We start from the raw sequence: 62,599 nt of genomic DNA, 5'->3' as shown, positions 1-62,599 counted from the left end.
TAAGGGAAGAAACTGAAGGAGTGTAGTGGTGAGGAGGACTGGAAACGGTGCGCGGAGTCACGATACAACTTGTGTTTCATTGCATGGTTCGGCCGGTTAGGACTTTGGTTCGGACATGAGCATCATGAGGATATAAAAATGGCCATGATCTGAAGTGAAGAAATTAAAAATTTTCAACTGGCGTTTCTTTCATTCAAAATTGCGTCTAGATGTGCCCATTGGTGATTCTACTATGAAACCCTCCCATTTTTCTTGCCCATTTTTCTTCCTCTTAAATATGAAGACGGGTTTCGTCTTCTTTTGAGCTACAACGATTATATATATTAACAAACTAATGATAGGAGTTAGCTAATCAGGCAGAATCCCCCTTTCCACACCATGCATATCCAATAACGAACTTGTCCAAGCAAAATCAAATTCCAGCCATATATATTCAACTATTCTTAACGCCCAGCCTCCTAGCTATTTCTTTATCGGCAATCCAAGTTCAATCTTAGGCTCATCAACCTCCATAGCATCTCCTTGGACCTTCCCATCAGGGATATAATACGTCACCTCACCCATCTCCAAAGGCATGCTCCGAGCATAAATAGGGATCGTGTTGGACGTTTCTCGAATACCTTTTTCGCCTCTGGCTATCGCGAACAAGTCCCGTTCTTCGTGCTCTCCCATCTTCCGTACCGAAGTCTGCGTACCACGACGTCGTCTCTTGGCTGGTCGACTCTGCGGTATCTGATTCGCAAGTAGAGATGGTAAGTCATCAGAGATAACCTCGGATTTCCTCTTTGGGGGTGGACCAAACACGGCTGTTTTGAGGGCGTCTCCCCAGATGTATTTCTTCGATCCCGGTGGCGCAAGCTCTATGGATTTTGGAGATGGTCAGTTTAACCCGGCTCTTAACACAAATTTAGCAACTCGTTTCACATCCAATTTTAGACTTATTCATCTTCATTCTATTCTCAAATTCCTTTTTTTGCAGTGGTGTGTCCCCCATCCAGAATTCATCTCTGCCAGGGACAAACTTTCGCCGCTGCTCTGCCTTCTTCCAATATGGCATTTCATCTTCGTCAATCTCCATTTTCTCAGCAAAGGTAGAGATGGCTTCATCATTCACAGCATCATCACTATGTTTCTGCCTCTTGGGACCTCTAGAGGCAATGATCTGCCTTTTGCTCTCCGACTGAAGATGTACCGGCCAGTTATTAATGTCCCAGAACAAGTGAACCGCCTTCTTTCTTGACGGATGTCCAAATGTCCAGACTGGCTCGCGACGTGTTGGCTTCAGATTTTGTTCCTGAATTGCCGTAATGTCTCGTTTCTTCTCAGAGATTTCCATTTCCTTCTGGATATGAGCGTCAAGGGCATCGACTCGAGCTTTATGAGTCGCCGTAGACTCTTCGCCCTTCCAGTACTTCGAGAGCCGCTCTCGCCAAGTTGTTGGGTCTGCAACTTGATAGTTCGTAGTGTAGCTATTGTACGGCAGAGGAAGCGGCCACAACATCGTCTTGTTCTCATATACCTCACGTATAAGATTCTTGCGTACAATCTCAGAGGCCTCTTTCCACGCGAGACAACCATCTTGGTATTTTTCATAGGTCTCTAGATCTGCAGTTTTGATCACGTCGTCATATGTCATGGTCATACGCCAGGAGCTGCTTTCGTTCGCTGGGCAGTTTAATGGGTCGTTGGGAAGCCTCTCGGCATCGTCCTCCCAGCGTGAGATTGCGGCGTGGAGAATAGAGTCGCTATCCTCCTGCGCATCAAGGTCACTGGTTTTCTCTTGATTCTCTTCATGCTGTCTCTGAAGCGCCTTGAGCGACTTGCCTAGGCGGTAGCCCAAGCAGTGGAAGAAATTCGCAGTTCGCCTACGCCACTCGGGGCTCCTTACTGGATCCTTGATGAAGTCTCGAAGAGAGATGACGTCTTCTTTTTTAGGTATGCCCTTTGGATACTCGTAGAAATCCTCAGAGGATGCGGGAATGACGGAGACTTGCGCGGGAAAATCATCGTCCGAAGACTGGGTTTGCTGTTCTTGAGGCTCATAATTAGGCCAGTTGACCAAATCTTCAGGATGAAACTCTGTCTCTGGCCGCCCAAACATCCATTCTCCATTCAATAGGTTCGTGTAAAGTCTGCTCATTATTAGCCATTTAATTCAACATTCCAAGAGGATAGGGGAAAGGGGAAAGGGGAAAGAAAATCTTACCTCAGGATCTTCAAATCGTGCAGCTTTGGCGCCAGCAGCTTAACATCTTTCTCAGTGAATTTATACCTCTTTACCGGCCCACGACATCCCACATTCAGCTCTTTAAGAAAATATTTCATTGTTCTCGGTTTTGTATCTCTGAATAGCGATATAGGGCTGATATCATTCATCATGCACGCTACTCTGGACAGCATGAGATCTCCTCGCTTACCAAGAGATTCTTCTAGCATGTATGGACGATTCCGCGACGGCTGGCAAATATACTCTAGCCATGCCGCTTCTGTAGGACGAATGTTGGCAAAACTATGTCTATCGGTCGATTCGTACTCGTGCTCGCCGAACCTCAGATTCATATCCTTTGTTGCAGATTCTTGCCCATCCAGACCAATCTCCACGGCTTCCAAAAGTCTGATAATGAAATCTCGAGGTGCTCTTTTTGCAGCTCGCTTCAAACCTTGGTGGATCTTTTGACAGCGTCGCAAATGTTCATACGTTTTTCTCATGCTGAGATTCATCGAATCAGACAACACAGGGCCTTTCCAGTTCTTAGGGAGCTCTATACCTAATTCATTGTCTTCAGAAAATAACAAGGCAGATGACTTCTCCATAGAATGGCCCTTCGCCCATTGAGCCCAATGTAATTCCTCTTTCTTGAGCTGTTGATAGGATCTTGTATAAGCCCAAGGATCCCTCGATTCTTTCTCGGGCGGGTTCGCCAGCTTCTTTGTAGTGAAGACAATTCCGGCATCAGGCTTCTTGTCCTTTTTCTCCTCAACAGGCTCAGGAAGAGCGAGAACGCGCAAAATGCTACACATTTTCCGATTCTCGTCATGGTTGAAGATGCCAAGGCACTGCTGAAGAGCCGCACGCCTGCCGCCGCGAAATCTAGCAAAAGCTTCCAGAGTCTCTCTTTTGACTTTCAAGGCACTATCGTGGCTGCCGTTGCTTCTTTGCGGAGGACGAAAGCTACCTTTGCCCTCAAGGAACTTTACTGTCTGTGCCATACTGCCATCCATACATTCTTCGTAAGCTTCATTCTCCCACGCCGCAAGATTTACCGGCTCTGTCGCATCCGCAAACGGGCCAGCCGCCCAAAACTTCTCATTATCCTTCCAGTAGAGCTCCAAGTAATCTCTTCTCAGGACTTCGGCCGGCAGTTCGTACTGCTGGTCGTGAGCACTCGCCACATCCACATGAAGAAGGCATCTAGGGCCCGCCAAATCACGCCGCTGAGGACGAAGGGTGATCTCAGGGCCTGGAAGCGGAGGTAGCCTCTTGCTTTGAGTCAGCCAGATATCTTTTGGAAAGTCGACTATGAGTTGTGGATTTCCGTAGTGGTAGTTCTCAAAGATCCAATGTGCTCGCAGCATGTCGAGAGCGTCTTTGAGATCGTGAATCCAATCTTCTCCTTGGAATCTAGACTGAAGATATGCAAAATACTCGGTCAGCTCTGCCAACTTGCGCTCCCAGTCTACTGTTCGATCGACGTCGCAGTCGGCAAGGAAATTCTTGGCCCTGGCTAGCTGGATTCTTGGTCCCTCTATATGCCATCCTTTATATGGCTGCAGCTGGAAATCAGCTGGAGTGATGGAAGTTCCAGGCCGTCGACTTAAGTTCTGCGAGAGCTCAGATTCAAAATCCATGCTCTCGTCTCCGGCTTCATCTCCATCTGTACTCTCTCCTGGATCGTGTCTTTCGATGGTCATTTCCAATTCGATTCCAGATTTTGTCGGTAGCTGGGAGAATATCTTCTTCTGAAACTCTTTTTGAAACTTTTGTGAAAGATCTGAGAATTTAGAAAATCTCTCAAGGAATGCTTTCTTGAGCTGGGGCGCCATATGTAGCACGCCTTGGACGACTTCGTCTACTGACTCCTTGCTTAATAGCGTGTCTATATGGGAATACATCTTCTCCACTAGCTCAAGCTCATGGAGAGAGATTGGATCTATGATCGAGAACATCCCTAATGAATCGCTGTAAATGGGGTCGAAGCCGTCGTATGCGTCTATGCACTCGAATAGCGCATCCTTGGAAGTTAAGTTTGTTGTAAGAGGTCGCAAACGTGACCCTTTCTTCAGAGTTACTGTACTCTCGATATCTCCATTCTCTTTGTGCAATGTCAGTAAATTACGCATTTATAAGGGCGTGAGTTGTAGAGATGTATGTGATTCACTATACCTTTGGCGACAGGTAGCCAGCCTAGACTGTCCACCTTTGCTGAGTTTCTGGATTTGAATGCATCGTTGAATAATCCGGCAAGCGATATTTTCTGGTCTTCATCGCCACTGGTATTTTCAGTGCTCTCTTTTTCCTTCAAATATGAGTAGCGGCAGCAAAACAGCTCTGAGAATAGTCGGCGGCAGGGGGCATTCTCCTGTAAAAAGTCGTCCAAAACGCGATCACTCGCGAGAAGATTTAAACGCTGCAAGAGATCTCCATGTCCTGTCGAAGAACCCAAATCCTGTACTTTCATTGGTAGCTTGTGGAAATTCCGAGAGAGAATCTTCCCTATCTTCTCTGTGTAGCGGAAAAAAAAGATAGTCAGATTCGATATTGCTTTTCAATCTCGTAATCGCTCAGGTTGATCGGTAAACCGGTACAACTTACCAAGGATATCCTCAACCCTCTCCAACAGCTCGAGCTGCAACTTCCCAGCCGCTTCATCTTCAGCGACTTTACGTCCTCGGGGGCGAAGTTTCGCATTCGACGGAGCAAGCTCAACCTCTTCCACCTCTGTGGCCGGTGAGCAGACGGTGACTGACATGGCACGATACCACAAATCGTAGGTCTCTTCAAAAGATCAAATAAATGCTGTGTTTGAATCAATTCTATTCATTTGCTAAACAATTGTGGAGGATCTTCTCAAGCAACCGTAAGAGGAAAGGTCCTCAAGATAAAACGGGGAGAAGAATATGTCAACCTCCTTTGGGTTCATTAATGGCAGCAGCTTTGGCCACACATTGCAATTTCAGTCTCCATTGTTTGCAATATATTGACTGTGAATAAGATATATTTTAAGCATTCGGCAGTTCTTTGAGTCTCTATTCCGGAAATCATGAGACTCCAAAGCCGTTTTGGGCAGCCTCAGGTCGGCGATACTAGACGTCACAAAGGCTCTTTGTTGAGGGCCACCGATGCATCAGATAAGGCGTAATAGCATCTATTCGTATTCTATTCTAATTTTGCTAGCGAAAACTCATAAAGTCTTTATTTTTCTCTTTTAGCCACGCTTATATCGGCTAACTCTGTAACATTCAGGTTACATGAGGGCATTGGCCTTTATTCGAAGGCACAGCTAAGAGAACAAAGAGCAATATCTTGACAAAGAAAAGTCTCCAATGAATTCAATTAGCCAATAATTTCTCATATGGAAATTACATTAAGCATTGCCACTAAGGTAGATGCTGTTCACTATTGGTGGATATTGATGGTATCAATTGATAGGTGAAAATTTAGCCCCTGTCTCACGACTCCAGGGTAGCTTTGCCTATAACTAACAGTCACCACAAGCAATTGATATCATCGCGAAAAAGGACGCCGGCTGGCAAATTCGAACTATAACATATTAATTATTTCAATGTATGGGTTATTGAAATAAAGTTGTCCATGAAACAGGCCAGTCAGAGCATGTTGCCATGTGCCGATATACAAAGACACAATAAACCCCCTTGCCACTAACTACAGATCAATAACCTCAACACAAAGAAAATGCTCTCTTCAAGGCATCTCCGAATTCGGCCACAAGGGGAAAACCCTAATGCCAAACGAAAATTCCTTTCCATATCCCTACATTTCCCCTTTACACTAAAGCCACCGGCCACCAAACGTACACAAAGAAGTGTCCTTCGAAGGAGCATCACCAACCCTCTTAATGCTATAACCAACCTCTCATCGTTTCATTCATCCAAACCTCATAGCCCAAAGGGAAAATAAAAAATACCCTATAGTCTTCTTTTTTTGTCTTCATAAATCTCCTTAATTACTCCACTTCAACCACCTATATTCACAATTCTCTTTGTCCTTTTGTTCACCAACCAACCTCTCAAGCCACACATCCATCCCTTCTCCCTTCCCCTTTTACAGCACACATACCAGCCTTCAGTCTAACCAACGGCGGTATTTCTCTTCCAACCATCAAATAATCATGCCAAACGGATGGGATTCAATCTCACCCAATCTTCCACTCAGCCCCCGTGTTTCGTAGTATGGAGCCCATCCAGCTGTTTAATTCTCACACGACAGCTGGGGGAAAAGCCTCTTCCGCTTACAGTGTCGCTTAGTCATCTCGTGATACATCCCATGCACCCTCATCAAACTATTGATATCCGCTCATCTTGGCGCATACCAAGCTCTACTGTAGAATGTACTAAGATTAAATCCGCTCTCTGATAAGCCAGGAAGAATGATGCAGGAGGATATGCTCCGTAGATACGAACAAAAGGAACATCGTCACCCCTGAATATCAAAGCACAGTTCAAGCCACATTGATCTGCATGCTTCACAAACATCACCATATTATTACAGAGTAGGAACATGGAATCAGGAGTCTCGTCGTCACTCGCCAGTGTAGGCGTGGAAGAATTAAAACCATACTACTAGCTGCACCACGTTACATACAAGACAGACAAAAACAGGCGAGTAGAAACCACTTTTTTCTCATCTTTGGTTCCGCTAGAAAGCACACGCACTGCTGCAAAAAAAGAACCTTTACTTCTTTTTTTTTGTGTGCCTGTCCACACTACCTTATATGTACAAGCTGAGGGGGTAAATTTTGTGAGAGGCCATATCTGGGCAGCCCACGCATCTATCCCACCTTCGATCGGCCAAATGGACGGATAAAGCTCATTTGTTCCAATCCCTTGGAGAGCGATGGGTATCAATCCGTCCGCCATTTGCCCATCTGCTTTTCGAAAGAATTATACACCAATTGCCTTGTATTGCAACAAGGCTCATGTTCCTCCCATATGCCAAGTAGAGATTAGATCCGAAAGCAGGAAAAAAAAGAAAAACGCAACTTCCGCTGCTTCTCGCACCGATAATCCTTTAAAGCCTCTTCCCTCTCCGCTCCGTGGTATCCGTGACTGTTTTTTTCTCGGCCACATTGCATTCTTATTGTTCCTTTTTACCCTCAATCTGAAGGCTGGCCAAATTCCCCCTTCAACTCCTCTATCCCCTCAAATACTAAATCCACCACAAGACAAAACCCCCTTTTTCTATCGGGAGTATGCGCAACTCCTGGATATGCGTGCTCCATACCCGTGGAAACCACGCACATTGCCCCAGAAGCGCAAAAAACCGAAAATAAAAATAAAAAACGATTCGAGGAAAATTGGGTATGATCCGCGTTCCATTTTTTTTGGTGCCATGAAGACTTGCTGAGAAATTTGATTTGCGAAAATAGATAACAAAATAAAGAAAAAAATACGAAAAGAAAAATGAATTAAAATCAATCGCTAAATGCCATGACGTAGATATGAGACAGATCATTCTGAGAGTGACTATCAAGGTTGAATGTTATTGCTTGGAAAAAGTCGAGCCCATCGCCATGACCTCGAAATTGAAACATGAACATCCTCCGCCACCCATAAGCTAATATGGATGAAGGTGGGAGAAGAAGCGTGTACTGTATTAATCGATCGACTATGCCAAACGTATGCGCCACCAAAGCTTCTAGTGCTGGTGGATTCCGTGTTGGTTCACGAAAGCAGCGTATTGTTGTACATGTTGGGAGTATGCAGAGGGATGGCTCTGAGGAGGAGTTGGCGTGACGGGGCACCGAGGAGGTAACTGGTGGTAAGTCTCCTTGGCCGCATTTCCATAAGCATTGTCGGGAGTAATGGGAGGCGTGAGGTAACCGTCGAAGCCAGCGGCAGCGCCATGGCCCTTCTGAGGGGTGCTGTAGATGTCGGCGGCATGTCTTGAAGGAGTCTCGGCAGCTGGTGACGGGGGGTTGGCTTGGCGTCTGGCCATGGCGGCCTGCTCGGCCATGAAGTCTGCCAGTTTCTGAGATGCCTTGGACAGGGATGATGAAGAGTACTTGCGAGCAAGGGTTGGCGAAGGCTGGTTGAGGTGCTGAGAGAGAGTCAACAGGGTCAGGTTCTCGGTGTGATCCCAGTCGCCGTCGTTGACCTCGGGTCGGCCCAGGATGGCTCTCGCCAAAGCCAGTGAGGAGCGTGCCATCATCGAAGGCTTGGTCGAAACAAAGTCACGATGATACAGGGCAATCTCGCACAGGTAAGCGGCCATGTGCTCCACCTCCTTGTCGTCCTGCTCTTCAGCAACCATGAGCTGGGTAAAGAAGTCGACAGTGGGGTGGCCAATGGTCCACTCGAGAGTGTTCAAGACGTGCATCTCCATTTGCGTAAACATGCCGGCATCGTACAGGCCGCAGCACATGTTGTTGAGTTCATGAATCTGAGGTACCCGGTCCTTCTTGTCGCCATACTTGGCTGCGATGAGGAGAGCGGCGCAGCCAACGAGCTGGTAGTGCTGCTTATACACCACTCGTCGTGAGCAGTATCGATCCAGTAAGTTGACGGTGAGGAACAGAGTCTCAGGCAGTAAGGCGAAAGCGGCATGGGCCTCGATGAGGAAGTCGATGAGGTACGGTCGCATAAACCATTGGATCTCACGTTGCATGTCAATGAGGTTAGCATCGGGAAGGGTCTCCTCCTGTAGATGATTGTTAGCGCGAGATTGCCAAATAGCCCAAACTGAATAACATGCCTCCATGTGTCGCATATGCGTCATGATGTCCCCCAGGTACTCCTCGCCGGCAAGACGAGAGAGCTCGCAAGCAATCGTCTCTTGCCGACTGCGCGCAAGCATCTTTGCGGTGTCTCGGAAGCTGCGAGTACTGGACTGGGGTTCATCGCTCTCGATGAAGAAGTGTTCGTCGGGGTGAGCGTAGGCCATGGTGGATGAGGATTTGCTGTAAAATTAGATGGGTCGGTGTTGATTATATGTCTAAAAGAGTGTCGGGAAAGTTCTCCAGGAATCTTTGAGTGGGAGAGACTATTGAGTAAAGAGCGAGCCTTGGGTGCTATCAAGGAGTGAATGCAGCCCTAGGAATTAAGATATTAAGATATTAAGGAGCGTGGTGAAGAAACTAATGGAAAAGAGTGACTGTGGCTGGGAACAAAGCCGGGATCATGTAGGCTGGAAATTCGATCGAAAAATGCAAAAGGGACCGGGGAAAGGGGCGCCGTTTAAGGACAACGAAGGGACCGACTGGACAGCTCTAAATGGAAATCAATGGCGTTAGTCTTAATAATCAAAGCCCGATAGAGAAGTAGAAAAATGCGATTTGGTAGAGCCAAGACATGCAGCACGAGAAGCCTCCCCTGAGGCTGGAGCAGGCCACTCCCTTTTACTAAACGGGGGGTTGGCTGGCATGGAAGCGCAAGCTGGATTGGCACGAGGGTGCGATGGACCGAAGCAGGGGATGGTCTCTTACCGCCACGCACAGGGGAAAAAAGGAAAAGTGAAAAAGGGACAGGCAACGAGAGACAAGGCGGGCAATTGGTGGGATTAACGAGCAAACGTCTCCCGCAAAGCAAATGCGCCGAATGATAGCTCGAGTGCAGCTGTGGAGAAAAGGCTGAGAATGCGGAGAGCGGGCTCGGGTATGCAGCTGTTGAAGGGAGCGTACATCCAGAGATTAGAGATTATGCTGCGGATACTGGCGATTCTCTCTCGGCGGCTGAAGGATGAAGAAGAATGAATAGAAGAAAAAAAGTTGGTCTTACCTATTGTCACACTGGAACACCTTGAACTGGATTGGCACCGAAAGGCGGTGGGCAAAAGGATTAAATCATACGAGGTGGTGAGCGCAAATAGTCAAGAAGCTGACCCTTTAAAGCGGAAGCTGGCTAGACGAGGTGACGGGGAACTGAGCGAGCAGATCCACCAGAGCAACCAAATCTTGCAGATTTTCCAAGCCGGGACTGGAAACGCCTGTAATTGGGCGAAATTTGGGATCGAGACAAAAGGCAAAATTGTCTACGATTGCAGTCTCGGGAAGATCTTTATTCTTTCTCGAAAATCGTCTCGTCGAGTGTGAACCGGGAGAACGAAAAGGGCGAGAAAAAAAAAAAAACGGTTGGCGAGCCAGGCGTTGATGGTAAAATTCCTTGTCGCTAAAGGTAAGGAATTCAGACCAAAAAGGAGAAGCAGGCAAAGAAAGAAGAACAGAATACCAGTGAATATAAAACAGAAAAAAATACCAGTCCTTGATTCACTTTTATTCCTCTTCTCTCTCTTCCGTCTCGTCCTGGATGCTCTATAAGAGGGCCGCGGGCGAAGGGGGGGATCGTCTTCAAAGCGGTGGCCGGTCGGGATTCGATTCTCCTCAGTCCAAGGCCAAACTCCTATTTCGACCTGCTGGTGGTCGACAGAGGAAGCGGTTGAATGGATGAGGGAATGAGTGGATAGGAAGAGAGAGAGAGAGAGAGGAAAGGAAGAGGTCGAAGAGGAAGAGGTGGGATAAGAGTAGAAGGATGGAAGAAATGAGAGAGGACTGGAGAAGAGGTAGTTTTAACTGGACAGGCAGTGCTCTCATGCTAATGCTAGGGACGCTCCGTACAGGTACTGCAGTGCGAGCGGAGTGAGGTGTACGAGCTGAGTTTAGGTACATGGAGCTCTTTTGGCGCGGTACATGCTCCGTGCTACAGGTACCGCATCAGTGTAGTGTGTCTCTTTAGTACCGCCCCTGCTTGGGGGTGCACTTTAGTCCCCAAGTAGCTCGCAGCATGGAGCCAGGGCATGGGTGAGGAGCCTTAGCAGACATGGATGGCCGTGGTACTTGGCACTACAAGCACCGCTAGTTGGAGCATGGAACATGGAACAAGGAGCCCTGCCTGGCTCTGCGCTCAGGCTCTGGCGCTGGCCCTTGCTGGAGGGGGGCCTCCTCAGTGGTTCAGCCGAGTTTGCTCCAAGGCACTAATCTAGCAGGCAGAGCACACTTATGCTGCTGCACTCGCACTCGCACCCGCGTCCTGAGGAGAAGAGTGTGTGGGCTGCGCGGCGACAGGTACGGAGCACTCGTACACGCAGCGAACCAGCGCACTTTCAGAGGGGGTGCGGCCTGGCGGAAGAGGCAGCGCCCCGTGCATATTGGGGGTGAGGGCAGGAAAAGGGACAAATTGTTTACATAACACCGGATGCGCTGCGATGTGATGCGATGCGATGCGCTGCGCTGCGCCGTGGGAGCGTGTTGTATATCCTCTTTACGTGTGGGCGTTCGTGTGTCCCAATGTCGTGTTTGCCGGCGATCGATGGCACTGCGAGGACCTGCTAACGTGCAGCAGACGCGCACAGGGACCAGACAACAGGACAGCCCGAATCCGCCGCACAAAATAGGGGCCGCCGCCTTGTGTAGCTGCTTGTGCACGCTTTCACACGCAACCCAAGTTTTATACAGCCTTGAGCGTCAAAAGCAAGGCGGTTTAGGAACAACACAATGTCAAACGAGACAAAATAGGTCTCCCGATGCCATTCATTCGCAGTGATTTTAATTAGCCGTGGTGCGAGCACTCACACATTCCCGCCGCAAGTGCATACATATTCACTCCCTACCTATCTTAAAGGCCCCCGACCCCATCTCCCAACTTTCTGCTGAGCTGCCTCTTCAGTGGCTTGATTTTGATTGCTCCCTCGGGCGTTGCGTGCTTCTGCGTGCTTCCTTCACATAAAGGCGGTGTCGCTGCTGACGAGGGCTGTGGTACGAGACTGCAGTCCAAGTACATTTCGTTTTTGGCGCCCGGCAGAGAAGCCCCTTTTCCCCCACCTTATTTGCTCCCTCTTTCGCTCAGTTCCACGCAGGCAGGGATGCGGCTTGCATTCGGTGATGGAGCGGTTTGACGTTGGTGATGAGCAAGACTGGTAATTAATAGCGGTAGCATTTCTGTTGGTACTGCACTCATCTCGTACCGTACCTGGCGTGCTCCGCCAACAGATGAGAGATGAGAACCTTGAAATAGTAGCACCGCAAACACACCACCACCACCACCACCACCACCATCACCACCGCCAGAGCACGGCTGCTAATGCGTTGGTAGCCTTAATGTTAAATCGAAATGTGAGCGATTCTGCTCCGTACACTTGCTCGGATAAGCATCCCCCCTTGTCTCTTCTAATGCGGAGGAGTGGTGGTAGTGCCTCATGCATGTGCATGACTAGACTTGGACATATCCAGCCCGCCAAGACCGGGTATTTCGTGCAAGTGTGGCTTGTGCACCGCCCAAAGCAGACACAATCGGCATCGACGCCAATGTACAATATCGTCATGACTTTTTTTTCACTCTTTTATTGTGCTGAGACGGTGAGTGGCCCAGCAAATCGGCCGCTGGAGATTGATTCCTGTTTGGTTCTTCAGCCGTAGCCGTGGCCGTGGCCGTGGCGCGCAGCCTGTCCTACCCATTCGCTCGTTATATGCGGTCTTGTTGATGGTGACATGTAATATTTGCAGTATTTGTATTTACATCTTCATGTTTTATGTTGCTGCCGCTCTACTATTGTTTGTTTGTTTGTTGTTTTGGGCCTCATTAACAGGCCTCTGCTTGGCCCCCCTGGCCCTTGACCCCATTTTCAATGCGTGTGTGTGGCGAGGGGCGATGGGACAGAGAAGCTTGTGCCAGCCGCTGCTCCATCCTCGATGTGCTACAAGCGGTAATTTCCAGGCACTCCGACACCTACCTAATACATAATACGGGAAACTTTAATAGTGGCCTATTTCGAATCGATCTTTTAGCTCTCGCTTTTCTCACTTTTGCTAGGTGAATTGCCAGGCTGCATATCGCCCGCAGAAGCAGCGGGTGATAGTGCAATCTAGGCGCATGAAGCAGCACACCTCTCTGGAGTTAAGCTTTGTCAATCTGCAATTACAAATAGCGTATATAAGGCGACTATAAAATCAATACCACCTGTGTAATCTAAGCCGGAGTGCTCCGTGCAACCAAGCATGTGCGTACAAATACTATGAGTTGTCCAAACCTCTCGCACACCGATCAACCGTGGCCAGGATCCTCAGTGGGCGCTCTGGGCCTCGCTTACTATGGAATGTCGAATGGAAGGTGTCTGGGCCTTCCAAAAACTGACCCCGTGATGCTCGCTATTGACAAGGACTGGGGGGCCCAACGCATATAACCCATGCCCGTCTAATTTTGGAGCATCCAACTTCCGAGACAACGACGGCTATCAATGACAGACATCCGCACTTCCCAGTAGTGCTACCTACATGCAAGAAGACGGCTGTGCCTAAACTTGTGCAGCTGAAGAGCGTTTTCGATATCAAAATTGCTGCTAATCAGAAAGGCAATGCACCTGAGCCGCATGATAGCTGCAGTCGGCGGATGCCATTTTCAGAATGCGGAGATGCTGCCTAGTGCGGCCCCTGCGCTATTGGCCACTGACGCTTATAGTTGCCAGCAAAGCTTCCTTGGGCGTGCATCGCGAGCCTTGAATGATATTACCTAGCAATATTACCTATTAGTGCTCCTCCATTCTGCAGATCGGAGAGGGATGGGAATCTGCATATTTAGTCTGTATGAGGTTCAAAGTTGCTGCGAATAGTGTTGCCATTCAACCTAGTAGCCAGGCATCCATTGTCTGAGCCAATACACTGAGCACTGCTGCCAGCCAGTCGTCCGAGAGCTCTCGAAACAACCTCCTCTGCGTAGCCGTCATGTCATGCTGCTACTTACCAACAACGAAGCATTGGCACCCCGTTTTCGCATCTCAACGTTTCAACTTGCTAGGACTACTTACTACTAGTATCATATAGTAGCAGCAGTAGTATAATATTGATACCCCGTATTCCACTCGATAGCGTGTCGGCCAGGCCTGGCCTCTCGGCATCCCCTGCCTGTCATGAAGCCCAGCTAATCAAATGCTAATTCGACACAAGTACAAGTGCTACTTCTCCTGGCAAAGTCGCCGTGGCCGTGGCCGCTGCGGCTTCGCGCTCCAGCGGGATGATTAGCGGTTGCAGGGCGCTGCGACGAACGCCTGAACGGGGCCGCCACCTCCCATCGTGTCCAGCCAATCAGTCGGTCCAGACGCGCTTCTGCACGAATGTCGGAATCCATTAATTATGCATGTCATGATGAGCCTTCACGCCAATCAGTCGGGCTTGGGAGGCGGCCTCTTTGGGGGCCGCGTCGCACCAAATCGTCACCAGAATTCCACGGTTGTGGTAAGCCATGTAAGTCATGTCGAATGGCAGCACGTTGATGGACGAGGTTGAGATTGAGCAGCGCACCACAGTCAGCCTGTAAGGAACGAAGTATACCAGTACTCCACTCTTGGGAGTAGCATTATTGACCCCCTACATATATATTACCTAAAGTACTTGCCTATTTCTGGACAATCGTTATTGGAGATGGTACGGAGTATAATAAAGAGATCAATCGGCATAAGAGTTTACCACAAATAGAGGCAACGCGTGGTGGAACGCTGTCAGGGAAATCTGCCTTGGGTAAATTGGTGCCAGGATAGACAGCCAATAAGAGAGCCTTGCCCGGGATGCCACGAGTTACATCATAGCCGAGCATGTGCGAAGTACTACTCCGTACAATTAGCAATAGCTGCATTGTCCCGAGATAGCAAAGGGCTACAGCCCGAACAAGTTATCTCTCGGATTACTCAAATCCATTAGTCCCATGGCCTTTTGAGGTTCAGCCGGCAATTTCCAGCTGTGCTGAGACCCGTTATCGTGCCCAATGACAAAGCACTTCGTGCTCTCGCCTTCCCGCTAGCCAGGCACGCGCTACACACACAATCCATCCCACAGAGTAACAAAGTTAAGGCGATCGATTTTTTTCAAGGTACCATCAGCATTTATACTTTGTTAGATACAGCAGATAGCACATCGGCCTGAAGCCATTGCCCACCCTCATCGTGAAAAAGCACTGGCACCAGTAAGCTAAGATGGTACCTACAGCAAGATTTTAGTAATCCGGATCCAACGCCCGCTGCCCATGAATAAAATCACTCCATAGTGGCCAAGCTCGGCACAGCAAAGTTTACCTACCTTGTTGCGCTCAAAGTGGCTCATACAGTTGCTGTTCTGTATCCCGAAGGAGTCCGTCAATTAGTGCTGGGCGCCAAGCTGCGTGATAGAGCTGGACCAGACACCTTGGGTTACGTACTAGTATCAGTCCTTCGTAAGCAGTTGGCAGTTTGTCCCGCTGCAAGGAGCCACCTGTTGCAGACGCCTCTCCTTGCGGCTTCTCTCCCCGGTAAAAACCTGTTTCTAAATGTAGATTTTCTTTTTTTATAAGGGCCAGTCTGCCGGGAATCCCCAGCTATGGTCAGCAGGGAATGGGCGAAGGGAGCGAGCTCGGCATCTCTGAAACTGCTCCCGTACAGACAGATGAGTCCCGGGTTTGCCCTCGCGAAACAACAAAACCGTCCGATCTTGGACCTGTTCGCCTCCTAGCAGGATGGACCTCGTGCTACTAAGTCAGTGAGGGCGATGCGGAGATGCTCTTAGCTCTTAGTCCAGCCAAGTACAAGTAACCGTGGAAGGCTAAGCCTAGAGGTCCGAGCTGGTTTGATCGCTGTTGGATCACTTTGACCCCACACACAGACCAGCAGGAGCCTGCTAGAGGCCCGAGAACAAAGTGAAGCGAACATGTTGAATCGTTGGACAAACCTCCCCGCGGAAGCTATCATACAAGTAGATGACTGCAATACCTATGAGTACCTGATTGTATATAGCATTGATACTGCATGTGCTTTATTTCACTTAGCAGCAGTACTAGCGCCTCTCCATGCATACGGAAAGAAAGCCACACTGCTGCTGCTATACTCTATTAGCAGGCACATGCTATGGGACAGGGCGCCTCGTCTGAGCGCCCAAACTCTACTTCACCAAAACTCAGGATACCCATGCTTTGGTCCCTTGATCCTGGCCTGAAATTTTCTGACGAAGCTTCAATGGTCTGAGACTTGGCACAAAATGGCAAATATCCTACACAGATGACCCCTCGATCAAAGCTTGATTCAGCACGGGGTGCATTTCAGACTTTAGACTACTCGTGCTATCATTCCAGTGCTAATACCCCGGAGGCTTTTTCTTAGTCATTCATTCACTGCCCTACAGAAATCGATACCCTTGCAGCTTCAACGCCGAGGGGAATATCGATGCAATGAAATCGCGAACTTTTTTTTCACGAATTCCCAAGAGGGAGGTGATCAAGCAAGATGACGATATGCATTCGTCAAGATTATCTGCATTGAACCTGCTTGGGATAGCATCCTCCTCCGAGCCTGCATATGCATGCTGGGCGCATTGCGTGCCGCGCATCTTGGACGCCCGTATTTAGAACACTGCCGTCGCTGTATTAAACATGCCTGGCCATTTAGCTCTCGAGAGCATGACATTCTACTACAGATTCGCTTACCTCCGCAAGTGAGACGACCTATCTAATTTTTTTTCTCCCCGGAGCACGACATGTTTCCAGGAGGGGAAACACGACCGGCACCATGCCCCAAAGATCGACCGCCCTCGCTGGGATATGGCAAGTTAGCTTTGGCGCCATCCAAAAGGCAAACGCGAAATGGATTTCTGGCCTTGGCCGTTCTTGGTATTTAAAGTCGAGCGCGCGTTGGTGGTTAATTTTTTATGGGGAGGCTTTTGTCTGTGTGTGAGATTTAATCAATGCTCAACGCGCCGCCCATCTCCGGAGCGCCCAATTAAACGCGACAACGCGGTTTCTCTGCTGCTGAAACCCCCAAATACAACCCACCAACGCATCAGCACTATACTACAACAACCCTACTTTCCCATCCATTATCACTAAAGCAGAGAGGAAAGGCTGAGTGGAGATGCGCAGGCCGAAAGCTGTACGTCAAATTTTTGGAGGCTCAAAACGAACCAGTCATCGTCGTCTTCATTCACTTTCAGGCTGAGTCTTGTACAGCCGTCAAATGCCCTCTTTCATCTTACCCCTCATCAGTGGACCTCAGGAACGCAGTGAACCAACGCGAACGAGACGCCATGTCAATCTGACGTTATAGATGATACCATTCTGGAAATGCTGCCTACCTAGTGTCGTGATAATCCCAATCTCCCGGCTACTTTGGCTTGGCAGATGCCGAGACGTCTCCAATCACGGGTTTCCAAGCAGCGCTGGCTTGCATACGCATACCTAAATTGTACATACATGCTCACGCAGCGCACAGTTGACGCGCAGGAAGATCTTGCCACTCTAAAAAAGAACGTCCCTTTCGTGCAGACGGATCTCACTCAGCAGCGGGTTGACGCACGATAATCGATACTGGAAAGGGACGCTAAATGTTCTTCTTGATACCAGAGGCCGTCGCTATGCTTGCATCTACGTGTACTTCTAAGCTCCCCGCCGGCAAGTCTTAGCTCCGAAATTTACCAGCGACGATCAGTATATCCGCATGAGGTAATCGCCCTCGCGAGAAAGGCAGCTGATCCTGTGGCTGCAGTCATAGGCCGATCCTCCTTTTTGAACCACAAAGAAGATCCAGGCGGAGAAAGCCACTTTCGATAACATCAGCAATGGCTTGGTTGTCGATCTGCCATTGGGCATTCGATCAAGCCCGCTATATTAAAACATGCCGCGCTGCCCCCCGCGCTCGTGGCTGATCACGAAGGAGTACATAGGAGACTCTCGCGTCGGAGCTTTGTCAAGGCAAAGCAGATTAAGTAGATCCCTCTTGGTTTCATGTACATCTTCTCCTATTCGCTGAGATCTTCAGGATTCAAGCTAGCCTCAGTGGCGCACTCGATTGGCCAAGAGTGGCGGCCGCCTGCATGTGCTCGTAAATTGCGACTGTCCAATATCGCCTAAATGGCCGTCGTGCGACTCGACGTAGGGAGACGACCGCCCCTTTGCTCATACGGAGCAGTGCCTGCCCAAAGGCAAATGAAGTCTCAACAATGCGATATGAAGGCTATCCATTTTTTATGAGTAATTGATCGATCCTTTCCAACTAAAACGTCTGAGAGGGCCATTTTGTTAGGCAAACACCCTGCCATGATACCGATACTTTGGAGTGGGGACATTCATCTGATGCTTTAGCTACTCCGTAGAAGTGGTACCACTATTAGTAGATGCCGGTACTATTGGACCACAGAAGCCTCGCGGCTCCAATGAGGAGGATGGGAACAGAAACTCATTGCTGGTCAATGGATTCTGAGATCCTCCGTTGTTACTATAGGTAGAAAAAGTCACCAAGAGCCCGGTTTTCTGTACCGACGGGATGGCTCCACCCTTTGGATGAGCTGCTTCTTGATGTGTACATACAGAGTACACGCCTCGCCTTTGACATGCCGCTGGGCGGAACCGCAGGAGAGCAAACGCCGTGCTTTGCATTTGATCGGCTGTAGCCGTATCCCTGGACTCGGGTTCTGAGATTGAGCGTGAAAATGTCTTCGTAGCGAACCAGCAATTAGAGAACGAGGCTGTGCTGAGGTCTTTAAAGGGATGGACGGGCCTCAGGTTCCGCGAGACCATGTACGTTTCAAAGGAAATCATCGCTAATATCAGATGTCCCTGTATATCAAACACTTCACGCACAAAAAGAGTGATTGATGTTCATTTTCTTTCCTTCCTAATATTCTTTTAACTGTCTCGGCCGCTAGCTTCGGTTATCTTTTCGCCCTCTGGCGTACTAATTTGCTAGAGGCATTGTACAACACGCCGGATGCTACAGGCACTGAGCTACCTGTAATTAACTTCTACTAGTATGGTTAGAGTGTCTTGGCTGAATAAAGCTGCTGGCGACTTTATAAAACCTCACCTAATTGTATATGACAGAAATTACTGCTATTATTATGTAGTAGAGATGCTCTTTGTCTTTGCAAAAAGAGATAATAGAAGTAATACATCATGTATGCACTCTACGTTGGTAGAAAGGGAGCTTTGTGAATGCAAGCACTTTACACAATTGTTACACATGCATATGCACTCAGCCTCCTGCAGGTGGTGTAAGTAGGGAGGCCAACTACCGTTACAAAGTGGAATGATATAAAGTGAGGGGGAAAAGTTTTTCTTTCCTCCTCTTTTCATGATAGAGACCCTTGCGGTGATGCTTCTGGTATAGAAAATGGTGGATGATTTTGCTCTAGGCCCTCACTGCCGGTAGTTTTGGCTTGGGGGCGTGAAGTGCCCCAGCGGCGCTGGGCCTGTGGGTCGTCCCATCGCAGGGAACTAGCAGTAGTGGCTCCGTATTGTGTCCAACGACAAGAGGGAACCACTGGGCCGCGCTAACATCTCTGCAGCGGAATCGTAAAAACTGCAAAAACTGAGAGGCAGTGGATATTGCGGCTCGTTGTCCGGAGAATGAAAATTTGTTTGAAAATTTTCTCTCTTTAGCTGAACGTTGGGTGACGGGTTGGCGGAGAGATACCGAGCATTTAATACGGGACTGCATATGCATGCATCAATCTTGCTTTTTCTCTTGAACGCGCTTTTGTGACGGGCGTACAGACATTACATGATGCATGCATGTGCACAAACTGCTGCCTGTGCAGAAAAAAAAGCTACTTTGCATGTACACCACGCATTAAAACTTATAATGCCCAGCACTAAATGCTTAAATGGGTACTATTCATAGCACAAAGGCGTGCACTAAAATTTTGCATGTTGTACTAATACGGCAGTGCAAGAGAATATTAGTGGGGAAGCGCCATTCTCATGTTCTAGAAGCTTTCCGTGTGTGGAAAGGTCAGACGAAAACGAGGCTGAAGAGCTCTCCCAAAGAGGCAACAAGGCAATTGAACCCTTGCTCCGTTTTTTTTGTGGCGTTTGCTTAAAGGCGGTGGGGAAGCTTTGCTCTACAATCCGCCGTTTTTTTTCCTCTTACGTAGTGAAGTTGTTCTTTTTGTGAGATGTAGTTTGGATGGAGCTTTGATGGAGCATGGAGTGTGATGGAATATTTGAATTGATGTATTTCAGGTCACTCTTATATGGCATTCACGCCCATCTACCTGTATGATTAAGGGCACGCAAAACTCTCTGAAGCACCGAGCAAACGACTGGGTGTGTCAGGGCGACTAGTCTCATGGGGGCCTTTTATCCGCCCCATCGGGTCTAAGACTTTGTATCAACTACGTAGAGCTTCCCGTACGCCGGAGCTTCAAGCGCCTTTGCCGGGTCATTCATTATATGGAACCTGTTCATCCCACTCCATATACGCAAAGTATTCCGCGGAAGGGAACAAGAGGCGTCAGACATTTGTCCTTGCATTACTAAGAGGCCCTACCTTGAACCCCCAAGCTAACATCACAGATTGTATGTAGATACCTCTAGCCAAGGTAGTTTGTTCGGGCACGATGTATCTACTCCGCACTTGGTGCCGACCCAAGTTCCCCTTAGATCGGACCCCAAAAGATGAGCCACAAAGGAAGGGTAGGAATGATGAGAAAAAAGGGCAATTCGTCACATACGCGCCTCCATCTCGGCGCCGCTGGAGCAATCTCGTACAATCTGAATTGCGCTGATGCAGCAGACTACAAGCACCTATTCTTTGAATTAGGCAGAAACGTTTCACTGCCTTTGGGAAATGTGCCAAAAATGCTCAATTGCGAATCTCCATAAGCCTATCAGGCAGTATTGCGGATACATGCAGAGCATTTTTGCGCCGTTCGCTTCTTCGTCACACATGCAGATAAGGAAAGTGGAAAAATGGCATACCGAATGGCTTGCTACGTGGGGAGCTGGTGTGTAAAAAAAAAAAAAAAAAAAAAAAGCGGTCTTCCCGAAGCATCCATATTGACCCGTAAGCTTGTGGAGGACAGAAGAAAAAAAAAACTTCTTTTGCCGATTGGTAGGCAAAAATTCCACTATTCAAAAAAAGCTGCGGTTTCCGCGGTGAAAAAGGCAATATAAATTTTTTTCTCTTTGTGGTGCCACGAAATGCCAGTGCGTCGTGACAGCTTTTACCCTGTCGTGCTTGTCATCTACTACCCCCATGCCACTAATAGTATAGCAATATGCAGCGTTCACCGCTGTTGAAGATTAGGAATAATAGCGTCGTACATGTATGCATGCTTGATGTAGCCTCGGCCGGCGCCCAAAGTAGAAATGCCCATTGATGAGTCTCTTTTTCGGCTACAGACTTTTGACGAGGCTTTGGTGTATCTGCACTATGGTTGATAAGGCAAAGTGCTGGGCTGCTGCCTAGCATAATGGCTGTGAGACGGTCTCATGTTATATTAGCAGTACTAGGTAGCCAACTCAATGGTCGACGGTAAAGTTTACGGGAATCAGAGGTACGAAGACTTGCAGGTATGCGCGCATATACTACTCCATAATACAACTAGCAAGGGCGTTAGCAGCGAGCGAACATGCCTGGGTAGGTGACGATGCGTAGCAAGGGTGTCGCTTGCAGGACCCGGCAGATATGTTAGGCTGCACAGGCATTCTCCATGCTCAAAGACAATAGCCGCCGCCACGACACGCTCTGATAATGGCTAGCAACGCGATGAGGCAAACGCCAGCCAGACTCGTCACCCCCAGCCGCGAGGCAAAAAGACGCCTCCGGTCTCCGGGGTTGTCGCGCGCGTGCGACCCCGAGAGAATAGCCGGAGCGCCGGGTCACCGTCAGCCACGCGCCAAAAGCCCGGCGGTGGCCGGCACTCCGTCGGCCGTGAGCCATCAGCCATCAGCGCCGTATTACCAGCGTGTGCGTGCGTGCGTGCGTGCGTGCGTGCGTGTGCAGTTGCGGTTGAGGCAGTAAGATTTCTGCTACTGATAGCTAATTCACTTCGACTCATCCTGAATGCCCTCTCTCGGGAAGAGAGCACGTGTAAGTATGCCAATGTACTCCGTGCATAGCCAAAAAGCCACTGCACAACGTTATTGCCTCCCCTCATTTATCAAAAAATTTCTTTCTCTCCCAATCGCGGAGATTCTACCACTAACCCTACTACTGTGTGGTTCGCAGCAAACGCCCCTCTAATAAATGTATGTGCATACATACGTTCGGGTCCGGCTTGTTGCGGGTGCCTCGCTGACGCACACACGTACATAATAGGCAGACTGACATGTCCATCTGCCAATTACATTAGCTGGTCGCCGATTCGAGGCGCGACCATGTGCTACTGCGTCGCGTTGGCCCCTCTACGGAGCAGCCTCTGGCTAGGACATGTACAATATGTATGCAAGAGCGCGATACGCCAGGGGCCCCATTGGACTGGAATCTCGGATCACGTCCCCAGGTGCGTGGGGCTAAGCGTCGGCCTTGCATCGGAAAGGCAAGTTGAGCATGCTGCATTGATTACTGGTGCTGCTATTTTATAAGCTCGGCGTACTCCTGCAGCATAGGACAAGTGTCAAGATCAGCGTGAAAAATGCTACGAGATTTAGGCCATGCAGTGAACGTTGCTATATATGATGGTCACACTGTCTTTACAGCGATGATATATGAATAGAGGCAGCTTCGGTGACTTCCTAACTTGACGCAAAAAAATGGCTTTTTTCTTTTTGACAGCCCCACCTTTGGGTGATTGGGTGAGATTCTATAATCTAGCATAAGTTTAGATACTGTATGTATTGATATACGTACTAGTATTGTAATACACAAGTCAGATTGTTCAAGATACTGCTGCTGGGTACTTGTAGTAGCTATGCTAACCTCTTTATGGGAATGCCGGGGGAAAGGAGGATGCACTACTCATAATTCGTAGGCAGTTCCTTAGCAACATCAAAGATTTGCAAGTGCTACATAGTCTTGCGCCAACTGCAACACGCAAGGATCAAGCCCCCATCAGATACAAAGATGAACATGAACGCGAAAAGGTCACGGTATAAGCGGCAGCTATTGGATACTAACGCCATTCCGATTTCGTAGCCACATATACTGTAGCGTAAAAAAATGCGTGGGGCTTCGGGAAGAGCAAATCCTGGTTAAGTCGAGTCTAAAGATGCTGAAGCCTGTTCCTTGTCATGTCAAGCCAGGCGTGGGCGTTGTGCTCAACTTTAGACAAGTAAGCCTCCAACTGCTGCGGAGAGTCTAATGTGTAACTACAGAGTATTCTCGGGCTTCGGCGATGTCGCCTTTGCCTCTAATTGAGCGCCAGGATGCAGCTAAGCGACAGGCGCGAGGCGTGGCTGTTGGAAGAAAAAAGGCCTCTTTGTTGGACGCCATTAGAGGGGCGAGATTGACTGTGGAAGCTGAGCTAGTTACTAGATGACGTCTAGATTTTAGGAAGCGACAGGACGCCAATGGAGCATCTGAATCCACTGGCTCTTTAGTCCAGACTGCGGTTACAAAGTACTGCCTAGTACGTCCCCTAATCATACAGCTTGGGCTATGTTGCTAGGAGTTTAGAATGGAGGAATTAGAGACCGAGGCCCTGGTGCCTTTACGCAACATCAACGAAGCTAAAGGCCTACTTGGAAATATCTCGCATGGAAGAATCCTTCCACCCAATTGTGCAAGATTAGCTACAAGGACTTTTGCAGCCCATTGGCCTATTCTAAACTCCGTCTAGCTCCGCCAATTGGCAAATCGTGGCCCGAGTCCCGGTCCAGACGTGCTGAATGGAGCAAAGGAGGAGCCGAGAAAAAAAAATTGTTGATGCATGTGAGGGAGCAGATTCGAGCACGGGTTGCGAGCACGAGTAGCGGTACAAGCAGTAGTAGCAATACGTACGAAGTACATGTGCCGTCCGCACTTGCACTCTTTACGGAGCCAAGAGTGGTGCTCCGTACCTGCCGTATGTATGGACTATTACGAGAAGGTGGCCAACCAAGGCAGGCGGTACCCGCAGCTTGCCGAGTCCAGGCACGCCGATGCGGAAAAAATGAGAGTTACGGTGAAAACTCGAGGGCTCGCAAAACTTCAACCTTACAAACACCGACGATTGAAGCGACAATGCACCTCGAGTGCCTCTGATCGTGCCATTCGCATCGATTTGCTTTGTCGAGAGACGCTTCCAGGCCCTGCACGACGCCGGCGTCTCAGATATGGTTGCATAGACGGCTTCCTTGGGCCCTGTTGGCCCTAGGGAAGCTGTTTTTGGTGATTTGGCGATGGAATACCACCCCTCGAGCTGCGAGCTTGCCTATGCATTGTTCAGCTGCTACCGATCGCCAATACTCCTTCCGATGCTCTGCATGATGGCATAAAAATATGGTTGCAATGCCCAGCAGCCGTATCGCTGTTTGGTGGTGCGCCAATCGCTCTTCCCGGTCTCGCTGAAGCCAATATATCCCTTGGAATGCCATCTCCCTGAAGCAATGCCAAATTGTGCCAGTGATAGGAAAGGCTCGGCGTCAGCTGTGGTTGTGTGCCAGCCTATGAGAGCTCTTATCGGTGATGAAAGGCAGGACATGGAGAAACGTACTGGTACATTTTGCCCTATCACGGCTTGGCTGACAATGCAGCATAAATTAGCCACGACGCCACCAGTCAGATAAGGCTAGATTTCAGCTGAGCTCTGGCAAGCCTGCGGGGATCGTCTCGAAACAAGACCGAATAAAACGTACGATTTTGTCGGCGGTCCATGATCCGCACTGCGCCCTCGAGTAGCCATTTTTTTCAGCCGAGCAGACTACTATCATAATCGTCTATAAGCGTGCAAAGGGGGCCGAAAATGAGGCGGGATGAGACGGCTGCATCGGTGGTGTTGGGGCATGTACTCCAAAAGGCTGTGCGGCGCCACAACATGCAGCATCCTTCGTCTTCTATACCGACTTTTGTCGTGCTTCCCAAATTGGCACTGACATAATATTATTTCCAATTGACAATTAACAAAGCTGCCCCCCCTTCGGTGCGATCCCCAGATCCGATCGGAGGAGGCAGATTGCGAAAGTCGCCTCGGAGCACTCCCTCCACACAAGTGTTTCTGGGTCTGGCGCAATTTCATCAAGCCAATATTGCCGTCAGATCTAAGGGGTCACTAGTGTGGCCTCGTTGGCGCACCAGTCGCCGATTCTCTGCCAGATGACAAGTACTACAAGTAGAATTCAAAGCTAGCCGTCCAACCGTGGCTTTCTGCAAGCCGTGTCAAGCTACCGCTAACCAACAAAAGCCTATTGCATGAAATGAACAAATGCTCGTGGCCGTACTCTTATGTATTCGAGGCTGCTTAACCAGAACTACAAACACCTACAAGATGTACAAGACCGCACATAACTTGATGACTGTACGCTCCTTCATCACGCACATCCAGCGAAAGGGTGTTTTCCGTAATAGTGTGCGTTTCCTATTTTGGCATTATGACATACTACCCCAGGCCAATTACTACTCTATTCTCCACAACCCGGCTTCATTTCGAATACGGAGCACAAAGTGCTACTGCGGAGCTGCAAAGTAGCCTCCTATCTTTTGTGTCGAGCATTCTCCCGGCTCTGCCAGGTACAAAGTCTAGAGAACAAACACAAATCATAGCCATGGCTACCATTGGCTCCTCCTTATCGCCTTACAGCATATTGCAATCACGCCGACGGCATTGGATGCGACGACTGCTCCCGATTACTCCGTGTTCTTTTACGAGCTACGTTACCAGCTGCGTCCCACCCGCATATTGGTACAAGTATGGCGCCCCCTTCGCTTCTGCCCGCATCTGCGGCTAATAAGCAGGGAACTGGGACGGGCGTATCAAATTACTGTGCAATCAAAGAGCTCGACTCCCAGCTCGCCTGTTCCCGCTTTGAGCAGCTGCCCCGAATGCGATTAACGACACGAGACGCCCCGTTTCTCCGAAGCCTTTCTCCTGACTTGCCCCTTGCCATTGAAATCTCGATTACGAACGATACGGAGCTGATGGATACATTGAATAAGCTCGAGCGTTTTCGGCCTTGTTGAATAACACCGCTTGATCACGCCAAGCACTGCAAAATTGTGTGTGCGCTGGTACAGTAGTGGTAGTAGTACTACTGCTACTAGTTTCAATGCATAATGCCATGACCCATGGAAGTGCTAGCACTGTTACGAGTTGCCGTGGCACCAGCTGCCTTGGGAACCCCGGCTACGATTAATCACCGTGATACATGCTAAAGGGAGAGAGTCCACCGAAAATGGTACTGGCTGAGCACAAGCATAACTTTGAATAATTGCCTTTTATATCTCGTGATTCGTCTTCCAACTGCTTCCCTACATACTGGATTGCCGTCTGTCCACTCTCAAGCCTCCAAATCAATGGGCAGACAGGGAAGCCCCCAGCAGTTGCTCCCAGGAGACACCATGCCGTGGCACCTCATCTCAACCCTGGTCAAGCAGAGACACGGGGGCCGTCCCGCCTGAAAGGGAAGGGTTACGACTGAAGCGGAAGACCTGAACCAACGTCGTTCGTTGACGAGGCCCTACCTGTACCTGAACACCCGATGCACGAGGATCCCTCTGTGACTGTGACTTGTCTAGAATCCCGCTGATCCAGGAGCCAATCTCGCTTTGTCCGGCAGGTTTGACGTTTTTGATGGCTATTCTTGACTTGCGGATGGCACGTGCAGACTCACGGTCCAGCTCCCTGAGCTCTAGGGCTGCGTCGATAGCATCTGCTCCAATAGATATGCCTGTCTGCTTTCATATCGCTGCTATTATTATTCCGTATTACTCGTGCCGTTGCTAACCTTTAAACTAGTAGGGAGCACGGAGTATTCGTACGTAACCGTGCTCCATATTGCCACGATAGCTATGCCAGACAATCGAAGCCACGTTGGATCTCCTCCATTGTGGACTAGATGCGTATGTATTCCTAGGACTCCTGGTCTAAGGCTGCGCAAGGAGTGTCTGTAAGGGCCTCTTTCACCCTCTCAGCTCATGATATCGTGAGATTCGGGACCAATGGGACATGCAGGCGGAGAAGCCGGGTCCAGCCTCACCGGCTTTCCATGGATCACAGTCCCTGATGACTTGTATTCTGACTGCTGGCACTAACGCTTTCTCACCTCTTGGCTGTACAACACATCTCTCGCCACCACGTCGGTGAGGAGCTGATGATGCTACTTGTGGTACCTGTCTCCATATATATCCCGAGATGAATGATGTGAGCTGTCCTCTGCATATTGAATGCTGTAAGCACACACGGGGAGATCACTAGTAGTAGTACTTTGTGAGAGGTTGCTCTCTGATCACCTCAGCATTGTGAAAAGGGGTTCAAGATTGCGTATTCAAAGAGTCCACTTGGATGTAGCTCAATAAGCCGAGAATACCGTACTGTAGACACCGCTAGAATGGGACATGAATCGCTCACGTATGCTTATACGACCACCGTCAGCTATATTCAGAGTCCGTAATAGTGCCTCGTTTATGTAGAATAAGCTCTGCTATTTTGGGATATTATAGCCTAACAATCAACTTCTTTTTTTCTTCAACTTCGCTTCGTTTAAGGGCTCTTCGCTTTGCTTCGTGTTATAGACGAAGAAGGGCCTGGTCAAAATTGTCACTCTCGCTTATACAGCCGAAAATGAACAATATCTAGGGTGTCTGCACCTAATTATAGAATTATCTAGAAGCTTGTACATCCGTGTATTATTACGAAGTGGATAGATCAACATATTGCTACCAGCAGGAGCTATTCTATCGTGTGTTTGTTTTATGAAAGTTGTGAGAGAAGTAGATCTAATTATCCAAATGGATGGGTAATAAGACTTGTACGAAAAGCTATCATCATAAGGCTAAAGACCTTCGTACCAAAAGGATGGAAATATGTCATTTTGTTGGACATCATCCACAGGGCATTTCGTGATGTTGCTTCAATTCTTGCAATTGTCTAGTGGATGGCCCTTTACTCTATACGAAGCTACTCTCCTCAAACAACTGAAATATCACGAGTATTTAACGTTCAATACGATTCATATACTACAGCGGTTATGCCAATTCCGAAACAGGATGATGGATCACAGCATTCACGTTACCAATTCATGTAATGAAAGTCATCAAATCTCGTAGTTTTCCCTTGTATTATCAACCAACGCCGCTGTCCTGCTGTAATAAAAGCACTCATCGAACGCACCCATTTTTAATCATCATTTTCACTATCTCCCCTCTAATAAGATTCTTCAGTACAAATCAACTCAGCTCTTCCGCGAAGAAGCGATGCTCACGTCCTCCTCTTGGTCGCGTTATCGCCTCCACAGGACGATGTACCACGCTCTAAATAGCTAAACTCGCTTCTCTAGCACAGAGAAGGAGAACAAAGGAAAAAGAAAATTAATACATGCTGTGTAGAAAAGAAAAAATAAAAAAAAATCTAGCCAAGTTTCGGGTTCTTTTCATCGCCCAAAGCACAACAACGCCAGTCATCCATAAAACCGTAAAGCCAAATGATAACTATTAAAATACTGGTAAATGGGAAAACAGGTAGTAAGCTGGGTTAGATCAAGCACAAGCTTCATACTGGAAAGTCAGAAATGCGCTGGTGAGAGTTGCATAGCAAGCTCGCTGTTGGCTGGTTTTACTTATTGTCCAACCCAGTCATCCTACGGAAACAGGTCGAGAGAACGAGCAGTGTTTAATGTTTAATGCTGGTGATGATGCTGAGAGCCCTCGCTGCGTGAAGATTCGCTAGCTCTTCGAGTCGAGCTAGCTGACGAGATATCGACCATACAGCACCCTTGTGCTTGGCAGTTATCAACGCATTCAAGGAGGCATGGTCGAATTTGTTCATCAGATGCCCCATCATGTGGGAATACCGGTGCCTCGCCGTCGTGTTGATGCTTAATATCAAGACAAAACTCGGGCTGGATAGTGGCGCTGTGTATACCATAACCATGGAGACATTTCCTGGCGCGCCTCGCTAGCTGCATGTACTTCTCTCCGCTGTGTGTGTTGATTGGGAAGGAGACTTGGAGATGCATGCTGGCGACGATTTTTGTATCAGAAAGCTGCCAGACGTGAATATGATGGCAGCTGACGACTCCAGGAAGCTTTTCAATATCCTGGCGGATTTCCGGGATACGGATATTTTCGGGAGTGGCTTGGAGCAAGACACGTGAAGTGGCAAGAGTCAGGGGAATCGAGGTCTTAAGAATGATGGCTGTAATGACGAGTGAGACTGCCGGATCAGCATAGAGTTTGCCGGGCCAGTCGGTGAGCCAGATGACGAGCGCCGTTATAATAACACCGACATTTCCCAGCGCATCACCAATCACATGAAGCATCATGGCATTCATGCCCATGTCAGCATGGTTATGGCCACTGACTTTAGCGCCAGCTTTTCTCGGGAGAGTATGGTTGTGGCCATGGTGCACGCTAGAATCTCGTCGTGTTCTCTGCTTCTTGGAGGCCGAACCAGTAGAGTAGGAAAGATTAGATGCCTTTCCATCCTGGAGGAGTGCTGATTCCTCATTGGCCTCAGTCTCTGAGTCTGCAAAGGGAGACTCATCACCATCTTCGGCATGGACATTGGACGATGCAGCTCTACTAGCAGCGATAATTTCCTGGCGGAAGCTGGCGGGGTGAATGCTCATATCTTCAATACTAGTGAATCGAGAATGACCTCTGCTCGGTCGGCGCTGGTGTTCTCGTCCCCTGGACTGGACAGACATTCGACTGGCTCCGTTGGATTCGTCCCGGTTTGTAGAATCGTCGCCAAAGTGAATACGTCTAGCCGTCTCGGGGCTGTCGGTGCTAGCTCGGCGTCCTGTCATGGCGGCTCTTTGGACAATCACCTCTGGGAGGATGTCACCAACGGCTCCATCTTCATCAGCGAAATCACCACCAGGGTGTCGTCCATGTTCGATATCACAGCTGCTTCCATGGGTATGGTTGTGTTCATGCTCATGGTCGTGGTCGTGTTCGTGGTCGTGTTCGTCATGATCATGTTCGTGGTCGTGATCATGGTCATGGCCGTGGTCATGTCCGTGGCCTCCCAAGACCACAAAGCCCAGCAAGTTGGAGAACAGGCCGGCACAGCCAACAATAAGAATAAGCTTGGGATTATTGATTTCAGGCGGCTCGACAAAGCGAGTCAAGGCTTCGAGAATGATGGATACGCAAAGCGCGATTAAGAAGACGGCGTTGAAGAAGGCACCCAGGATCTCGGCTCGTACCCACTGCAGGCAAGGGGTGTCAGCTGCATTTATTCACGTTTGGTTTGCATGGAACATGTATAGAACTTACGCCAAAGGTAAATTCGTCGGTTGTAGCCTTTTGCGACGCTATCACTGCCCACAGACCGATGACCAGAGAGATAATATCGTTCAGCTGTAAACGGTTAGCATGACGTGATTGCTCTCCAGGGATCGACGTCTTGGGATCCAGGCTACGTGAAAGGGGATCGCGCAACATACCATGTGGAAAGCATCGGCCGTCAGCGCCAGCGAATGCGCCAGGAAACCACATATCAACTCGAGCAGGAAGAAGGCCGTGTCGATGGCGATCATGATTTTGATGCGAGTGCTCTTGGACCACGCCATGCTGGAGGTGCTTGGCATGGCGAACAGGAATGCAGCACCAAACCGGCGCGCCTGGTCGGGTGAAGAATCGGCTTCAGATGGTCGAGGTATGAGGTTGTAAAGAGGGCACAGAGATGTGTGATAGAAAAGTTGGCGGAGGGAGAGAAAATTTGCGATACGTCGTAGGTACTTTTGTAATTTCAATTGATGCAAGTTCCGAGATCAAAATGTTGTTGGTCGCGGGTGGGGTCACCGTTAATAGCGTCTGCTGTAATGCTGTAATGCTGTAGTAATAGCGCTGAAAGCCGCTAATTCGATGTGGCAGAGTCTAAATTGACGCCTTGACACGAAACGATTGGAATGCTATCCGAGACTCTCAAGGCCCGTGCAGGATGATTAGGGCTTGAATCAGCTCCTGGCTTTAATCAATCTCTCGAGCGAACACGTGGATGCGACGCTTCGGCGATGGTTAATAATGATGGCAGGGCAAACAGAGGCAAGGACGGCATCGTCGCCACTGGGGAGGTCAATTGACTTGGCCGAGTCGAAGGGAGGCGAGATATTAGTTCAGCGCGCTATCGCTGCGTGTGGCCTATTAAAATACCAGCAACCTTGGCTAAGGTTACTCGTATGTACGAAGCGTTACATTAGGTTGGAGCACAGTATATCCGCCGACGTAGGACTCATACTGTCTAAGCCGTCAGCGTGGCGCCATTGCCCGGATCCTGTTCCTGAGCGGGATGATTGATGACTGAGCAGAGTTTGGCGACCGCAACTTTGCTGCTTCAGACGCCGCTTTTATATGCAGCTTTTTACACGCTGCCTTTGAGCTCTGCCCTTGAACTCTGCCCTTGAACTCTGTCTTTGAGCGCTGCCAGCAATGCTCTAAAACAAGAGTAGTAGACAAAGACATGCACTTTTAGCACATGCAGGTATTCAATAGCACATGTGTTGAAATTCTCGTAGCCTTTGCCCAACAAAAGTCTAATTCCAGATGATTATACAAGTTTCAACTTATGCAGCTACTGTAGGCACAAAGACAAATATACGGCACTATCAAGTGTTCCATGCATGCTGCGATCTCGTAGCATTGCATACTGTGTAGATGGCGGCACTCACACTGCAGCTTGGTATGTGCTTTTCACGCTTGTTAGTGGCCAATCCTCCAAAGGGCCACCCACAACGGCCACCCGCAAAGACATCATCAAGCTGGCTGGTGGCAAAATGCTACGTCAACAGGCCGCTAAGCCTCGACGGAGACGATCTGGATCGAATACTGCTCTATAGCAAGACGTGGCTTTACTATCTATTGAGATGCAGTCACTATGTCTAACTACTAGGTAGGTAGTTGCTGGTCTGGATATGTACTATCTATCACACTGTCTGGTTTACAAAGGCTTCATTATCCCGATAAGATTGAGCATTATCAGTAAACGGCTAAGACAGTTCTATAGCCTTTATTTCGCTTACGTACATGGCTACTAAGCAAATAACTACTATTACCTACTCGTGTACCGTTGCATGTGATCCTACGACTAAGACGGGCATATCGGAGGGTATCACAGGGTAGGCCGTCATACAGTACCCGCATAACGGGCAGGATCCTCCATAATTGAAGCACGGTCCGAATCATACAGCACAGTCCTGGCGCTCGTGATTGCCCCATCTCGCCGTGCCTACCCGAGGAAGCGAGAGTAATATCGTAAGAAAAAATAGCTCAAGGACCCTAATGCCGATCAACACATGTTTGTGTTACACCACCTGAAATTGGCACTTGAACCAACTATTAGTCCAAGACAGAGGCCCAAGACATAAGCTGGCGAATAGCATGCTATTCTAGCTTCTATTATAACATTATTTCAAACTTCACACTCTACTAACCTATGCAGTTTCTCAAATTGCATCTTTTCAGACAGAACTATTCTCGGGATGCTCTCTCGTGGTCGCGGAGGATGGGATATTACATGTATGAAACACCACTTATATGAGACATGCCACGTAGAATAGGTATCTCGCCGGCTTTCAGTAGTAGCGTTGGCGCGAGGCTGCGCCTTGGAAAATTCAAATGAGGCTGCCTTTATTTACAAATCCAATCACAAATGAGATAGAAATCCAGTACGTAACATTACGGAAAATGTGTAGCAAGAGAGGGGGAGACCTGCTATTATATACGCCCAAAGCGGGAACTGAAAATAAAGAAATTTTATTGCTGCCAGCACACAGCTCTGCCTTTACACACGGGATAATCATTGTCATATGAGATATCTTACTTGAATATATAGTTTTCTACTGCTTCTGTTAGCGCTGCCTTTTTTTTCACTGCTGCTGCTGTTTCTACACTGCTACTATTTCTATTGCTGCCGCTTACGATATACTATTTGATATAATGAATCAAATATATACACACACTATCATTACATATATAAGAACCCCCTTTCTTCTTCTTCAAAAAGCTACCGTTCTTATTCCTAGTTGTGTGTATTTTCATTCGATAGCCTTATCCAACAAGCTATTGCTGATTGATGGATGCCAGTTCTCAAATCTACATGTATCCCTGCCGGCCCATTCTTGCGACCCCAGCACCCCATTCCGCCCAAAGAGCGAATAGGACATGACCTGAGCCGCCCAGTTTCCTTTTTGTACTCCATATAAAACCAGGGACATGGCCCAACAGCATAACAACCCATGCAGCAGCATGCCTATTAACCAATGCCGTTTGATCGTTTCTGCTTCTGTCTGCCTGTCGCCCACCTCTTTCTAGCCCCCATGCAAGAGGCCGCTCGCATCACAGCCTTTTCGCCTACGTTGGTAGAGTACAATATGTTGCTGCCTCTCCTTTGAAAGAGGCGGTGCTCTCTTCTGCTGTGCACGATGATTTCCTAGGACTGCAAGCCATTTTTCAAAGCGTTTATTTGCTATGCGTTCTTTTCTTCTGATTATGGTCGATATCCTGTGCAGTCATCACGTTCCTTCTACGCACGTCCCGCGCTACCTTTGTCTACTTTGAGTCTCCAGAGCAGAGAGACATGAACACCAACCTCGATGTGATAAATACGGTGCCACGTGTGGCAACACTCATTTACCAGACTCACCAGCTTTGGCAGGAATTTCGAGGTGTCCCAGACGGGATTTCAGGGCTCGTAGAGCACCTAAAGGCTCTTGGACCAGTTTTCGCAGAGATTGAGGGCCACTTCAATGAGGATGACGTCTCCGCATCGTTCAAAAATTGCCTTGACTTGTCAAAGAAGGCACATGATTCATTGGGTATATTAGTAGCGGATATGCGAGCGCAGTTGCAGGCAAAGAAGAGCATAAGGCGCAAATATGCTACTGTCAAGATTATGCTCAATAAATCGGTGGTGGAGAGGCTTGAACAGAGTATGTCTCGGTGCATGACTTTCTTGCAGTTGGCAATACAAGCATACCAGATGTGAGTTGAAGACTTTTATATGAACGAGACCATTCATTTAGTCTAAATATACGGCATTCTGACGTTAAAGTACTAGGGCAATGCTTCGAAAACTAAGCTCTCAAGTTCCCGCAGCACGGGTCCAGCCGCAACGTCATACGCTCGTTAGACCATCTCGACAGTCTCTCCCACTGCTACTACAAGATAAGAAAATGCCTCAGTTCCAGAATGACGTCGATGAATTCTTCCCCAGAAACAGGAGGACGATGGAAAGGTCTAGAAAAACGACGAATCTATTGACATTTGATATATCCCAATATGCGCGATTCGCCCTAACTTACACCAATGGGACCGGCGGTTGGAAAGCTCAGCTGCAGCTGCCAAGCTGGATATCGACATCAGTATATGAATTTATATCAGCACCCGCAATTGCAGGCTGGACATATAGTTATCGCGTGTACAACATAATCCCAGATGACTCTGAACTGATCAGAAAGATCAGCTGTGGGGATCTAATTGGCGTCCGGCAAATGTTCAGCAACAGAGACGCGTCGCCATTCGACCGTACCACCGACGGGAGATCGCTCTTACATGTTTGTATGACCCATCTTCCATGATATGGCTGGAAACTTACTGTTTTTAGTATGCAGCAACTAATCAGCAGTACGAAATATGCCAACTATTGCTTCAACTTGGCCTCGTGTCATTACTGGATTATACTTCGGGAAATACGTAAGTTTCTCCTACTGGTTTCTCGTATATGGCTGATAGTGGAATAAAAGGTCGCCCATCGACTCTATAGCGTCAAAAATGTTTTCCATACACAATGCCCCTCCAGAGAAGAATCTTCAAATGATAGCCGAACTATTTGCTTCATATCTCCAGGAGCCCGACTCTCTGCCTGCTGAAAGACTCTTGGATTTTATAAGAGCGTTTGCACCTGACGACAAGCTCTTACATCATTTCCGCAACCTGTTCATGCCTAAATATTATCTACGCCCATTGAAAGATCGACTTGAAGCTGTCCGACTTGGGGCATTTAATGTTATTGATTGCCGAACTCTAAAGGGCCTTCTCTCGGAAGACAGGGATATCACCAGAAACAGCGTTGCCCAATCAAGCCGCGAGAAGGTCTCCCTTGTACACTCCGCAGCTTTGGCACTGGGATGTCGATATCCGGAGAGATTAAACAACTGTATGAAGCCATACGTGTGGATGAGAACATATGGCGAAGATTGGGGACAGCTTGTGATTAAGACTGCCCATGTTGCTACTCTTGACGATCTCACCTGCGTGGAAACGATTGTGCCGTGGGACGCTTATGAGGTGACAGCTTGGAGAGGCACTCCACTCTCGTCAGTTATTGGGGGAGCGCTTTGCTATCTCTGCCCCGACACGCCCTTCAATCAGTGGGACGAATTCTTTAATGGCTGTATTCAACAATGGCTTGTTCTATTGGAATCAGCTGGAGTTGATTTACTGGAATATGGGAAACAGGAGTTGCTAGTTCTCCATGACATTGAGAACAACACAAAAGGTGCTTTTGATGCCGACGCAATCCAACATTCACGGACCATGTTGCGGCACCACATGAGGAAAGGAGAACCGCTACCAAAGGTGAATCGTACAACCCAAACTGACATGTGCGGTGAGCAATATTGGATACCGTTTCGAATAATAGATCTGGAGATTGGGCCGAGCCCTAACGACTGGAAATTGAAATGGGCCCCGGAGTTTGAGTTTATGGCGTGCCAGTTTTGGAGGACAATCGAGAATAAAAAAGAGGCGGTGATGCCTGGTGCTTGGGTAGATTATTGAGAGGATTAATTGGTGATGCATTATTAGATAATATCAGTGGAATGTTTCTGCAAGAAAAGAATCCTGCAGAGGATGTGTAGACAGGCAGGCAGGCAGGCAGGCAGGCAGGGTTAGTAGTACTTTAATCAATTAAGCCTGCAGCATTGCATATTTGTATTCGACAAATGCTTGATGTTACTTTGTAGGGCGCATTGGGGGTTGCATACGTTTCAAATAGTTTGATATGAAGAGTGTCTCAGCATCCCGCTGTAGGACAAATTTAGCTTTGTCTCTAAAGCCAGCTGCAGGAGCCCGTGTTTAACCAGGGAATTCATATCCATGCTTTTAAAACTTAACTTTCAAGGCACAAGGATGGCCAGGTAAGCTGTCGGAGTAGGTATTACGAAGTGGCTCTCCTGCCCACTATTGCTGCGACCCCGCATCGCAAAGGCGGGGATCAACCATGACCTACACTGCCTTCCATAGCTCAGACGAACCAACAGCATATTAAAAGACCACAAGAAATCTCCGAATATCAAGAAAATGGAAATTGAAACAGATACGAATACGGACACAAGACCAGCTGGAAAAGCAGGTTCATGGTATACCAACAAAGTAAATGACTTGGCACGACAAATCGGCGGCTTTTTTGCCAATGTTCCTGAGACTGTCGACGACTCTGCACTGCCTATACCAGGAGCTCGAATAATCATTGCGCCGTGAGTGACTTTGAGTAGATCCAAAACTAGCCTCTCTCTGATAAATGTATAAAGGCACGCAGGATATAGATATTCAGGACCAAATGCTGGGTGGGCTTACAGCTGCCTTGATCTCAGCAAAGCAAAACGAGTGTTTATCCTGGGTCCGTCTCATACTTACCACCTCGTAGGCTGCGCTGTTACGACATTTTCAACATATGCCACTCCTTTCGGAGATTTTACTGTGGATAGGGACACCATCGAGCGAGTGAAAGAAGCAGGAGCCATGAGCGATGCACCTCGTGCCAATGATGAGGCAGAGCATTCTCTGGAAATGCATTTGCCATTGCTCTACAAACGATGTGAACAGACCTTTAAAACGCCAGAAGATTTCCCTCAAGTGGTCCCCATTATTGTCGGAAGTACTAACCGAACGGATGAAAAGAATCTTGGGCGAGTGCTTCTATCCTATCTCAAGGATGAAGAAAATGCCTTCGTCATTAGCTCAGATTTTTGTCACTGGGGATGGGATTTTGACTATACGATTTACACCGCTGATGGAGACATTGGAAATCTGAAGCATCTCCAACCATATAATACAAAACCATCAGGACCACCTATCTATGAATCGATTCAGCTGGTCGATGAAGCGGCTATGGATGCCGTCAAGAGCGGCAGTCATGATGTCTTTGTCGATAATCTCAGACATACCGGAAATACAGTGTGCGGGAGACACCCAATTGGAATTGCCATGGCTGCCCTCGAGCTCTATGCCAAGGAGGTCGATGATGAGAAAAAGAGTCGCTTCAGAGTTGTGAAGTATGACCGTAGTAGTGAAGTTACGCGGCCCAATGAATCGAGCGTCAGCTATGTTTCTGCTTATGCAGTTGTGTGAAAAAGATGGTATTCTCAAGAGATGGAATCGGAAATGTCATTATCAGCTAAGGACTAGTGATTAGGGACTTCACTACGTAGCATGAATCACCAGATACAGACGACGATAGTATTATCCAAAGCATTAATTATAGATTTCTAATTTTGAAATTGCTTTGTCAACGCTATATGGTCGAGCTGATGCTGCTAGGATTGGTGATGCTTGGCGCTACTTAAGCCTGCTAGTTCCTCCAGCATCCATGGTGGTTCATGGCGGTTCATGGTTGTTTAAAAATTGGGATCGCTCATGGCAGGTTATCCCGCATATATTGAGATCCTCTTCTCTTTGGAGATGTTTCCCTGCATCTACATTCTCGGCTAATCTAAAGGGCCACGCAGCTGTCGATGTTTATCCAGATCCGTCGTTGGGCATCTGCGCGAATCCACTGAGGTCGATGGAGGCGGTGCTGGAGATGGTTGCCCAACAAGCTAGTACTACAAGCATATATATTCTTAGGCGGTCTTTTTTTAGAAGCCAGTACAAATGCTGACCGCAGACGGACACCATTACGAAATGCTGCTACGTGTGTAGTGGCGCACGGTGAGCTGCGGCGCCATTGTCAGCTCCAGTCAGCTCGCGTCTGGGCCCCCAATAGCTGCTTCTCTGCTCGGCTTCTGCATTCCGTATGTGACGGCTATTTTGTTTGATCGCCAGGCAAGGCCGTCTTCCAGCGGCCTAGTTCAAAACAGGCGCCGCAATCCAAACCAAGGAAAAATAAAAAGAAGAGAGCAAACACCACGTTTGGACGTGTTACGGAGCTGTTGGTCCCCGTTTCTAGGCGCTACAGCTGATACCCCGTAGTGCAATCTCTGCGACTCATCCACATCCTAGCAGGGACCCCGATGCCACCCCGGCCTTTAGACCAGGGCAAATCAATGTGCGCCACCGGCCGTTGTTCCACTAGCCTGGTGCTATGCTGAAGACGCTGATCCAATCAGGGCCGTTGGTTGTCGACACCATCTGACACTCGGAAAGCAAAAGCGAAAAAAGCCTTGCCCCAAGGTTCCTTCGTTTGGGATTTCACGACCGAACGTGAAGGATCGCCATGTACGAGGTGCGACGATGGGCTACAGGAACTACTAGCACGTTTTATGCACTACCAGCAATACGAATAAGAGCTCCAGGCTATTGAACCAAGGCAATTACACGGCCAATTATTGCGCTCTACCTGTGATTTCGTCTGTCCGTCGATCTCCTTATTTAGCGGCCTCTGCAAAATTACGCTCGTGATGGTTATTATTGCAGTGCCTTCCATTTGATTAGACCAGGCGCCACGGCGTGGGTGCTTGTACCGGTACCAAGTACACGTATCTCGCTAATTTGCGGCCTCCCCCCCTACGCACGTTTTCGGCTGCCACACTCGCCGCGCACTGATACACGCTACGCTACTGCGCGTACCTGTACCGCCACCAGAAGCCAAGTCTCGTAGGGCCGCTCCTTCCCTGGTCGCGGCTCCGCTATTGTGCAGCTGCCCCCTTCTCGCCTTCCTCTATAACCCTTGTCTGGAAACCCGGGCTTGGGCCTCCTCTGCTCCTGGGCCATTTTATTATCCTCCAACATTGAACAGCAAAGTTGTTTCTGCCATTTACACAATTTTTAACCAAAGGCAGTGAGGCCATTGCTTTTTTTTTTTGTTGCTTGTCTTTGATTCCCTTATTTTGGGTTGCTTTTTTGAACAGCAAGAACCAACCGTCAATTGCTAGCCAAGCTTTGCAGCTTACAGTGTTTCGCCAACCTCGGATATCCCTGGATTTCTCCTAACCGAACCCACCATGAGCGTAAGTGTTTCACCCCGACTCTCCTACGGCAGCTGTTTCAACACCAGCGTCCCAAAAGACAAGAAAAGCATCTGCGTTCGCTCTGGTGTTTACTCAATCTTCTCCTCTTCATATTTCCATTTCCGTAAACACACTCTTCCACGTTTATAACTGCATTTGTTATATGATTCTCAGAATAGCTTGCTAATAATGTCAAAACAGTACGGGTTAGTATACCACAATCATCCGACTTGGACTGTGCATCCATTTCTTCTCAAGCCCGCATTCCAGTCACTGACATACGGTCTCTCATTAGACAACCAAAAAACCCTTACGACGACCGGGGCAATAATAACTATAGCGACGCTTATGAGGGTGGTAGTTATGACAACCAGGCCCCTCCAGTCTATAATGAAGGCTATACCAGTGCCCCCTATGGCTCTGGTGGCCGTGGTTACGCCCCAACTGGAGGTATGACAGATAGTATGCATCGCTTCACCCGTCATGCGGAGGTTAACGGTGCACTTACAGGCTCAGCAGTCGAGATGGCTCCCCTAACTCAGAACGCCGGCTCAATGGCCCGCGAAGACCCCAATGCGATCCGTAACGAGTGCCGTGACATTAGCAACAGTGTTCGCCAAGTCGAGAGCAGCCTGGAGCAGATCAAGGTGCTCCAATCCCGAGTCCTCAGTGATGTTGACAGCTCCTCGTCCAGCCAGTCCAACCGCCAGCTGGATGCCCTGACAACCGAAACCATGGCTACTTACCGTTCTCTTGCTGAGCGTGTCCGTACTGTCAAATCCAAGCCCGAGGGTCGAAACGCCATGAACAGCGGCCATGTGGACCGAGTCGATCGAGAGGTCAAGGCCGTCATCACCAAATACCAGACTGTCGAATCCGAGTTCCAGGCCGCCGTTAAGCAGCAGATGGGTCGTCAATACCGTATTGTTCGCCCCGATGCTTCAGATGCAGAGGTCCAGGCCGCGGTTGACGACACCGGCAACGGTCAGATTTTCAGCCAAGCTCTGATGCAAAGCGACCGCCAGGGCCGTGCTCGTGCTGCACTGAGCGCTGTCCAGGACCGACACCAGGAGCTGCTGAAGATTGAACAGCAGATGACAGAGCTGTTCCAGCTTATGCAGGATCTTGATACCCTGGTCGTCCAGCAAGACGCTGCTGTTGTACAGATTGAGCAGAAGGGTGAGGAGATTGTCGAGAACCTCGACAAGGGTAACGAGGAAATTGCAGTGGCCGTCACAACTGCCCGAGCCACCAGGAAGAAGAAGTGGATTTGCCTCGGTATTGTTGGTAAGTTAATTATCTATTCGCCTATGAGATTTGAGAGTATAGACTAATCTTGATAGTTGCCATTATTGTCATCGTCGTCATCATTGTCCTCATTTACATCTTCGTCGTCCGAGGAACAAACAACAAGAAGCGATCTCTGCTCGAAGAAGTTGCTGTACCAGCTGCTCGTCTTGTGGCTCGTATGCCCTCAGAGGATGATATTGCCCGACAGTTTGGTCGGATAGCAAAGGGCAGACTTCACTTGCCTGCTGCACCACAGTAATCGTTGTATCCGATGAGATATTGGAGATGAGCCTGAAAGAAGGACGAGTGAGAGTGAGAGAAGAGGTATAAAAGGGGCACGCACACACGCACACACGCACACACGCACACACGTTTTGACTCCATTTTCGTTGAAGACATTGTATAAAAGTAGCTACCGACATGTGGTAGGACCTTGTGCCTATATTTCTTTTGTTTACGCCTTTGGATTTGGGCACTACACAAGGGCTATGACATTCCGGTAGTTGTTGAACGGGAACGAGCTCTGAGTTTTCTTATGTTTCTCGAAGCACAGGAGATGGCTGGTTGGATTGATTGAGTTTAGACGCCTTTACAGTTGCTTTTTAACCACCAATGCGTTTTTTGGTTGCTGGTTTTGGGAAGAATATTTTGGAGTTTAGCATTTGAGGCGCTCAGCAGAAAGTCTTTTTTTAATATCAAATTTTAATTAAACTATTCTCATTCTTACTCACATTTTTAACTCGATGCAGATTTAATTAAGACACGCGGTGCACGAGTAGTAAATGTAATAGTGGTATTATTATCGAATCTTGTAATCAATTCGCTCCGGGATCCAAGGAGAGGAGAATATTCCATTCATAACAATTGCCCAAATATCGATAAGGAAAATGGAAGAGAGAAGATTGCGGATTAAATAGAAGCAAAGATGCAAATCTAAGGCTGCGATGTAGATGTGACCGTGCGCCAAAACAATGCTTTCCTATGTGCCTTTTGTGTTCTGGCATGGAGGAGGGCCGAGTGTGAAGATTGGGTGACATTTGTTGGTTCTTCCATCTCATGGTAGCTGGATATAGCTAGGTGGGTAGTATCCAAATAAACAAAAACAGCAATATCTCATGGCTTAACTAGAAAAGAGAAGAAAATGGAGCGAAAGCCTTTCCCTTGGGGGTCTTATTCTCATCATGACTTTACTGCGGCTCTCTTCCTCCCGCATTGGTATCATCTTCCACGGCTGCAGCTGCAGCTGTCGTATTATTATCATGTCTTCCATCACCATCAGGCTGTGTCGTTATCTCTTCATCTGGCCTGTTTAGCGCCTCTCGTCTTCTCTCGCCCTCGTCAACGACTTTCTTCAGCACGGCCATGCGGCGCCTAAACTCCTCCGTCAGCTGATCCACGTCTTCACGCCCGACAATGCCGCCGCTGGAGCCGCCACTGCTCGAGGAATTGCGTAGGTTTGTGTTGGTGGGCTTTGTATCGACAAGGACACCTTCGCGCTCTACACCTTCAACGCGAAGCATCACGGATGATGAGGCACCCTCGTTGTTCTCGCCTTCGTCGCCCTCGTTATTGGCGCTGCCGCTGCCATGCTGCTGCAGGGATAGCTGCGATGCCGTGACGGCAAAGTCCGGCGTCAAGCTGGACGCCCAGGATACTGTCCATTTGCCGTTTGGGTTCGCCGGCGGCGCGAGGTCGACGATGAGGGCGCGGTGTGACGGGTTGGTCTGCGGGGCGGTGAGGACGGCGGAAGCGTCGTCGTCGCTGAAGAGGTAGTGGACGCGCGGGTGGACGGTGGTATTTGTGGTGGTGTTTGTTAGGAGGGTGAAGATGGGCTCGAAGGGGGGGATGTGATCGGACGAGGAGGGTGCGTCATTGCCGTTGTTGTGGCTGTGGCTGAGGTCGTGGTCGTGGTCGTGGTCGTAGTGATGCTGTTGATCTTGTCCTTGTAGGGCAGCTGTTGATGACGCTGCTGCGTCGGACGCGGTCGCTTGCTGATGCTGGCTGTGAGGCTGAAACTGGTGCTGCCGATGCGAAGCTATTGAAGGAGACGGCGACGTAGCCAAGTATGTCGTATCGTTGTTTGCCGGAGGTGACGCTGCTGCTCGCGCAGGCACCTCCCTACCTGGGCTGGACATGGTGATGTGTAAACTCTCTCTGTGACTATGTTCTCAACGGTAACGACGACGTGTAATAGCGGAAGGATGAGGCCGCATGAGGCGCATCTTTAAAGGGATGAGCGAAAAGAGAGAAGAAAAGAAAGGAATAAAGATGGTGATGGAGGAGAAATAAAAAAAAAGGTAAGTACGTGGCTCTCGTTTAATTTTTTTTTACCCCCAATCCCCGTCAGCCTGGCACCAGCTGAGCCTGTGGTTGGAACTCTTTTTTGGCTTATGGTTTTGCCTTTTCGCTGTGAGGTGTTGCCTTATTCTACGATTTTAAGGCTGAGCGGCTACCGGATGCGTCACCGTCACCGTCTGTCACCACACAAGGGCCGTTATAGGTACCTACTTTTGTATTCCGTACTGTACACTAGCAAATAGCAATAGAGCTCTCTCTCCTCAGTTTCCACGCCCCCGTTCTCAGCTCCGTATTAAAAAAGCCACTGCCGTCAAGAGCTTCCAAAGCTGCAGCTGTGTTCAAAAAAAAAAAAAAAAAAAAAAAAAAAAAAAGCTGGGGCTGTAATATGATTCATCACGATTTAACGTCCGCGCACAGCTATGTAGGTGCATATCATCAGGCAGCTTCCATACCTCCATCTGAGACATGCACTCTGGATCTCTACCTATCTCTTATCGCCACGTGAGGCTCATGCATGCAAGCATCATATGTCATAAAGACCTGGTAGATGGTTTTTTATATGGACCGGGGGGGAGGCGCAAGATCCTAGAGCTCGCAATCCACAAACCCTATCGAGAAGGCTCTTGAGAAAGCCACGTCGGGCAGGGTTCGGAGTAAGTTTCGAGGCAGTGGTTTTTACTCTTTGCTTACTGCTTATCCATCATACGAGATACTTCTTTATTTCCCTCAGTATCATCGGGTGCTTAACCCAGGTACAATTAGTATACTAGTACAGTACACTGTACTACCCAACTGGGTCCTTTCTCTTTGCTGTTTTCGAGCTCGTTTTTTTTTTCTGTTAGTCTTTCTTGAAAATAGTATCACCTACCTAAGCCCCAAAAAGCCGTTTTATCCATGCACGGAGCTCGCAGGATTCAAGCAAAAATAACAATAGAGTTGACCTGCTTCTGGCCACAAGCATGACGCTCAGCCAACACGAAGGCGAAGCGGCATTAGTCCGAAGTGACAGGTGGTAAGCAGTACATGCGTGTACTAAACTAACTACATACATACATGCTACTGTAACTCTTACGAACGACAATGAAGAAAAAAATGCAGCCGAGTTTTTAGCACGCATATGCTAATACTACCGTTACTAATGCAATGCCTCTGGAACCAAAAAAAAAAAAAAAAAAAAAAGTTCAATCCTTCTTGTAGCGAGTGCTTCTCATGCTCGCAGGCCTTCATGCTGTTTATAGTTGGGAGTATGTCAATGTAAAAAGGCCACATCATTGCGGAAAAAACATCTCCATAAACAAACCATCATTGGCTTCCAGTTTCTCTGTATCTCACCAAATCTCCCAACACAGCATACTGTCCCGTCGCCCAAAAAGCCCGACCTCGGCGGCCCTCGCTCCGCTTGTGTGCATCTGATTCCAACCAAAGCGTCACCGACCATGGGTTGCGTTTCTCTGGCCAGCTGCCAAAAAGGCCCAAAAAGAAACGGAGCCAGTCAAAACGACAACCAGAACTCGGTAGACCCAGTTTTTATTTGTCTTGTTTGCAAGCTCGTAAGAAGCTCCACGAGACACACTCGCACACACACACACACACGAAAAAAAAAAAAAGAGGGGAGAGCAGAGGCTCCAAATTTCTAATTGCAGACCCAGAACGCTTTCTTACCCCAGTTGGCCCAGTTGGGCGCCCTCGGATTTGAAACGCACCACTGCTGAGTGACGTTTTCCCATCTGCTTGGTGCCACAAAAATCCTCCTTCCTCTCGGACGTGTAGAGCCACGATAATGACGCTATGAATAGTGATGGGGCTCGTGGCCAGCTAGCCCGTTAAATAGCGGAGGGTATCATTGAGCTTAGATGCTGCCAAGTGGCGCGTGGAGAGGGCCAGAGACAGAAACAGAAAGAGATTGTATGCTGTAACCAAAAGAAGAAGAAGAAGAAAAAAAAAGAAAAAAGCAACAACGCCTGCTCCCGTCTATTTGAAGTCTATAAAGGGATATCATCATAAGATATTTGTTTTCCGTTGCGCACCAATGGAACCCGCGCATCTCCTTCTATTTTCTTTCCCCCCCTATCCTCTCCCGCTTTGCCAAAGCAACCCGTTTGCCTCCTCCCAAAAGAAGAAAAGTAGAAGAAGAAAAAGAACAAAAAGAATATTCGTAACCACGTTATGGAGCCACAGCTGGAGATGAAATTCGGAACGCCTTTCCTGCGACGACGTCCGAGTCATGCAGCACCGCTTGTGCGAGCCAAGCCACCCCTCCCATTGATGCCATCTGCTGGCACTAGTAGTAGCGGTAAGGCGAGTCGATAGGTGTATGCGTAATGAGAATTCTATATGTGCCACACAGACACAAAACAAAAGAGAAAGCGAGGGAGAGAGACGTCATACCGACACTCTGCCTCACGAGGTGTGTAGAGCGCGGAATCCAGCCGCAATCAGACTTCGTGCTTGATCTCGAGAGTCAGCCGGTCCGTTCCAGTAAAAAAGCCCCTGCAATATTAAAATTTTGATAGTTAGCAACCAATTTGTGTCTCACAGAGATTGGATCAATTTGAGCTCCACAAACCCCTAATCCCTTTTGCTTGCAAAATTCCGCCTTAACCTTGACCGTCTCGGGGTTGTCATACGTGACAAACCCCCCATCACCACCGACACATTGGGCCGCAATATAGCGCCTATCCACAATCTCTTTGCATCCCTTTCGTGGTAGTTCGCCGTATTCAAATGTGCCATCTTGGCCGCCAACACCGTTAAAGTCCTGGCCCGGCCCGTTGGCCTTGAGGAAGCTTCGTCCGTAGGTTGGGATCCCGAGCAGGATACTCTTTGGGGGGAATCCTTGAGACATGACATACGCCACGCCCGTCGATGCCGAGGGTTCGTCCTTGTTCATAGTATATAGCTGTGCGTGATGACCAGTCTTAGACGTCCACGTGCCGAAGAAATCATATGCCACAAGGTTGATGTAGTCAAGGTACTCGGCCGCGGTGCTGAGGTCGATGAGCTGAAGAACCTCCTTCGCCGCAGGGAGGACAGCTGTTAGAATGAAGCGGTCTTCGGGCATATGAATCCGCACTGCTGCCAGCAAGGCCAGGAAGTCGTGGCCATGTTTAGCTTGGGATGGGAACTCCCAGGCAACTATTCAGGCAGGCGAATAATTAGCTAAAGACTCTTGTATGTGGCGAGTGTATGTGTGTGCGCGTGTGCGTGTGAACTAGATATCTGTGCTTCATCTCCCTCTCCCTCTTTGTTCGTCTTTCTCTTTTTCGTTCGTACTTACTGTCAATGCCATCCAGCCCGGATGCTTCCACGAGGCCAAGGGCAGACCGGGCAAAGTTGTCTCTGAGGAGAGTGCTTGATGCAACAATGGGAAATACCTCTGACGCAGTGCTGCCACCAATAGATAAGACAACCTGCAGGTGAGGGTGTCTCTGCTTGAGATGCATCAAGGATCCTAAGCCACCCTGAACACCATCCACTGGCGCTCTTGCATCGGCCCACTCATCGCCGAGCTGGGCCACACGTCACAAGTCAGCAACCGAGCAACATCATGCAGGTGAAATATTCTCAACTTTTCCGAACCATTGCACGGGAAAAGAAGCCACTTTGCCATATGTGTGGTCTCCGGGACTTGATCAAAACTCACAAACACATTGCCGTCCGCCGTCACGCTGGCATAAGCATAATACACGTGGTTGATGCAGCTGTAATTGAGCATTCCCGGCGAATCACCTTGATATATTCTGCTGCTAGGGAAATAGACTGCATTGGTGTACATAACTCTTGCCACACTCGTAGCTATGCGTGACTTGCGGGATGCGGCGCTCATCTTGTTATCGGGCTACGGATAGAAGAACCGGAGGCGAACGGCGGTGACGGAGGAGACGGCGACTTCAGGAAAGGCCGTAACCGTTGACAGGGTCATCAATTGGGAGCTGAGCGTGAAGCATAGAGCAGTGGCAAGGGGATGCCCTCAGGGTTCAGGAGGGGGGGCGAAAGGAGCACAAAAGCAGCAGCATGGGACAGTTTTGTAGTAAATCGGCAACATTGTGAAGATCCAACCTCCAAAGCCCTGCCGGAGACGTGCTACCTGGGCCGGGGCTAGTTCCGGAGCTCACCAAACGACCAAGACAGAAGCCCAGGTTAGGCACCAAGGGGGGGCCTTGCTGGGGCTCGATGCCGGCGTGTCGTGTGTTTCTTGGGGGCATGATTGCCAAACACCATTTGCACGCGGCGTGGTACGGAGCACTCACTCATACGAGCATACACCGATATAGCAGGCAGAGTCAAAACCCTAGGCCGAGCAAAAGACCTGCGGTCCGGGTGTGGGACGGGCAAAAACAAAAGTCGAATAGCATGCTGTAGTGGGGACCGGGGGGGTCTCTGAAATGTCTTGGGCACTGAACACAGAAAGATGGGACACAGGTACGAGAGAGAATGCAAATTACGCACTGGAAAAAAAAAGCATTGAGGGTCCAAAGAACGGCCTCGGAGTGGTCAGGGTCCAGGGAGAGGACGAAGACATCCACGATGCATGACATAATTGCGGGGATTCCAACTGCTGACTTGCGTGGGAAGACGAGAGTGACATATATAGAGAGAGCAGAGGGTAATGACAGCATGCGTGGGATGACCAGATCTTGGAGTGTTGGCTGGAGACGGTGCTCGCTGGTCGTAGTGAGCCACCACCAGGCGGAGCCGTGGCTTATTCTGCCTGAACGTATGAAGGACGAATCCTTGGCGAACGTGGCTTCCCACGCATCAGCATCCAGATATAGCCATAGCCGTGTTTTGTCATATTCGCTCGCGGTTGTCATGTCCAGGTGTTGGTATAGGTGCTGTGCCATCGGCGATCAGAGTTGAGTGGAGGGGGGTGGATGATAGCGACCCCGTTAGGAGGGCTAAAGGTAATGGCTGGAGGGCCGAGAGTTTAGAGCCCGGATAGCTAAATTGATGAAGTGGACATCAACCAAAAGGCCCGTCCATCCCAATCCAGATACCGCTACCGCTCTTTCTGCGGCTACTGCCGCTGCAGCCAATTCTCTTTCTTGAGACGTCTGCAGTCTCTTCATGATTGACCTTTTTTTCTCCCTCATCCTCCCTCCTCTTCTTTGATCCTTCTCAATCTTTCCGCACGGACTCTGGGTCCTAAAATTGGGCCGCCTTTACCCTTGTTTCGTTGTCGCTCTAGGTCAGGATTCGTGGCTTCACAAAAGCTTCTAAGCGCCGTGGCTACATCTCATCCGTGGACAACGGAGGAGGTCCGTGTTTGCTTCTCTTGACCGCCGGGTTGCTCCCTGCTTGATCGTACATATTTGATTGACGTTCAGGCCGTCGGCCGTGAAGTGAGACAGGCTAATACGTCGGCCTGACGGCTCAACCAAATCTCTCCGATTAGCCAGCCCACTGTTGGCAAGGCGAGATGGCGCTTCGCTGGCGATGATGAGGCGCCCTTGACCGGCAAGCTTGACCGAGACATGTGGCACATCTCACATCGAATCACGTCAGATTCGCCTTGTGAGTGTGCATCGTCGTGAGACAAGGGCGTATTGGGGCGGCGAGACCGAAATGAACGTGGAGTTGCTCCATATACACCATTATGTCCCCGTCACCGACATGAAGGAATAAGACATGGAATCGAGCGTGCACCTCCTTCGGGCTATGCTAAAAAGGCTTTTGCTCAACAGGAAACCTTGGCAACGGTATTATCTGTAAAATGCTCACTGTGAGACACAGGATGTAAGAACTTGGCCGCAAAGATTAAAAAAATATGATGATCTGACGCCGACGTGACCAGTAGTTACCTTGCTGTCCAGCCAAGTCAAGCCTGAGTTGTCAAGGAGCAGTGTTAGTGTCAGGTGGAGAGGGAGGAGGTCAAATTGAGGCTCTAAAAACAGGCTGGCAAGTCACGACATAACCAGCTGCAGGGTGAGTCGATGGCCAACCGCGTGCAAGGCTGTCGAAAAGCCGTCTCAGACAACGATCCTCTTCTCCTCTTTGCTACCCTCTTTTTCTGTTCGCCTTTTCTCTTTCTTTCCTTCTTTCTTTCTAGAGACTCATTCATCGTGTATGTCCAGCCTGAGAGAGACGTAACGCAGGTCAAATTCTGGGTGGACTGCGAAAAGAATGAACCTCTGTTGCTGGCCACTATATGGTGTAGTATAAAGAGGAGAGTGACCATTTCTCCATTCGAGGGAATTTTTTTTCCCGCTCTACTGTTCGGTCTCCTCCCGTAGGTTGACCAATGAACGGATAGGTAACGTAGAACATTCACTGCTGAGGGCAAGCCATGGTCATTATCGTGCTTACAAAGTACAGACTCGCTTGGCTAATATTGAAGTTTCCCACAACCTGCACGGCCCGCCTCGAAGAAGAGGTAGCAGTACTAATCGCCGCCTTGCTAGCCCGTGTTTCGATACGGCCAGCCATGCTTTTCAAGCTGAATTATGGATGTTATTTTCACACTCTTTCCTAGCTCAAAGGCCTGAGAGAGCCGCGTCTTCAAACTGGCGTTTTGGTGATGTGCAGGAGCATGTCGTTGGCTTTCAAGCCCTCCGCGCGTTTGTCTCTTTCTGCTTTGCTCGATTAGAAATCACCATCCACTCATACGCTAGATATCGGTGGGATTGTGAGAGCACTTCAAGCCCTAGGGATGATTTTTGTGTCCCGCTTGATGTGCTCTGTGCTTCGTGCTTCGTGCTTCGTATGGGCTATGGTTAGTCATGCCATGCCATGCCAGCATATCCCAAGGTCGCGATATTCCGGAGCTGAGTTTCACACCTGGGTCATGTTGCATCAGATACGACATCAGCCACTGCACAAGCTATACATGCCGCTGCACAAGATGCTGCACAAAGCGCTGCACCGGTTAAAAAGCCACAACCGCCGTCAGCCTGCAGCTGGTGTTGCTAGCAGTACATGCCATACTGCTCCGTAGATGTATGAGTATGGAGAAACCCTGAACAAGTCTCCGATGGCCACCACCACTAGGGCATGGCGGGGGATGTTCGAGCACAGGTTGCAATCCTTGCTGCGTGGTGGGCACCCAAAATATTTGATCCAGGCATCGCTGTGTCGTGACTAGGTAGGTACAGGCACCGATTGCGGCTGCCACGTTTTGATGTCACCACTTGGGGAGGAAGAGCCGAGCCTACTGCTTCCCTCCATCCATCCTGCCATCCATCCTCTTGTCCATTCTTCCTCCATCTCGTGGCCTATAAGAGCAGCGTATTCAAGACTGCCGGTAAAGGCAGGTACGAGTGCTCTACCGCTCCCTGTTTGCTTATACTCGCGATTGCCCAGTTAGTATATTGCGCTGCTATTGCTACCAGCCAGTAGTTTAAAAGTATGCTATACTTGGACGCTACGATTATACACCTTTTGTATGCTTGGCAATTCTACGAGTAAAAACACGCCACTTGTAGCTAGTAATAATCTCCAGGGTTGCTTTCCAGCTGACCTGCTGATACATCTTGATACCCAACAGCAACTCCTAACAGGCCAGGCCTGAGATATTCACGTGTGCACCTGGATTCTCCTGTATGGAAGACGCACGGAGCTCTCCTCTGTAGAGATATGTTCAATGATCCTACACTGCATGCTTTAATACCTACTTATCTTGACCAGAAGTGGTGGTCTTGTTGCGTCCAATTATACACTCTGCAGGGATCGAGTGCCGGATTACTGCTGCTGCTTCTATTTGCAATCTACCCGCTTGGGCGAGAGGCACAGCCCCCCTAAGTGGGCTCAAAGGTTCTGGATGATTTGCTGCATCATCGCGTTTTCGGCGGCTGTGATAGGAGAAAACCTGAAGCGCGAAACAAGCCAAAAGCGGCACATTTGGGGCACACCACTTGCCCGCCCTCGGTTTGCTACTGGTCCTACGAGTATGGAGACAGAGCACGAGTGCTATCCATATTCTTCAGCATTCCCCGCTTGTGTAGCTGCAGACTATGGTGCATGCCGCTCGGGGAGGATCTCGGATGCTGCCGGGGTGCTTTTAGCCCTTCTTCGAAGCCCGAAATAGGACAGGCATCGGGTGTGTTGCATCGCGGGTATCACAGTTACCGCGTGGGTGCTCGATGACTACCTGGTGACAGGAATTACCACCACTCAATGCTACCTCACCTATGGGGTGTTTTGCGTTGCCATTTGCTGTTCCTATCACAGAGGCTGCATCGATGCCGCCAGGTTGCGCCGGACTGCACAGCGTTGGGTTGGTTCGGCTTCTTCCTTCTGGCGAAATCCACTGACAAGGACTCGAACAGGCCGTATCGCTCTGTACCTATATCCCACGATCCTATAATATCCATGTTGATAATACCCACGCCGCAAAGTATTACGAGTAAGACTGCGACATACTTGTGCGTGTAAGCGAACCAGCAACCTCTCTCCGTACTACACATCATCTGCACGCTGTCTGCGCGCCCGCAGGCCCAATACTCGTGCTACCACTTCCGAACCCTGTTTATCTGTCCAGTGCCGCGGGTCGGGCTCGTCCGGCTGCTGCCTGTTCTTTGCTTGTGTGCGCCAGTATCAGGCGCGTGCATCATCGGCAGGAGGCATTGTCTGGGAAACATTTCTTACGCCATATTTCTACTATCGGGCTACATTGGCTCGAACAGCAGGGGCACCGCAACTCATAGCTGCTGTGCTTCTGGACTATCCACCGGCTGCGAAATTAGCAACAGGCCTGGCCAAACTGACGGGCGAGCCGTATTATACAAGGGACCAGCTGTGCGCCTAGATGTGCCATGCCAAAAGCTTAACCGACTGCGACTAGTGCTTAATCTTTGAGGATTCAAGCACCGCTAATTAAGCGCGACGGCGGGAAAAAGAAAAGAAAAAGAAAAAGGCTCTGTGGTTGATGCAGGCTACTGCTCACTTATATTACACCGAGCTGCCAAGCTGTGGCTGTCGCTGACCCTTCCCTTCTTCCTCGGTAGTTGCGTGTCAAAGAAGCTTCTGTGCAACGGCGGAGAACGCAGAGATGAGGAGGCTAATTAGGGGACCCCCTCATCTTCACGGAATATGCCTGCTAGTGCCTGGCAGGGAAGCGTTTAAAAGGGACTTGCTGCTAACAGTAGTCTTTCTTCAACGGTGGAGCTTCAGGTTCCACTTCGGTCCTAACCGTCTCTCTCTTAAGGCAAACAAAGGGTCATGGCTCCGTCTGCAATCAAGTCCAACCCAACTCATTTACCCACACGCTTCCTAGGGCACCATGTATGACGACGATGACACCACGTTTTCGCTGGTGTCAACAGCGTCAGTGACGGATGCGACGAGCATCACGACGCGGACAGAGCTTGAGCATGCGGATGAAGACATCGATTTTGTGCTCGACGACGCCACCAGCGACTTCGAGAGCGGCTGGGAGGTTTCATCAGGGCCATCCACCTCCGTGCCCCCGAGCGTTTACGAAGACGAGATCGCCTACGGCCGGCGCTATCATGGCTTCCGCAGAGGCATCTATCCCATGCCTAACGATGAGGTCGAGCGTCACAGAGAGGAAACAGTCCACGCCCTGTTTCTCCAGCTAATGGTATGTCCTGTTTTGCTTCGCGCGCCGGCGTATGGCACAGGATGCCTTCAGCCTCGTTCGGTGTTGCCGAGCATCAACAGCCTACTTGGGTTATCAAATGCTTAGAAGGATAATTTGGGTTGTAGGGCGGGCATTTGTTCTATGCCAACATTAGCGACCACCCTCAGAAAATCATTGATATCGGAACTGGCATTGGTAAGTCACTTTCGCGAAGCTCTATAAAGTACTCGCATGCTAACAAGCCAACGAATAGGAATTTGGCCCATAGATGGTATGGCAATACTCTTGTATATCCGCGTGAATACCAGCGCAACGACTTATTTTTCTAGGCGCATAACTAACTGACATCCTTTTGGTAGTCGCTGATCAGCATCCAAGTGCAAGTGTCATTGGCACTGACCTTTCACCAATCCAACCATCATGGGTGCCTATCAACGTGCGCATGTTTATCGAAGATAGCGAGGAGCCTGAGTGGCTCCACGGATCAGATTTCGATCTTGTACACTTCCGACAAATGACTCACGTTTTTCGAAACCTTCAGGGCCTTCTTACCAAGATATATCCGTTCGTACCCGCTGTTGCTGATGTACAATCTTTCCGACCATAGAAAGAGTAACTAATTATTGGGGGATAGACATGTCAAGAACGGTGGCTGGGTGGAATTCCACGAACTTATCTTTGAAATCCGGTGCGACGATGGATCCATGAAAGAAGATGACCCCCTTCGAATGTTCATCGAGACGATGAAGAATGGCTTGCGAGTTTACGGCATTAACATCCTCACCATAAACGAGCTTGAGCAGATTCTTGGAGAAGCCGGATTCACAAACGTTCACTGCATCACAAAAAAGGTACCGATATCGACCTGGCCGCGCGACAAGACACTGCGGGCTCTAGGCGTCTTCATGAAAACGACCATTAACGATTCCCTTGGAGCCATGGCAGCGAAACCACTGGCAGCTCTCAACCTCTCCCCAGCACAGCGAGTGGCCATGCTGGAAGCAGCGCGAGAAAGCCTGGAGGACACCTCTATTCATCGCTACATCAACTGCTGTGTCTGCTACGCGCAAAAGAGAGAAGGCCACTATGCCGAGTCCCTCTACTGAGCTGTATCGGCGTACTTCGCCTTTGCTCTCCTTCTACGGTGTTTGCTATGATTTTAAACACTGGATTTTTTCCCTCTTGGATGGGAAATTCAATCTTTAACAGGGTTTACGCCCTTGACTAGCACTATGAAAGTGATTGGCCTGTTTCATTTATTTACTTTACTCACACGGAGTTGTAACGGGATTTTCTATTAGAGATTGTGTATAGGGCTTATTGCTGGCATCAAAAAGCTTTTGCGAGTGTGCGTTCGAATTTTATTTTATAAGAGGTGGCCTTGTCCCTTTCTCCTGGTCTACAATGCATATCTTTGATATATATACTATATAATAATAACCTTGGCACCGCAATGCCGCTTATAGGATTCGTTTCGCATAGCCTTGTGTCTCACCGTTGCTGAATCAATCGCTAAACAATGAGCTGTACTAAAACCAACGCTAATACGGTCAACATCATGTACAAATAACAAATAGCTTTAGTGCTAAGCTATCCTGTCATCATTAACTAGTATAAGCTTTAGAGATCTTCTTGCTACGCCTTACCACAGAGATCGCAGATTACTCACCCGTCGTGGGACTTCCCATAGGATAGAGATGTGGCTGACACATCCGCGCTAGCGAGTGGCTGTAGCTTTCTGATCCAATTGCTGGCACAAGAGCTCCAACTTTTCGCCTCTCATCATCCCTGCACAATCACTACCACTACGCAGCTCTTTATCGTCTACAGTTGAATTCGACGTTGGGATACTGCTTCTCTCTGCTGAATTATCGACAATCCTTAATTTAACTGCGAACTCCTCATTCCGGGCATCTCTGCCCAAGTCGAGCCACCAAAGACAAAACGACCACGATGGCCGCCACAACGACCACCTCGTCCTCGTCCAGAGACCCCGTTGCCACCATCCTCAACCACACCGCGCACTCCTACAGCTTCCGCTTCTCACCATTCCTCCGCCAGACATACCAGGTCGGCCTCTCTCCCGATCGGCCGATCTGCAAAGCCTTCCAGGCGGGCAGCTGTCCCAACGGCACGCGCTGTTCCGAGCGTCACGTCTCGGACGGACGCTCCAAAGATAGCTCGCAGCAACAGCAACAGCAACAACAACATCCGTCCGGCGGCCTCAACTCGCTGGTATGCAAGCATTGGCTGCGTGGGCTGTGCAAGAAGGGCGAGCAGTGCGAATTCCTGCACGAGTACAACCTGCGCAAGATGCCTGAGTGCAATTTCTTCATGCGCAACGGCTACTGCTCCAACGGCGAGGAGTGCCTATACCTACACGTCGATCCGCTATCGAAGCTGCCACCGTGTCCGCACTATGATATGGGCTTCTGTCCGCTGGGACCGCTGTGCGCGAAGAAGCATGTACGGAGGAAGCTCTGTGTTTACTATCTCGCGGGGTTCTGTCCTGATGGGCCGGAGTGCAAGAGTGCGCATCCGAAGTGGTCGAAGGATTTGGAGAAACCTGTTGCTAAGAGCGCGGAGAAGCCCGAGGACGAGGTCAAGCCGGATATGCGGCAGATGTTTGGGGGAGACGATGATGGAGATCGGTTCAGGGAGGGGAGAGGGGATCGGGAGGATCGCGGGCATGGGAGACATGGGCGTGGAGGAGGCGGAAGATGGAGAGGCGGTGGTGGTGGACGAGGCAGGTATAGAGGAAGGGGACATTAAGGATTCTGAATGGGGTTCTGATGTGGAAGAAATCAGGGAGAAGAACAAAACGATTCACAGCTCATGGTTGTTACGATATATCATTACTTTACTTCTCCAGCCATTAATGATACCCTACTGGGATAGAGGTTATATGGGAGGGAATACTTGGTTCGCATTGAGCGTTATATAGGAAATTAGCATAGTCTCTGGACATGGAAAATAAAAAGAGACGCAATATGACAACATGATAAATATTCGATGAATGATTCGATTAGTGATTGAAGAATGATTCGATGAATGAGTGATCAAATTTAGTAAAGTCGTGAGCGTATCTATGTACCGTAAATGAGTATGAGAGTGGGTTCCTTTCCATGTATACATAAAACATCCAATCGTTAAATACGGGCTTTCAACATAATATATACCCATAGTGCCAACTGTTGGCCATGCTATTCCGGCAGGCTGTGTGCGTCATGAAAATCCAAAAAAGAAAAGAAAATGATTGTTCTTTTCATTTTTTTATTCCTTTTTTTGTTGCTTTTTGTTTCTTTTTCCATTTCTTTGATTTAGGACCCTTTAAGGAGCGGCAGCCTCAGGAGCAGGCTCCTCCCACTTGGCAGTCTCTCCAGAGTTCCAGACGTTGCCCTCAGATTGGACGGCAATGAACTCCTTGGACTCCGAGATGGATCCCTCTGCACCTTCGTCGTCACTGCCATCCTCAGAGCCCTCGTATGAGCTAGTCTTCCAGGTGGAGAGCTCATCGACCTTGCGAATGCCCATCATCCATGAGACGATGCTTCGGGGGGCCCATCGGCCAACAAACCCGTAGATGCTGGCACCGAGGCCAATGCGGACGGTGTCAGACTTGACAGAGCCGTCGATGACGTCGAAAACGGTGGCATGGAGATGTCGGAGAGAACTGCCCTTCAGGCCACGAATGCGGGCTCCAGAGATGGCAGATGCGGTCTGGGCAACAAAGTTGCGTCCGTAGACGTGTCTAGCACCATCAGGCCAGATCAGTGTGTCCTCGGGGTTTCCTGCGCTGGTCACCAGGCCCTGAGTTGGCGAGCCGGTGCGGATGGGTACGAAGCCAGAGAAGTCGAATGTGCCGAGCTGCATGTGGGTCACGGGAATGTCGAGTGGTCGCAGTTCGGCCGTCAAGACCTCGGTGAAAGCTGATAGAGCGGAGCAGACGGTGGCCTCGGGAGCGTGGAAGGGCGGGTTGATGGAGGAGATGATGGAGGGAGTGAAGACCAGGACCTTGGGAGGGACCCATTTCTCGCCAATGGGGCCAAGCCTTGATGTGAGCAGCGGCAGGAAGGTCTGGATGGTGAGTATAGGCTGCAGCAGGTGGGTGTTGAAGAGGTCGGCAAAGGCTGATGGAGGGATGGTGGCGATGGGAGAGGTCTGGTAGTGAAGGCTGGGAATCAGGAAGACTGATTTGAGGGTCAGCTGGTTTGGCTTGATGTTGGGGCCTGGAGCTCTGGGAGATGTGAGGAAGTGGGCGAAGCGCTCAATAGCGAGTCCGGCATTAGGAGGCTAGTAGCTGTCAGCAAGCTTATCTTTCATTTTTGAGACTTATACAGAATCTTCGGCTGTATAATAAGTCACTCAGGGAAGAGGCAAAAAACTCACGTTGGTGGTATCAATGGTGAGAGGCATGATATCTGGGCGAGAGAAGGACTTGACGGCGGCCTCATCCTCAGTGGCATTGCAGACGATGAAGACGATGAACCCGCGTCTCTCCATATCCAGAGCCAGGGTCTTGGTCAGCGGCAGTCGAGGGGACCCCGCGATAACAATGACCTCGCTGCGGCCGCCATTCTTGCTTCGCTTGGCTCTTCGCACCTTTCGTACGTATTTGTTCTGCTGATAGCCTTTGTAGGCGACAGCGCTGGTGATCACGACAGCAGCTCCGATCAGGTACTTGTTCCTTGAGAACCAGTTTTGCAGCTTCTCGATGCTTGACAGGGGCACGACAATGATCTCTGGCTTGGGTGGGGGAAGCGGTTTCACAATATCAGGGAGCCACTCCACCGTCGCCAGTCTCTCGCGGACAGCCTCTGAGGCTTTGTCGACGCCTTTGTCGATGAACTCGGCGGCATTATCAGTGACTCGACGAAAGTGTCCCGAGATGTTCGAGAGCTAGAGGCAAATTTTGAGGTTAGCAGCTGCGGCTATATCTCGGCGGGCGAGCTGATGGCGGTCTTACCACGTCCATAACCTGCTGGTTGTTGTCGGACGACATGATGGAGCTCGAGCTTGAAGCGTGGAGAAGAAGGGAAGTGGAGGAGGAGGAGAGAAGAAGAGAAGGAGAAGAAAAAGAGAAGAAAAAAGCCTAGTTGGGCTCTGAGCCTGATGACGGTATTCAGAGCAGACGCTTTCACAAGAGATGTGGAGACGGCCAGCTGGTCCCGGTGTATGGGTCCCGGAGGCGGCTTTAGTAGTGGGATGGAGGGAGGGCAGAGCGCTATAAGGCGCTATAGATATGGAGGGGATCCTGTGATTGGTGGCGGCTGCACGGCTAGAGGAATAAGACCAGAGCCAGCTCCTCGCTCTAGGGCTAGCGGACGGCACCCGGTATGGGGGAGCAAAAAACGAAAAGAAACGAGAGGGCTGGATATGACTCCAGGAGGAATTACTCCCCAGACGATTATTTATTTGCTGGCTTATACGCACGGCACGGATGTCAATTCCAGCGCAATTATAAGGCATTTATGCATGAGCTCTGCCGTGTCCCAAGATGAGGGGAATTGGGTTCGGGCAGATTAGAGCAGCTCACACGTGTCACATGTGGGCAAAAAAGGGCCTGCAGCTCACCGCTCAACTGGCGGCTTCTTCCAGGCAGCCCCAGTTTAAGGCGAGCGCGCATTCTCACTCACTCGAACCAAGTCACGCTTGCATAGACCTCAGCATGAGCTGGTTTATTTGCAGGCATGTTGATCATGGTGGCAATGGTTCGATTTGCTTAGCGGTGGTTTGCATGAAAGGGGTAAGGCGAAACCATGCCATTTTCATTTCATTTGATCTAACAGCTGCTTTATCATGAATCCCAGCACCTCCGCCTCCCAAATCGAGAAACAAAAGACATTGACGCCAGTAACCAACGTTTTAAACTCCCGCTGGACAAAGAGTGCCCCTCCCGCCGCCAAGACCCTGGTCTATATGTACAGAATGTATGCCCGTATTATGTATCCATCCGCATCCGGCATTGACTTGCTCGCATTCAAAAACAATGGGGTATCTATGTACGAGGACGCACAAGCAATGCATGCGGCTATCTGCAGCCTAAGCCAATCCTAGACAAACGAAACGTATACAAGCGGGGTGACATATGCGTTATACGTGCTGGGTTTGAAGTACTGCGTCCACGTCAGATAGATGCCGTCGTCAGTCTTGCGCAGCAAGTGATGATGCGCTTGCAAGCTGTACGAAGGCAACTCTGCGTCACCATTGGGTCCAGAGTAGAGGAGGTAGGGAGTGATCCAGGGGCCCTCTGGGCTTGGAGCCGTCGAGATATAAAAGTCTGCCCAAACGCTTGGGCTGTTCTGGCCGATCCAGATATACGACTGGGCCTTGTTGCAGTAGTAAAAGGTTCCCTGACCTGTGGTCCCGGCATTGGGGACTGCGGCAGCCGGGCTGGTAATGGCAGGCTTGGTGCTGGTCCACTTGCCGCTCACATAATATTGATATTTGGTCTTGTCTTCGATGCTGTTGACCGGAACCCTTGCCAGAGCAACTCCGCTCGGATACAGCAGTCCATAGAGGTAGGCATACCCGCCGTTGACAACGTTGCCATAGGTTCCATATGCAATCTCATTCGCTTTCCAGAAGCTGGTATCCACAGGCTTAACAGTCGGGACAACGTTAACATCGGAGTTGGGCTTATAAGTCATCTTGTGAAGGGTAACCGAAGGCTGAGTTGTCAAAACCTGAAACCCACTGCTGGTAATATGGTTGTTGGATATCCAGGTATATGCCGTGACAGTCCCGTCTTGGGCCGTATTCGAGACCATTGGTGGTGAGTCCGGCCAGCTTGTCCATCTTGATTTGCCATCAGCGCAGACTCCAGAGCTTGGGCACTCGTTGGAGCCCAAAGGATAAAAGGAAGGAAGAGATGGCTGCGGGCCCTTCATCAACAGAATGTTATTGGTGCCGTTTGATCCAGCTCCGACTGGTCCTCCGGTCTGAATTGCTGGAGATCCATCTGGGTGATGGTCAGTCCAGCCGACAGTGTTGGTAAACACCCATCCGAACTGGTCAGTGCCAGGGAGGCGGATAGACGTATCTCGACAAGTCCAAAAAGTGCGGCCGCCCATATTTACTGAGCCGCATGAATCGCGGCTGACGCTGGGATCCGTGACATTGGCCACGAGAGTTGCGCTCTTGGCTTGAGGTCTGTACTGAACGGCAGGTTTTCGAGAAATTACAAAAGTTTTCTTTTCGCCATCTTGAATGGGGAGAGCGTATGAAACTGAAGCAGCCAAGCTGGCCGCGAGAAATTGAATAAAATGCATCGTTAATCGTTGAAGTCTAGTGAGTGTAGACAAAAGGCGGGCAGTAACAACACCAAAAAGAACGACGAGAAGATACGTAAAGTTGGATAGCCTTTATACCTGATGTCCAGCATCAGCCAGCGGCGTATACCGACCGTAAAGTTGCTCAACAAATGAATGTAAACCGGTGTCTTGGGTTCCAGACCCAGACTTTCCGTGGAATGGCGGGCGCTTGAAGAGAGGTAAAGTTCGAGACCATCACAAGACAGAAGTAAAAAGACACCATCGCCACCGGTAGCGCTGCCTGGTTGTCCAATATATGAGACCACCAGCACAAGCGCCTATGCACGCTGGCAGTTCAGCCTCAGCCCCTGCCATTCCTTGCCTTTCTTGGATGATAAGACAGCGTCGCAGTTGATCTGGAGACTCCAGTCGCTCGCTGCTAATTAGTCTAGAACTGGGCCCGTAGGCGGCAAGCCCGTCCCGATAGCTTGACGAGCTCCGAGGATCTATAATAGTATAAAAACTACGAACTAAGCCAATAGTGCTGAGCTTAGAGGCCTCGCGAACAGAGATTGATAGTTTGTAGATAGCGTCCGACCATACTGGACCCGCTTGCCACCGCTTTCTCTTACAGCAGGTGACTTTCTTTGTTTTTCTATCGCCATTGTTCTCAGATGGTGAAACATTTGCTGCACTGATTTGCAGGGACAAAGCTGGATCTGGCCAGGAACAGCGTGGCTGGAGCAATCTGTAGCGCAATCCTTTGCGAAGAGATGCGGGACGAGAACGGAACAATCGACCAGACTAGGCAAATCGGAGGTCGATCTCAAGCTAGCTTTGGGGCTACGATCTTTCCCTTGTCTCTATATTTGATAACACGTACGGAATACAGAAAAAAGGTCACGAATACCGTAGTATCTTACTAATACGAGGCATCCAGATAGTAGTGTAAGAAGCCGCCAAACTCTCCGGACTTTTGACTCAACAAGACTGGAGCATGTAAAAGTTAGAATTGAGTTTGTGACTCTGCCTCAAATAAAAGAGAGTTATGCCCATAGCTGTAGTAGCCAGATAAATTGGCCATTTATTGCCTATTCGGCATGTCTCGAGAGAGAATTGTTGAGAAATGTCATCTATAAAGAGGCACTTGAGGCACTTGAGGGAGATGCGTGCATGCAAGTTTTAATGCCTTGGACAACCCCCCAAACTGGTCAATGGTCAGACACTTTTATGTATTTTGGGAATAATGCATAGAACTGCGATCTTTCTTGCCTGTCGACAGAAAAATCCGTATATCAGGTATACTGGACGGCTGATTCGTATCCTACTCCTGAAGCGCCGGATCGGCATCAAGCGACTCCGTGATGCGGGGAATGCTGTATCAAAGGTATATTACCGGGCATTTCTACGACTTAGGTCGGAGCTTTAGTCAGACTATTGGCATATGTTGTAGTAATTTTCGTGGTTTGTATTCTGTACGAGATGCGAAAAGTTGTCACGTAGGAGCTTGACCATGATATCTGCCGTCTTTATGTTTTGAAACTAGACTGGATAGTTTTCAATCTAGCTAATAGATCATAGCTTGTGAAAAGACGCATCATCTCATAGAGGTTATGATATTCTCGGTTGAGAAGTGTCACAAAGACAGACCAGTCAAACTGGGTGGTTCCATAGCAGGTGACCTATCGTTCATATATCTGAGGATAAATTGGCTGTTGGATATAGTATATCCGTGACATAGATTGAGACCAAAATACTCTTTCCTATGTCGAACTTCGAATCCAAGAATGACGTCTAATGCATGATAATAAGTACACCATAGGTGGCTCTTTACAACAAGGTTGATTATTTGCATAATAAGGGCGCTATTACCTTGAAAGGCAGCTTGACAATGAGAGCGATATTGTAGACAGCGCTCGATGCCCGCTCACAATCTAGAGACATGTTTGCTCAAATGATCTACAAACTGATGGGTGAAGTTGAAAGAGTGCAATCCCAAGCTTGGCCAGAAGCGAACTGGCCGTGTATTCCCCAATAGTACACAATTTATGTGGCCTGAAGTATGTCATGAAATCCAATATTTGGATGTAGACATAGAAATTAGAAAGCTGGAATTAAGCCCTGTCTGTTGGATAACATTGGAGATGGGCGAAACTGCTCTTTGTAATACTAGCTACGGAGTGGTTGAGAATAATTCTTCATCATATAGGCCTTTACGGCTAGCGCCTTTATCATTGGACAGCGCTGAGTCGAAAACAATCACAATATATATAAGCTGGAGAGAATTTAAAGAGGGCGGTAGTATTTAGATGCAATTATATGCACTATCAAGTAATTACGTCAAATGGCAGCTAACTGCTAAGTGGGAGGCATATAAGAGACCATGGTTCGAGTAGCAGGAGTATATCAATATTGACCCTACGACTCGCTAAATGTATCACAGGGGGGTCTTCATGCTAGAAAACACAATGGTACGAGCAGCGGTATATATACATTGTTAATGCTAGCGAGCATTCTGGAGAGAAAATTTTGGGGCATGTTATCGGATGTTACAATTGCTGCCAATGGCAGGCGCGTACAAACTGACTCATATATTCTCTGCTGGGATGATGCCTGTGGTTCATGTTGCTAGAGTAAACCAGTTGGCATGCGCCTTTGAAATGAGGCCGTGTGAGTGGGATTGCTCATGGTGCTTACAAGCTGTATAACACAGACCAGATGCATGAAGTGTCCAGGTCATTGGGCGCCGGTTGAAAGAAGACAGAATGTTGGCAGTTGTAAAGGGAGTAGAAGATATATAACGGCATGTATATTCTTTTACAGATTGAATGATCGATCATCTTTCGTAGCTTCTGGATGCGATTTTACAAAATATCCTGACTGGCGGATAATAATCCGGTGAAATTACTTTCAAGTATGCATTACTATGCTATAATGTGCGAATCACACGGCTGTGTAGTCACGGAATTATACGTCCTAGCGCATTACACGTGTTTGTAGTAATCATCAGCATGCTTATGTATCCTTGTTATGCTGACTCTACAAGAAGACAATGTACACTAGTAGCATAGATGTA

The 62,599-nt window shown here is 49.1% G+C and overlaps 16 protein-coding genes across 16 annotated transcripts in view; 7 read left to right on the top strand and 9 right to left on the bottom strand.

Moving 5' to 3' along the window:
- The window catches only part of GGI43DRAFT_414637 (40S ribosomal protein uS5), a 1,719-nt gene extending 1,527 nt beyond the window's left edge, over positions 1-192 (top strand). The window contains exon 3 of the mRNA XM_083207057.1: positions 1-192. This exon is cut by the window's left edge and continues 255 nt beyond it. Within this exon, the coding sequence (XP_083057102.1) occupies positions 1-3 (3 nt within the window). The 3' untranslated portion in view covers positions 4-192.
- A 270-nt stretch (positions 193-462) lies between these two features.
- On the bottom strand, positions 463-4,970 carry GGI43DRAFT_430354 (uncharacterized protein; the record flags this gene model as incomplete). Its single annotated transcript, XM_083209238.1, has 5 exons — positions 463-860; positions 916-2,132; positions 2,207-4,313; positions 4,385-4,723; positions 4,814-4,970. The coding sequence occupies 5 exons, from the start codon at positions 4,968-4,970 to the stop codon at positions 463-465; spliced, it is 4,218 nt and encodes a 1,405-aa protein (XP_083057101.1).
- A 1,865-nt stretch (positions 4,971-6,835) lies between these two features.
- GGI43DRAFT_204404 (uncharacterized protein) lies at positions 6,836-7,744 on the top strand. Its single transcript, XM_083200109.1, has one exon. It carries the CDS (start codon positions 7,076-7,078, stop codon positions 7,583-7,585), a length of 510 nt encoding a protein of 169 aa, XP_083057100.1. The 5' UTR covers positions 6,836-7,075; the 3' UTR covers positions 7,586-7,744.
- Positions 7,731-9,781, bottom strand: GGI43DRAFT_204378 (cyclin-like protein). The gene is made up of 2 exons (XM_083200107.1): positions 8,933-9,781; positions 7,731-8,878 (listed from the first exon to the last, which is right to left on the bottom strand). The coding sequence occupies exons 1-2, from the start codon at positions 9,119-9,121 to the stop codon at positions 7,877-7,879; spliced, it is 1,191 nt and encodes a 396-aa protein (XP_083057099.1). The 5' UTR covers positions 9,122-9,781; the 3' UTR covers positions 7,731-7,876.
- Positions 9,782-21,531: 11,750 nt separating this feature from the next.
- On the bottom strand, positions 21,532-22,168 carry GGI43DRAFT_204267 (uncharacterized protein). Its single transcript, XM_083200106.1, has one exon. The coding sequence runs from the start codon at positions 22,056-22,058 to the stop codon at positions 21,693-21,695; it is 366 nt and encodes a 121-aa protein (XP_083057098.1). The 5' UTR covers positions 22,059-22,168; the 3' UTR covers positions 21,532-21,692.
- Positions 22,169-28,073: 5,905 nt separating this feature from the next.
- On the bottom strand, positions 28,074-31,274 carry GGI43DRAFT_414597 (cation efflux protein). The gene is made up of 3 exons (XM_083207056.1): positions 30,424-31,274; positions 30,254-30,337; positions 28,074-30,186 (listed from the first exon to the last, which is right to left on the bottom strand). The coding sequence occupies exons 1-3, from the start codon at positions 30,565-30,567 to the stop codon at positions 28,651-28,653; spliced, it is 1,764 nt and encodes a 587-aa protein (XP_083057097.1). The 5' UTR covers positions 30,568-31,274; the 3' UTR covers positions 28,074-28,650.
- A 2,093-nt stretch (positions 31,275-33,367) lies between these two features.
- On the top strand, positions 33,368-35,995 carry GGI43DRAFT_204179 (uncharacterized protein). Its single transcript, XM_083200104.1, has 4 exons — positions 33,368-33,958; positions 34,035-34,530; positions 34,581-34,669; positions 34,720-35,995. Exons 1-4 carry the CDS (start codon positions 33,555-33,557, stop codon positions 35,753-35,755), a joined length of 2,025 nt encoding a protein of 674 aa, XP_083057096.1. The 5' UTR covers positions 33,368-33,554; the 3' UTR covers positions 35,756-35,995.
- A 1-nt stretch (position 35,996) lies between these two features.
- Positions 35,997-37,539, top strand: GGI43DRAFT_204166 (MEMO1 family). The gene is made up of 2 exons (XM_083200103.1): positions 35,997-36,453; positions 36,508-37,539. Exons 1-2 carry the CDS (start codon positions 36,278-36,280, stop codon positions 37,325-37,327), a joined length of 996 nt encoding a protein of 331 aa, XP_083057095.1. The 5' UTR covers positions 35,997-36,277; the 3' UTR covers positions 37,328-37,539.
- Positions 37,540-38,840: 1,301 nt separating this feature from the next.
- GGI43DRAFT_414591 (t-SNARE) lies at positions 38,841-41,149 on the top strand. Its single transcript, XM_083207055.1, has 4 exons — positions 38,841-39,350; positions 39,440-39,594; positions 39,655-40,431; positions 40,488-41,149. The coding sequence occupies exons 1-4, from the start codon at positions 39,334-39,336 to the stop codon at positions 40,691-40,693; spliced, it is 1,155 nt and encodes a 384-aa protein (XP_083057094.1). The 5' UTR covers positions 38,841-39,333; the 3' UTR covers positions 40,694-41,149.
- GGI43DRAFT_414589 (uncharacterized protein) lies at positions 41,150-43,103 on the bottom strand. Its single transcript, XM_083207054.1, has one exon. The coding sequence runs from the start codon at positions 42,567-42,569 to the stop codon at positions 41,622-41,624; it is 948 nt and encodes a 315-aa protein (XP_083057093.1). The 5' UTR covers positions 42,570-43,103; the 3' UTR covers positions 41,150-41,621.
- Positions 43,104-43,363: 260 nt separating this feature from the next.
- Positions 43,364-43,913, bottom strand: GGI43DRAFT_414588 (uncharacterized protein). Its single transcript, XM_083207053.1, has one exon. It carries the CDS (start codon positions 43,847-43,849, stop codon positions 43,601-43,603), a length of 249 nt encoding a protein of 82 aa, XP_083057092.1. The 5' UTR covers positions 43,850-43,913; the 3' UTR covers positions 43,364-43,600.
- A 1,041-nt stretch (positions 43,914-44,954) lies between these two features.
- On the bottom strand, positions 44,955-46,786 carry GGI43DRAFT_203770 (glycoside hydrolase superfamily). The gene is made up of 4 exons (XM_083200100.1): positions 46,376-46,786; positions 46,010-46,241; positions 45,299-45,867; positions 44,955-45,222 (listed from the first exon to the last, which is right to left on the bottom strand). Exons 1-4 carry the CDS (start codon positions 46,556-46,558, stop codon positions 45,133-45,135), a joined length of 1,074 nt encoding a protein of 357 aa, XP_083057091.1. The 5' UTR covers positions 46,559-46,786; the 3' UTR covers positions 44,955-45,132.
- Positions 46,787-51,352: 4,566 nt separating this feature from the next.
- On the top strand, positions 51,353-53,783 carry GGI43DRAFT_203891 (S-adenosyl-L-methionine-dependent methyltransferase). The gene is made up of 5 exons (XM_083200101.1): positions 51,353-52,270; positions 52,396-52,465; positions 52,524-52,541; positions 52,630-52,834; positions 52,905-53,783. Exons 1-5 carry the CDS (start codon positions 51,950-51,952, stop codon positions 53,374-53,376), a joined length of 1,086 nt encoding a protein of 361 aa, XP_083057090.1. The 5' UTR covers positions 51,353-51,949; the 3' UTR covers positions 53,377-53,783.
- Positions 53,782-55,321, top strand: GGI43DRAFT_203677 (uncharacterized protein). Its single transcript, XM_083200098.1, has one exon. It carries the CDS (start codon positions 54,224-54,226, stop codon positions 55,040-55,042), a length of 819 nt encoding a protein of 272 aa, XP_083057089.1. The 5' UTR covers positions 53,782-54,223; the 3' UTR covers positions 55,043-55,321.
- A 279-nt stretch (positions 55,322-55,600) lies between these two features.
- On the bottom strand, positions 55,601-57,272 carry GGI43DRAFT_425215 (DUF1776 domain-containing protein; the record flags this gene model as incomplete). Its single annotated transcript, XM_083208481.1, has 3 exons — positions 55,601-56,563; positions 56,660-57,169; positions 57,237-57,272. 3 exons carry the CDS (start codon positions 57,270-57,272, stop codon positions 55,601-55,603), a joined length of 1,509 nt encoding a protein of 502 aa, XP_083057088.1.
- A 733-nt stretch (positions 57,273-58,005) lies between these two features.
- GGI43DRAFT_203721 (uncharacterized protein) lies at positions 58,006-59,797 on the bottom strand. Its single transcript, XM_083200099.1, has 2 exons — positions 58,069-59,797; positions 58,006-58,016 (listed from the first exon to the last, which is right to left on the bottom strand). The coding sequence occupies exon 1, from the start codon at positions 59,539-59,541 to the stop codon at positions 58,324-58,326; it is 1,218 nt and encodes a 405-aa protein (XP_083057087.1). The 5' UTR covers positions 59,542-59,797; the 3' UTR covers positions 58,006-58,016; positions 58,069-58,323.
- Between the last annotated feature and the right edge of the window lie 2,802 nt (positions 59,798-62,599).

This window comes from Trichoderma evansii, assembly GCF_050947405.1.
Source record: "Trichoderma evansii strain SZMC 28006 chromosome Unknown GGI43scaffold_23, whole genome shotgun sequence".
Classification (NCBI taxonomy): Eukaryota; Fungi; Ascomycota; class Sordariomycetes; order Hypocreales; family Hypocreaceae; genus Trichoderma; species Trichoderma evansii.
This window is presented reverse-complemented; position numbering and strand designations above follow the sequence as displayed.

Excerpts from the sequence above, each read along its gene's own strand:
- GGI43DRAFT_204179 (XM_083200104.1), top strand. The coding sequence starts at position 33,555 with ATGAACACCAACCTCGATGTGATAAATACGGTGCCACGTGTGGCAACA. Across the intron at positions 34,531-34,580 it reads ACGGGAGATCGCTCTTACAT|TATGCAGCAACTAATCAGCA; the intron begins GTTTGTATGACC and ends TACTGTTTTTAG. Across the intron at positions 34,670-34,719 it reads GATTATACTTCGGGAAATAC|GTCGCCCATCGACTCTATAG; the intron begins GTAAGTTTCTCC and ends GTGGAATAAAAG.
- GGI43DRAFT_203770 (XM_083200100.1), bottom strand. The coding sequence starts at position 46,558 with ATGAGCGCCGCATCCCGCAAGTCACGCATAGCTACGAGTGTGGCAAGA. Across the intron at positions 46,242-46,375 it reads CGGCGGACGGCAATGTGTTT|CTCGGCGATGAGTGGGCCGA; the intron begins GTGAGTTTTGAT and ends CGTGTGGCCCAG. Across the intron at positions 45,223-45,298 it reads GCAAGCAAAAGGGATTAGGG|GGGCTTTTTTACTGGAACGG; the intron begins GTTTGTGGAGCT and ends TTAATATTGCAG.
- GGI43DRAFT_414597 (XM_083207056.1), bottom strand. The coding sequence starts at position 30,567 with ATGCCAAGCACCTCCAGCATGGCGTGGTCCAAGAGCACTCGCATCAAA. Across the intron at positions 30,338-30,423 it reads CGGCCGATGCTTTCCACATG|CTGAACGATATTATCTCTCT; the intron begins GTATGTTGCGCG and ends AACCGTTTACAG. Across the intron at positions 30,187-30,253 it reads CCGACGAATTTACCTTTGGC|TGGGTACGAGCCGAGATCCT; the intron begins GTAAGTTCTATA and ends CCTTGCCTGCAG.
- GGI43DRAFT_203891 (XM_083200101.1), top strand. The coding sequence starts at position 51,950 with ATGTATGACGACGATGACACCACGTTTTCGCTGGTGTCAACAGCGTCA. Across the intron at positions 52,271-52,395 it reads CCCTGTTTCTCCAGCTAATG|GGCGGGCATTTGTTCTATGC; the intron begins GTATGTCCTGTT and ends TTTGGGTTGTAG. Across the intron at positions 52,835-52,904 it reads CTTCTTACCAAGATATATCC|ACATGTCAAGAACGGTGGCT; the intron begins GTTCGTACCCGC and ends ATTGGGGGATAG.
- GGI43DRAFT_414589 (XM_083207054.1), bottom strand. The coding sequence starts at position 42,569 with ATGTCCAGCCCAGGTAGGGAGGTGCCTGCGCGAGCAGCAGCGTCACCT.
- GGI43DRAFT_204404 (XM_083200109.1), top strand. The coding sequence starts at position 7,076 with ATGGGTATCAATCCGTCCGCCATTTGCCCATCTGCTTTTCGAAAGAAT.
- GGI43DRAFT_414588 (XM_083207053.1), bottom strand. The coding sequence starts at position 43,849 with ATGCGTGCTAAAAACTCGGCTGCATTTTTTTCTTCATTGTCGTTCGTA.
- GGI43DRAFT_203721 (XM_083200099.1), bottom strand. The coding sequence starts at position 59,541 with ATGCATTTTATTCAATTTCTCGCGGCCAGCTTGGCTGCTTCAGTTTCA.
- GGI43DRAFT_203677 (XM_083200098.1), top strand. The coding sequence starts at position 54,224 with ATGGCCGCCACAACGACCACCTCGTCCTCGTCCAGAGACCCCGTTGCC.
- GGI43DRAFT_204166 (XM_083200103.1), top strand. The coding sequence starts at position 36,278 with ATGGAAATTGAAACAGATACGAATACGGACACAAGACCAGCTGGAAAA. Across the intron at positions 36,454-36,507 it reads GCTCGAATAATCATTGCGCC|GCACGCAGGATATAGATATT; the intron begins GTGAGTGACTTT and ends AAATGTATAAAG.
- GGI43DRAFT_204378 (XM_083200107.1), bottom strand. The coding sequence starts at position 9,121 with ATGGCCTACGCTCACCCCGACGAACACTTCTTCATCGAGAGCGATGAA. Across the intron at positions 8,879-8,932 it reads CGCATATGCGACACATGGAG|GAGGAGACCCTTCCCGATGC; the intron begins GCATGTTATTCA and ends AATCATCTACAG.
- GGI43DRAFT_414591 (XM_083207055.1), top strand. Across the intron at positions 39,595-39,654 it reads TGGTTACGCCCCAACTGGAG|GCTCAGCAGTCGAGATGGCT; the intron begins GTATGACAGATA and ends GTGCACTTACAG. Across the intron at positions 40,432-40,487 it reads GATTTGCCTCGGTATTGTTG|TTGCCATTATTGTCATCGTC; the intron begins GTAAGTTAATTA and ends TAATCTTGATAG.
- GGI43DRAFT_204267 (XM_083200106.1), bottom strand. The coding sequence starts at position 22,058 with ATGAGGGGAGGCAATAACGTTGTGCAGTGGCTTTTTGGCTATGCACGG.